The sequence below is a fragment of the Colossoma macropomum genome, unplaced genomic scaffold (genome assembly GCF_904425465.1).
Source record: "Colossoma macropomum unplaced genomic scaffold, Colossoma_macropomum, whole genome shotgun sequence".
Lineage (NCBI taxonomy): Eukaryota > Metazoa > Chordata > Actinopteri > Characiformes > Serrasalmidae > Colossoma > Colossoma macropomum.
The window spans coordinates 38,288,699-38,360,787 of NW_023494787.1; the positions used below are offsets into that span (position 1 = coordinate 38,288,699).

At 38.7% G+C, this 72,089-nt stretch overlaps 2 protein-coding genes across 3 annotated transcripts in view; both read left to right on the forward strand.

Annotated features, from left to right (window-relative positions):
• The first annotated feature begins 2,051 nt into the window (after nt 1-2,051).
• On the forward strand, nt 2,052-38,316 carry cacng7a (calcium channel, voltage-dependent, gamma subunit 7a). 2 transcript variants are annotated; one of them, XM_036567251.1, is made up of 6 exons: nt 2,052-2,124; nt 11,007-11,202; nt 16,132-16,218; nt 17,972-18,112; nt 33,663-33,808; nt 36,467-38,316. In XM_036567251.1, exons 2-6 carry the CDS (start codon nt 11,007-11,009, stop codon nt 36,920-36,922), a joined length of 1,026 nt encoding a protein of 341 aa, XP_036423144.1. In that variant the 5' UTR covers nt 2,052-2,124; the 3' UTR covers nt 36,923-38,316. The 2 variants fall into 2 exon arrangements, with proteins under 2 accessions (XP_036423144.1, XP_036423143.1); XM_036567250.1 differs by lacking the exon at nt 2,052-2,124 and adding an exon at nt 2,254-2,496.
• A 22,911-nt stretch (nt 38,317-61,227) lies between these two features.
• Nucleotides 61,228-72,089, forward strand: part of cacng8a (calcium channel, voltage-dependent, gamma subunit 8a) — a 14,833-nt gene continuing 3,971 nt past the window's right edge. The window contains exons 1-3 of the mRNA XM_036567252.1: nt 61,228-61,265; nt 64,604-64,878; nt 70,423-70,650. Of these exons, the coding sequence (XP_036423145.1) occupies nt 64,848-64,878; nt 70,423-70,650 (259 nt within the window). The 5' untranslated portion in view covers nt 61,228-61,265; nt 64,604-64,847. The remainder of the gene's footprint in view (nt 61,266-64,603; nt 64,879-70,422; nt 70,651-72,089) is intronic.

A 72,089-nucleotide genomic window follows, 5' to 3' on the forward strand; every position in this document is an offset into this window, starting at 1 on the left:
ATCTGTCTCTGCTTTGTATCTCTGACAGTCAGGAGATACTCTTCTAGTTGACACTCCTGGATGCAGTGATGATGAGAGCGAGGTAAGTGTACCTCATCGTGTGCTCCAGGCTGGTGCTGCCCAGAGTGAAATGGTACCTGTGTTCCTGAGATCTGGGCTTCTTCTGGACGATCACAACTTTTGTTTTCTTCAGGTTTACTGCCAGGGCTCAGTTCTGGCAGTCCTGCTCCAGCAGGTCCAGGCGCTGCTGTGTCCCTCTGCACTCAGACACAGCAGCACCAGGTCGTCTGCGTAGAGCAGGAACTTCACCTCCCTGTCCTGTAGAGCCAGTCCAGGATCTGCAGACTGTTTGAGCTGCACCATAAACTCTCTCTGCCACATTCTTTCTCCTTCCCTCTTCTGTTTCTCTCTCTTTCTCACTGTTTCTCTCCCCTTCTCTCTCTGTCACATTTTTTTCCCCTCCCTCTTTTGTTTCTCTCTTTTTCTCACTGTTTCTCTCCCCTTCTCTCTGTCACATTTTTTCCCCTCCCTCTTCTGTTTCTCTCTTTTTCTCACTGTTTCTTTCCCCTTCTCTCTGTCACATTTTTTCTCTCTCCCTCTTGTTCTGTTTTTCTGTCTCCTGTTCTTTCTTTCTGTCACTCTCTCACAATGTCTCTCCCTCTTTCTCTCTGTCACACTCTCTTCTTCTGTTTCTCTCTGTCTCTTTGTCACATTCTTTCTCTCTCTCTTGTTCTTTCTTTCTTTCTTTCTTTCTTTCTTTCTTTCTTTCTTTCTCTGTATCCCACTCTCTCTCTCTTATTTTCTCCCTCTCTCGCATTCTTTCTCTCCTGTTCCTTCTTTCTTTCACTCTCACAATGTCTCTCTCTTTCTCTCTGTCACACTTTCTCTTTTCTTCTGTTTTTCTCTCTGTCACATTCTTTCTCTCTCTCTTGTTCTTTCTTTCTTTCTTTCTTTCTTTCTATCTTTCTTTCTTTCTTTCTCTGTATCACACTCTCTCTCCCTCTTGTTTTCTCTCTCTCTGTCACATTCTTTCTCTCTCTTGTTCTTTCTTTCTTTCTTTCTTTCTTTCTTTCTTTCTTTCTTTCTCTGTATCACACTCTCCCTCCCTCTTGTTTCTCTCTCTCCCTCTCTCTCTCTGTCTCTCTCTCGCTGTCACTCTCTCTCTCATTCTGTTTGTCTTTCTGTGTCACTGTCTCTTTGTCACACTTTCACTTTCCCTCTTGTGTTGTTTCTCTTGCTCTCTCCCTGTATCACACTCTTTCTCTCCCTATCTCTCTCTCTCTCTCTCTCTCTCTCTCTCAAACAAGTTTACTCTCGTTGTTTATCTCGATCTACTCATGGTTGTGCCTTTAAATTATGTCGCCATTGTCTGGATTAGTAGTAGTTTCTGTCAGTCTCTCTCTCTCTCTCTCTCTCTCTCTCTCTCTCCTCTTCTCTGTTCCTCTTCCTCTCTCACTTTCTTTTGAGAATAGTTGACTGACAGTCTCTATCTGCCTTGCAAATAAAAATAACATAGATGTCACTGCGTGTTTCACTTTATAAGCTCTGCTAATGTAACACTTTTACATTTGCTCGTAGCAAATTCGTCTCTCTCCCAGATGTGCGCTAAAACAAGTCTGCATGAATCATACGGCTGAGACGGACACGAGCTTAAACCACGAGCTTAAACCACAAGTTTAAACCTCGAGCTTATACCACGCTTTGGACACTGACCTAATTGAGCCTCATCACTGTGGCGAGTAGCCTACAGTAACTACGTCTCTCTCTCTCTCTCTCCCTCTCTCTCTCTCTCTCTCTCTCTCTCTCTCTCTCTCTGGTCTTCTTCAGGCTCTCTACTCCTCTCTTCCGTCTTCTTCACTGCTCTACTGCGTGCAGCGCTCGTGCTTCCCGCGCTTTGCTCGCTCACCGTTTGTCCATTCAGCCGCTTCTTTCTCCGCAGTGCCGAGAGGAGCGAGCGAATGAGTGAGTGAGAGAGAGAGAGAGATAGAGAGAGAGAGAGAGATAGAGAGAGAGAGAGAGAGAGAGAGAGAGAGAGAGCAAGAGAGAGAGAGCGATAGAGAGAAGGGAAGCAGTGAAATCGTCCGAGGGTTCCTGAGCTCCGGAGCTCTCTCTGCGCCTCAGAGGGTGAGTGTGTGTGTCCGGATGTGTGAGTGTGTGTGTGTCCGGATGTGTGAGTGTGTGTGTGTGTGTGTGGCTGTGTGAGTGTGTGTGTGTCCGGATGTGTGAGTGTGTGTGTGTCCGGCTGTGTGAGTGTGTGTGTGTCCGGCTGTGTGAGTGTGTGTATCCAGGCTTTGTGCTTGGAGTTGTGGAGTCGGAGTTGAGGCGGAGCGGCGGAAGGTGGATCATGTTGACTCAGTGCGTGTGTGGCCGTTTCAGAGAGTGTTAGAGAGCGTAGTGTGTGTGTGAGCGGAGTCACAGCGGAGAACAGGCTGAGTTTAAAACAGCACGATGGTAACGGAGAATGACGCCAATATGACGGCGGGAAATGCTTTAAAGGTATGTGACCAAGCTCGAGCAGCCTCTCTCTCTCTCTCTCTCTCTCTCTCTCTCTCTCTAAAACAATCTCACTCTTGGCTTCTCTCGCTCTGCGCGGTTCTCTCTGACATCGTGCCGCAGTTGTCTCGCTCAGAGTCCTCTTTGCTGATCTGAGCTTGGTGGCTGTATGATGTGCTGAGACTGGGCGGCACTGCTGTGTTCTTAGCGTGTGTTTGAGGGAAAGTCAGCGTGTTTCTTGCTGCTAGAGTCTCATTGGGCTGCCAGTGCTGCAGGAGCGAAGTGCGGATGTGTGTGAGTGTGTGTGTGAATGCGTGTGTGAATGTGTGTGTGAATGTGTGTGTGTGTGTTTTAACTCTTTAAGTTCATTATAATATTGAGGAGGTTGAAGAATTCCCATAGTCTGCCAGGCTGTAATGGATTTCAGCACTGGACAGCTCCTTGAAATGACATTCTTGTATAAAGCTCAGTGTGTGAGAGTGTGCAGTGCGTGTGTGTGTGGCTGTGTGCGTGTGATGGGGGGTTGGGGGGATGGGGAACGATAGTGGGGGGCAGTCGAAGGGAAAGTGACGTGGAGAGTGGCCGAATTAGAGGCTCGCGATGGTGATATATGTATAGGGTATTAAGTGAGTACGAGGCTTTTCTAACACTGAATTAAAGAAGCGGCACGCGCAGCTCCCTCGCTCTCATGAATGAAGGCTGTGTGAACTGCGAATGCCTGAATGTGCGCGCACATGTGATTGCATGTGCGCGTGCATCTCTCTCTCTCTCTCTCTCTCTCTCTCTCTCTCTCTCTCTCTCTCTCTCTCTCTCTTTCTCCTCTCCTTGTCTTTTTTTGTTTCTCCCTCTTTTCTTTCTCTCTCCTCTCCTCTCCTTGTCTCCTTTTCTCTTTCTCTCTTTCTTCTTTCTGTGAATCTCTCTCTCTCAGACCTCACACTCTCTCTTTCTCTGATTCCCTCTTTCTCTCTCTCTCTTTCTCTCTCTTTATCGCGCTGCTCTCTCTCTCCCTATCTATTTCAATTTAGTTCAATTAAATGTCAACCACACACATCATTTTTATTTTTATTTCTCTCTGTTCGCTTTCTCTCTCTTTTCTCTCTCTCCTCTCCTCTCCTCTCTCTGTCTCTTTTTCTGTTTCCCTCTCTCTTTCTTTCTCTCTCCTCTTCTTGTCTCCTTTTCTCTTTCTCTTTTTCTTCTCTTTCTGTGAAACTCTCTCTCTCAGACCTCACACTCTCTCTTTCTCTGATTCCCTCTTTCTCTCGCTCTCTCTTTTTATTGTGCTGGTCTCTCTCTCTCTTTCTCTCTCTCTATTTCAATTCAGTTCAATTAAATTCCAACTACACATAATTTTTATTTCCATTTCTCTCTGTTCTCTCTCTTTCTCTCTTTCTTCTCTCCTTGTCGCTTTTTCTCTTTCTCTCTTTCTTCTCTTTCTCTGAATCTCTCTCTCTCTCAGACCTTACACTCTCTTTTTCTCTCTATCTCTCTCTGTCGCTGTCTCTCTCCCTCTATTTCTCTCTCTCTCTCTCTCTCTCTCTCTCTCTCTCTCTCTCTGCAGTATGTGTGTGTGTATACACGTGTGCATGAGAGAGAGTGAGAGAGAGAGAGAAACTGTCCTCTTAGATATTTTTGGGCCAAGGTCTTTCCCCACCCCCACCCCCCCAATCTACACACACACGCGCACAAACACAGATTGACTGTGTCAGTTTCTCTCCATCATTCTTTTCCACCTCAGATCTGATGCAGACTCCTCTGTCAATTGGTCATGTTTCACTCTCCTTGCCATTTGAAACTCTGCTCATGCCAGTTGGCCTAACCTGCTGACAGGAGAACATATTGCCTTCTCAACAGAAAACTACACCCCCCTGGGTCCTCGCTCCCCACTCAATTGCACACGCCATCTGTGGAATCTCCAGTGCACTACGGGTGCTGTAGTTTTTAGACCAAGTGTGTTTGCAGCCCATCTTCACCATGCTTTAATCTCCATGCTCTTTGCCAGCAGTGCATTCAGAGATTCAGTGAACTGTAGCAGTAACTCTGAAAGACGAGGTGTTCCAGTCCAATTACACTTAATAGTAACACTATAGCTGTGATTTCGTACAAAAAAAATATATTGAGTGGCTTGAAGAATTCCTGTATTGCGCAATGCTACAGTGAATTTCAGCACTGGACAGCTCCTCAAACTGACTTTCTACATTCTCTCTCTCTCTTTCTGTCTCTCTCTATCTCTCTTTCTCGCTCTCTCTCTTAAGCTCAACCTTTAACCCCTTAAAATCCCAGGCTTTTTACATACTAAGGCTTATTATTCAGTAACTACAGGGACTTCAGTACAAACTGCCTGAGCTATTCTTAGGTTATAGAAGTGTGTAATGCAATTTTTCACCTTCCGGTAGGTCCTGGCCATTTAAGGGGTTAAGAAGGCTGCATCCAGAATCCATATTTTATAATGAGATTACTTATTGTGGAGACTAGATATGTCTAGGAATTAATAAACAGGGCCATATTCATTATTTGCATACTACATACATCTGTCAGATTATATACTATATATTATATACCATATAAAGCTCTACTTATATGCTCATTGAACATGGATAATTTTAAAGGGGAATTCCACTGACTTTTCAAACTTCCTGCATAGTTCAATTATTGAGATGTAAACAAAGTCATTCAGTGTGGTGATATGAAATGGTTCACTGTAGAGAAACTTACCAACTCAAATTTCTTTACAGTGGTGGTGATAGGAACCAGGCATCATCATGTCTAAAACCCAAATGTTGCCATTTTATTTACTATCCAAAACAACCAGTGAAGCTACATGTGTCTTCTGAGTTTTTGTATGTAATATTGATGATGGTAAAATAAAACGTTTTTTGGGGACTAACCCTACATGTACCTCTCCACCATGAATGGATCGCAGTAAAATACATTTTTGACAAAAATCTCATCTCAAACCTTATTGTATAACAATAACTCAGGTGTCTGGCAGCATATTCAAAATAGTAATTATAAATCATAAACATAGTAATCTTCTGTGAGGGAGCTTTTAGAGTTATTACATGCTTCAGATGTCTGGTTCCTATCACTACCTCTGTGAACGATTCTATCTGTGTAAGTTCTAGAATGGAGCGTTTCACATCAAACCACTCTGAATGACTTTGTTTACATCTTAATGATTTATTTATGCAGAAATGTTCAGTGGGAAAATTCAGTGGAATTCCTCTTCATGCAACACTGAAAATTAGTGCTTGAAATTGTTGTGCCCATGACTAGAATAAAATACATCAACACAGCTTACTTTCTGCACGAATTGACGTAACGTGTTATTCAAGCGCAGCCACTTTTAAACCATGTAAATTAAAGGCACTATTTTCTGTAACTATCTGGACATTATGATAAATTGTTATGTAGTTTGGTTAGTTGACCCAAAATATGTGCCTGTGACACAATACTATTCTATAAAGTACAATTCTGCGTCATTTTTTATTCTGCATAATTTTTGCATTAACAATGCATTTTAACAACGCTGCCTCTGGCTGAATTAACTTACACTACATTAGCAGAATGTACAAATAGAGACCAAAATTAACATCACAAACCAAAGAGAAGAATTTTTCAAGTGTTTCAGTACAAGTATGTACAACAGATGTTTAAAAAAATCCAACACTGTAAATCCCGTACAGCACCAAGGACACAGACCTTGCTGTAGCAGGACTCAGTGCGGTCCTGGGCTTCAGCCACAGTGATGGACAGCTCCCGAAACCCTCATTGTCACTCTTATCTCTCTCTTCCCCCTCTTCATGTAGCTGTTTCTCATCTCTCTTTGTCCTCACTCTCTTTGAAATAGGCATCTGTTCTTACTACCTATATATAGCTTGTACTTGGGAATTGAGCCACTAGGATTGCTGAAATCCATAAGACCATAAGGCACTTTATCTGAGCTGGTTTTCAAAATAAATTGAATGTGATGAGTTTTGAATCTGTCACTGATAACCAAAGATTTGGTGCTTGTGATTGAATATTCACAAAAATGTAACTTCACAGAGTTGATACTTGTTCGTATACAACCCCATTTCCAAAAAAGTTGGGACGCTGTGCAAAATATAAATAAAAACAAAATGCAATGATGTGCAAATAATTTAAACCCTATATTTAATTGAAAATAGTACAAAGACAACATATCAAGTATTGAGAAATGTTATTGTTTTTTGGAAAAATATTTGCCAATTTTGAATTTGATGGCAACAACATGTTCCAAAAAAGTTGGACTGGAACAACAAAAGGCTGGTTAAGTTGGGTAATGCTAAAAAAACACCTGGTGGTTGATTGGCAACAGGTCAATAACATGATTGGGTATAAAAAAACATCCCAGAAACGCATTCAGAAGTAAAGATGAGGATAGGTTCATCACTTTATGAAAGACTGCACAATCAAATAGTGCAACAATTCAAGAATAATGTTTCTCACTGTAAAATAGCAAAGAATTTTTGCTTTTCATCATCTACAGTACATAGTATCACTAAAAGATTCAGAGAATCTGAAGAAATCTCTGTACAAGGACAAGGCCAAAAACCAGTATTTGCTGGCCATGATCTTTGGGCCCTCAGGTGGCACTGCATTAAAAACAGACACGATTCTGTAGTGGAAATCACTGCATGGGCTCCGAAACACTTCTGAAAACCACTGTAGGTGAAAACAGTTCGTCGCTGCATCCACAAACGCAAGTTAAAACTCTAAAACACAACGAAGAAACCATATATAAACACAGAAACATCGCTGCCTTCTCTGGGCCCGAGCTCATTTAAAATGGACTGAGGTGAAGTGGATAAGTGTCCTACGGTCTGACGAATCAACATTCTTTGAAATTCTTTTTGGAAATCAAGGACACCCAGCTTGTTATCAGCGCCCAGTTCAAAAGCCAGTATTCATGATGGTATAGGGGTGCATTAGTGCACATGGTATGGGTGACATGCACATCTGTGAAGACACCATTAATGCTGAACGATATGTTTTGGCAACATATGCTGCCATCCAGATGACGTCTTTTTCAGGGAAGGCCTTGCATATTTCAGCAAGACAATGTAAAACCATTCTGCATGTATTACAACAGCATTGATCCGTATTAAAATAGTCCGGGAGCTAAGCAGACCTGCCTACAGTCCAGACCTGTCATCAACTGAAAAGGTATGGCGCATTATGAAATGAAAAATACGACAAAGGAGACCCCGGACTATATCAGTATCGTGCAAATAAAACTGAAAATATGGATACATTCATTATTTATCGCATCCATGTGTATATCCCTACCATGTGTATATAAATTTAAAGATCCATTTTACAATCTACAGTGTCAATAATATATTCTCTTCAGTGAACACACTTCTGCATGTTTTAATGCCCAGTTACTGTTGGGCATTAAAATGTGAAAATGTGCACTAAAATTAGCAGAAAAAAAAAATTATTTAAGTTTGTTACCTGTTGAGGATGTGTTAACTTATGCATACAACTCTATCTATCTATCTATCTATCTATCTATCTATCTATCTATCTATCTATCTATCTATCTATCTATCTATGTCATTTCTGTCTGTACCATCTGCAGACTGCTCTCTGTTCTTGACTACGTTGCTTCTCTCACCATCTGTCAGTTATTTCATTCATTCTTTCCAGAGTGCCATTCTTCAACAACACTTTCTATCTAAGTTTTGTGGGCATTGTTGTTTATTTCACAGATATCATAGATGTCATAGTAAGGGTGTTTCCCACAGTCCAGCACCAAAAGATGTCATGTTTCCACAAGTGTCTGACTCACTGGATACATACTGCCTATCAATGAATCCTGGGAATAGTAGTTTTCTCCATGGCTGTCAATCTGTTGTTCAGCCTGGCATTTCAGAGTGTGAATATGGAACACGTAGGCCTGACCCCCCCCTTTCTCTCTCTCTCTCTCTCTTTCTCTCTCTCTCTTTCAAACAATTCCGTAATTTTGTAGCAGAAAATCATATATATCCACATTGCATCATCACATAATAATTGTGTATTTACAGTAATTCAACAGAGAACTTGGCCTTGCCTGTGCCTGAGATCCTGTCATGTTGAAAGTGTTTCTTTATGATGTATTTAAATGAATGAAAATTTGAGCCCATGTGCCTCATTTTCATTATCCCATTGCTTTCTTTCCTGACGTCACTGTGATAATCCTTTTAGTAACACACCTCTGTCAAGGACACTTTTCTCTGCTTTCTTTTTCTTTCCTGTGTTCCTTCATCAGTGAGTCATACAGTAGCTGTGAGTCCTATTCTAGCCAAAACTGTAAAAGACTGTTAGAAAGCTCTACATGTGCCAGTCTGTATTTGAGCAAAACAGATAAATATGGCAAAATCTCATAATTTGAGTCATATCTAATATATGGTTCAGCAAAACATTTAATTGACACAAATTTCCACTTATCCCACATGTTATCAGTCAGAGACTAAGACATGTTTTGCTTCTTCAGTTTTAAACAAGAACCATGAGGGTATCTTTGCTGACAAACACTGAAAGTCAAGAGTCACCCAAATCTTTTCTGTAAATACATCCACAAAACGTCTTTCAACCTGTTCAAACCACATCCAGCTCTTCATTAAGGTCATTTTTGTAGGCTTGTGTTTTAGGCCACAGTATGACTTACTGAGTATGAGTACGGCTTTATCATGTAGGTGAATGCAACAGGCAGCCACTTTGAACAACAATTTGGGTGACGATTGATTACTAGTGTTTGTTAGCAATGCTGGCTTCGTGGCTCTAACACTAAAAATAAAGAAGCAACATCTTGGCTGATTGACAACATGTAGGGGTAAGTGCAATTATTTATTGAAAAAACTATATTTATTGAATTAAAATAAATTTATTGAATTTCTGTAAATTAGATGTGCAAGTGTGAAGAACCTTTTTAAAGTCATACTATTTATGGTTTATTTTGAGTGTAAGATGCCAAAAGGTATCTTTGAAGCGATGCAATAGAGCAGGGGTGCTCAATCCTGGTCCTGGAGATCTACAACCCTGCAGAGTTTATGTCCAACCCTAATCTAACACACCTGATCCAGTTAATGAAGCCCTTCAGGAGTGTCTGAACATCAGAGCCAGGTATGTTGGATCTGAACTTTCCAGGATTGTAGATCCCCAGGACCAGGACTGGGCACCCCTGCAATAGAGGAACCACTTTTTCCCTAAAGAACCATTCAGTGGATGCTTCTTCCAAGAACCATTTTGTTAAATCTACATAATGTAAATATATTCTATACACTCTATAAAAATAAAGGGGCATGGCTTAGAAGCATGGTTCTAGAATAAACTTTTAATTGATATAGAACCTTCATATAAGGTGGGGTTTTACAAAATAAAAGTTTTACAAAAGTTCTTCATACTCACACATCTCATTTTAAAAATAATTTTAAATATCCATCCATTTAAAGATTTAATCCCACTTTATTTGGATAGCTCCCCATAGATTATCTGCAGATGTGTGTTCAGATTATCAGCACTATATGTCATGCTTTCCGGTTCTCAGTCCAATTCTCATTCCGTTGCGGACTCCACTTCCCAGAATACCTCAGTTTGTCATGTGACTCCACTAACCAATCATACGCCAACCACCTGAGTATTGATTATCAACACCTGTGTTCTTGTGTATATAAACCTGTCTGTTTGCATTCTTTCTTTGTGAAGTATTGCTTCTGTTCCGTCAGCGCATACCGAACCATTCTCTTATTTGCTAGCTACCCTGTTTATGACCTTGCTCTGCTTCTTGTTGCTGATTCTTGGATTTGTCCCTTTTGTCTACCTGTGTATTTGTCCATTTGTTGCAACCCTTTCTTGTTTGTCTGATTCTGTTGTCACCTTCGCCCATGTAATGTGTTTTGTTCATCTGGTTTCTGACCTGGTCTGGTGTTAACCCTATTATTTCAGCTAATCCCCTTTTTAATAAACGCTAGGATTTATCTTTTTTCCGTGAATGTCTGATTTGTCAACCCAGCCTTACAATGTATCTGGTTAGATTAGAGTTAGGATTATGTTTTGAATTGAATTTAAGGTTGGAGTTAGGATTAGGGCCAGGTTTAAAATTGGGAAAAGGGAAAATGATTTGATTTTAATAGTATTTACAGTCATGTGAAAAAGTGACAAAAAGTGACAGTCAAATTTCCTTTTGTTGATTTTAAGTGAAATAAGTGAAAATATGTTGTTAAATTCAGTAAATGAATAGAAACTGTGCACTGGAGTTTGCTTTTATGTCCATATTTAAATTCCCTGTAGAGCACGTTAGCATATCTTAACTTCGAAAATCAACAAAATGTAATTTGACTGCTGGAATTTGAATGTAGCCAAATGCAAGGTAGGTATCTATAAAGCATCTACAGCACAGGGAACCAAAAGCGGTTCTTCTATGGCATTCCTCCATTCTTTTGGCACCTTTATTTTTCAGAGCTTCTGGTCTTGATTATCTTGCTGTCCATTCTGTCCTTATGTCTGTGTAGATGAGCTCATTCAGCACACGGGCCCTGACGCTCCTCTCCTCCGTGTTTGGGGCATGTGGGCTGCTCCTGGTGGGTGTCGCCGTGTCGACAGACTACTGGCTGCTGATGGAGGAAGGCATTGTTCTGCAGCAGAACCAGACCACAGAGGTGAAGATGGCACTGCACTCCGGCCTCTGGAGGGTCTGCTTTGTGGCTGGTACGCTGCTTGTTCTACATCTCACAATGCACCAGCCTTGTTCTCCATGTACACTAGGTTTGATTGGTGTCATTTTCCAGCTTTATAATATTATAAAAGGGAGCACATCTCACTTTTTGCTAACCTGATATTAACATGTTAACCTGATATTGATATTAGGTTAATACTAATATTAACCTGATGCAGGGTCTGTGTATGAGCCCACTATTCCCCATTCTCATAACCACGTAACTTAGTCAGCTCCACCCCTGGTAAGGAAATAAAGGTCATTAAAAATATCTTTGTGGGTATTTATTTACATCTCACACTGAAAATATGAGATAAGAAGATAAGAAGAAACTGTCTCGGAACCAGTTTGTTCTGGACTTTATGCTTCTGTACCTCCTCCCGCGCGGCAGCTGTGAGAACAGGCAGTGGCTTGGGTGGGTGGAGTCCTTTAGAATCCTCCTGGTCTTCTTCAGGCAGCGGCTGGTGTGTAAATCCAGGAGGTTTGGGAGTTGGACCCTGATTACTGTCATAGCATTTGCTGAAAAGTAATGTTAAGATTAACAACTCAATAACAAGCCTAGTGTTTGAGAGGTTAAAAAATTAGTTATCACTGTTGATTTGTTGTGCTACTAAAATGCAATTATGTAATTACATAATTAATTACTTAGTTACATAAAGTCTTATTTTCGCAATCAATTCACATTCTGTATCAACAGGTTTGATTCTGCATTTATGACTTTTTGCATCTGTTTTGAGGTCAAGAAATGACAAAAACATTGTCCCAATGTAACGGTGATGGAAAGATGTTTTTTCTTCCACAAAATAAGACACAACAATAACTTTTCATCAAATTCAAAATCATAACCATAATTACCTTATAATCACAAACACAAACGTAGAAAGATTGTATGTTTAGAATCCACACTTCTGAATTAATTTCTTCATTTGTTTAGATGAAGTGCAAAATAATTAGTTATTATTAGTTATAATAATTAAAATATTAGTCATAGTTATTAGTTATATAATAGTTAAAATATTAGTTATAATTGCTTATAATTGCTAATTGATATTGGCAGTGATAACTGCAGCTACTATGTTAAAGGAACGAATTTTTTATTGTTATTGTAAGGCAAACATCAGCATACAATCATACATCAATCAACACATCTCTAATTTACTACAGAAGCTTGCATGGTTCTTAAGCTGTAGCGAAGGTGGACGGGTACAACCAGTGCAAAATGGGAAGTTATTAACTCCACAGTATTCCTTTTATATGGAAATGACATACAATACTGTTGCTGTATTAGATTAAACTACATAAGTTTTTAACTTAACCAGTGCCTTTGATTTAGCAGGCTAAATGGTTAACTTATCATTAGCTGGGTGCTTTGTAACTGACTTGCTGTTAAACGTAGGTAGATTAACATTTGTATATGTATAATGATAAATATTTATGTATGTCAGGGTTCATCTAGCTCCATATTGAGAACAGTTGCTGTACAGACTTAATATGAAAACTGAAAGCGTCATAATGTCTGTGTGGTGTAGTTTAACCCAGCAATCTAGTTTAAAATGGGAAACCTTAGCATACTTACTTACTGCCTTTTTCCCTATGATTATAGTGGGGCTTGGCAACAGTAAACTGGGTCTAGTGATGCCCACTTGAGATACAGTGGGAGTAAAACCTGCAGTGAACAGGTAGTTTTTTTGAAGTACTTTATTAGTGTGGAAATGCTACATAAGCTGAAACCAATTGCACTGCAAAATGACCATTTACAGAATGTTTAAGCCAATGTGTGAACAATGAAAACAATCTTGGGTTAAATAAAGTGGAGTATTGGTTGGAAAATTCACAGAATATCTCAATTTCTATATTGCTACCTACAGTTTCATAAAAAGTCCAGGAAAAACTTCTTAAAACAGGATAGTGTGAATGTTTTCTGGATCAGAGACTAGGCCTATATCTCAATCTGAAAGGCTTCTTGGTGTACGGAGATACAACTGCTTATTAGCGTGGAATGCTAGCATTTAGCTTAATGAACACTCATTCTTATCGGACTAATAAAACTAGTGCACAGACATGCAGATAGCCAGTTTTTCCAAAATCTTTGTGGGTGAGATTCTGAGACCAGTGATTTTAGGCTGAAACCTTTAGTAATACAACAAAATCTCATCTACAGTGCATATCTCACACATTAGACTGCGACACCTGCTGCTAGAACCAGCCACTATTAGCAAGCCACTGACAAAAAATATGTAACCCCTTGTACATGCTATAACCGTAACATCACTTATTTTACCTCAATTTTTGTCCCGAGTTTCATTAATTTCCAAATCCTACATTGCATATTTCCCATATCTCATGTTTTATGCCCAGTTAGCCGCCTATTAAGTGTGTGCCTCCTGCCAAATCCCATTTTGTTTGTGTTGCTGGTAGGTCCCATGGCTCTGGTGTGGCATCATAATTCTATCGGCTGCTCAATTTAAACCAGATAGATAGTGTGGGCAAATTGGTGCAACACGCCATTACCGTTCCATTAAAGGAAATTATAAAATGGCCATTGTCTTGGTCTGTTGGGGAGGAGATGGCTCATTTCCATATGAATGGTCAGATTTGAAAATGCTGCATAAATGAGTTTCCTTTGTGTTGCATGCTGGTTTGTTTTCACAACATGAGCAGGAAGTGCTGAGGTGGACTGAAGCGGTGCCACACCAGTTGGCAGGGAATGGCTGACTAGGAGAAGTGTGAGGATGATGTCACCTTGTTTTAGTGCTTTGCCACTGCTGTCAATGCTGGCTGGTTCTTTTCCTACTAGGGGACTGGGGGAGAGGTGTCTGTTACAGTCTATAGGTTTTTTGTATTTATTGTATCCTTTCTTTAAATAAGTGTTATGTGTTCATAGTGTGTTCTTAAATTACATAGTTAACAAAGTCATTCAGAGACTCATTTGGTGTGAAATGCTTCATTGTAGAGAAACATATCAACTCAAAATTGTAAGCAGTGGTCATGATAGGAACTAGACATCCAAATAGGGTTGTCAGGGGTCTGGTTTTGCACTGGACTGTCCAGTTTTGAGGTCCATAGTCTTATTACTCTGATGTGGACATTAAAATGTCCGAACAAGTTTTAGTCTTTTCCATCAGGTAAAGTGGATAAAGTGCCATTCTACCCCTGTCATCACACCACTGTCTCTCTCTTTCTTGCTCTTTCTGACACTCGCTTGCTTGCAGGCTTGCACGCAGAGGTTTTTGACTGTGGTGCAGCCGTGTTCTGTGGCTGTTTCAAACCACAAACACTGTACAAAATTAGTACCCATCAATGGTAATAATTAATATACCCTTTAGTATGGTAGTATTCAGATCGAGACACAGCCTGTTTGTAGGCACATAGGCAAAGTTAGACTGCATCACTGGAGAGTTCAGTTGAAACTTGTTATTTCTCAGTTACAGCTAGAAAGACAATTACATATGCATCTACATGTGCATCTTCATCTTATGCATCAATTATGGATAGTTAGCATGCAGAACACAGAGTGAATAAACAATAGGTTGTTTTCCCATGGTTTTATTTGCGTTACACAGTGACAGAACAAACAGTAGACTGCAAAAATTCATTTGTACAGCTATTTACATGGAACGTTCATGGTTGTGTTTTTTCTTCAAGTATGAAGGAAAATGTAAAAACAAACAAAATAAACCGAACAAGCACCAGACTGTTTTAAAACATGCCAGAAGAGATGAAAAGATGTGATAACAGACGGATCCACAACCGCAAGGGATGTGCAGCTTTGACATGGCTGAAATCTGGCAACTCTGACGTCTGAAGAGTCAAATGCCTCTAGAAGTTATTACATAAAATGAAATACATTTTAACATTCATTCACAGCAGAGTGGTGCAAGGCAAAATAGTCCCCAAATAAAACAAATCCAAACTTTCTTTTGGATGTACCACTATATTACCCTCATCTTTTCGTATGAAAACAATGAAGACATAGATGTTCACTGACCATTTTGTATAGCAAATAATATCGCTATATTTTTCACCTAAAGAACCTGCCAATAGATAGCTTTTTAAATAATCATGTTTGTAATGGGATGGGCAAGTGTGAGGAACACATTTAAAAAACCTTAGCCTAATGATTCTACTCCAATCAACGTTTTTTTCCTAAAGCCATATATCCAAGCCAAGAGCCATTAAGGAAGCAACTCATAGACCTGGCTTCTGTCTCTCTCACCCACTACTCACTTACTCACTCATGTTTAGCAGGTCGAAAATTCTCCACAAAGGGGAGTCAAACAGCTTTAGGGTCTGACATCACAAACATTGTGGCTTCCTGTTAAAAGGATAATAGGAACTAGATGTCTGAATAGTGTTGCTAGGTGTCCAATTTTGCACTGCACAGTCCAGGTTTGAGGTCTGTTTTCCAGTTACTCTGGACTGAACATCAAAATCTCTGATCAAGTTTCACTCTAAATGCATTTCATTAGTATATGCTGCACAAAACCACCAATAAACACCATATTCTGATTGAATACCACACCTTTTTATAAGTGTATAATGTTTATAATAAATTATTCTACAGTATGTTGCACAAGAATGCCACTGAACACATTATTCTGACTGAATATCATGACTGTTTTTATACAGAAAATGCTTATAACCACTGTTTTCTCCAGTGTCCTAAATGTTCATCTCTCATCCCTCGGTTCCCCTTTAAACTATCTCTGTCTCTCTCACTGTCCGTCTCAGTGTCTCTCTGTCACTGTCAATCTTTGTCCATCTCTTTCCCTTGGCCGCTTTTGGGCACCCCTCATTTCTTGTTCCTCTCTGCCTTTTTATTCCTCTGCCTTGTCGTGTCTCTGTCCCCTCGGTTACCTCTCTCACTCTCTCTTATGCTGTCTCTCTCTCCCTCTCTCTCCCTGCCTCTATATCTCTCTCAGGACCAGAAAAGGGGAGATGTGTGGCGTCAGAATATTTCACTGAGCCAGAAATCGAGATCACGACAGAGAACACAGCAAATATACTGAGTAAGGACCATCGCAGTGGACAGTGGAACACTAACCTAAAAAAGAAGTAACTCCATGGAGTGTACTGAGCATGCCCCAGAAAAAGTCCAGCTCCCTGTAATAATTTTCTCAAAATGCAGAGCAGGGATGCACAATGACATTGGAACCATATCAGTATTGGCAGACAATTGCTTAAAACAGTTATCAGCATTGGACAGGTGTTTAGATGTAACTAATATATTAAGGTGATGTTTGATGATGTATCTGAGGAACTCCAGCAGAGCAGAATATTGCAGAGCAGAATAACTGGGTTACTGCACTAAAATATCTACATTCATATTCATTTCACTGCTTTTGTAACCCTCTACAAATAAATCGTGTAACTCTCCATAAAGATAATAGAGGCAGAACATTTTATAAATGTTTATGTATCAGCACCTGCAAATATATAGCTATTGGCATTGGCCCACAATTCCCAATATCCACAGTCCAAGTATCTAAACCTGGATTAATCACAGTCTGAGTACCTAAACCTGGATAAATCACAGTCTGAGTATCTAAACCTGGATTAATCACAGTCTGAGTATTTAAATCTTTGATAGTGATTATGAAATAAGCGCTGTATTTTAAGCAAACCATACATTACAGGGAGGTGTCGATTTTTCTGCCTACTCAGCAGTCTCTATACAGTGAAATGAAGAACTGAACTCAGTGCCAGCTCCATCTACCTGATAAGCAATATAAGCAGCTGCTTAGGGCCCCACAGCCACCAGGGGGCCCCATAACAGCTTCTGGGTTATTACTGTACCTTTATGTTATCTAAGATGCTCAAGTGAGGGGAAATAAGTAGGTTCATATTCTCAGGCTGTGATTAATTCAGGTTTAGATACTCAGATTGTGATTACTCCAGGTTTAGATACTCAGACTGTGATTAATCCAGGTTTAGATACTCATGGTGTGATTAATCTATACCTGGATTAATCACAGTCTGAGTATCTAAACCTGGAGTAATCACAATCTGAGTATCTAAACCTGAATTAATCATAACCAGAGTACCTAAACCTAGATCAATCACAGCCAGAGTATCTAAACTTGGATTAATCACAATCGAAGTATCTAAACTTGGATCAATCACAATCGAAATATCTAAACCTTGATTAATCACAATCTGAGTATCTAAACCTGAATTAATCACAGCCTGAGTATCTAAACCTGCTGTTTCCCCTCACTTGAGCATCTTAGATAATATAAGGTACAGTAATAACCCAGAAGCTGTTATGGGGCCCCCTGGTGGCTGTGGAGCCCTAAGCAGCTGCTTATGTTGCTTATTAGGTAGAGCTGGCACTGAGTTAATTTCTCCATTTCACTGTATAGAGACTGCTGAGTAGGCTGAAAAACGTGCACCTCCTTGTAATGTATGGTTTACATAACATACAGAGCTTATTTCATAATCTAAAATCTCCCTCTGGTGTATTGTAGTATATGGAGGAATATTTCACATATTCAAAAAAGTACATGTGCAGCTCTACTGTCTGAACAACCTCCTGGAACTGAGACCCATATTAGTCATTCACACACAATAAGCAAGGCTGTAATAAAAGAGTGATTGAGAAGGCTGTATGGTGAAAATGGAATGGGATATTAAAGGCGTGATAGTCTTTGTTATTATTATTCAGCTGGAGCTTTTATTCATCGGCTCTCCCCGTCTTCTGCTGTGCTTGTTTAAATGCATCTTGATTCAATTATAATCTCCCTTTCTCTCTCCTTCTCTAAGAAATGGTGAGGACGGCAACCCCCTTCCCCATGGTCTCCCTCCTTTTCGTCTTCACAGCCTTTGTCATCAGCAACATCGGCCACATCCGGCCACAGCGCACCATTCTAGCCTTCGTCTCTGGAATATTCTTCATTCTGTCAGGTGATGTTTCCACTACACCAACAGCATCATGCTTTTATTTTCATTTATTGCAATGCATGCCCAAAAAAGGGGGTTGCTTGATTTACGAACTGAAATTTTGTCGACAGTAATTGCAGTAATCTTATTTTGAAGTAACAAAGTTTGTATATACTGACTTTTTATGGAAAACTCACAACAATATATATTATGTCCTTATAAGTCTCAAACTGAATTTGACTGGCACTGGGTGCAAGAAATATATAGATTTTTTTTTTATTATTTAAACCTGGAAAACCTGGAATATTTCCGATTTTTTAAGTTAAAACAAAGAAAAAAGTTATGACAGGTAAAATTAAGTGTTCAAGGTTCTGCACTATTTCTGGGTCACTGTTCCACCAATTTTTAAAAAGATTCTGCATAATTCCATGGTTGAGATGTCATTCAGATTGATTCGATACAGCCAATTCTAATATAGCCATTTTATTTACTATTCAAAACCATCAGTGAACTTACATGTGAGTTTTATTTTTTATTTAGTTGTAATGTTGAATGCAAAATAGTGGAAAATCTGAAAGAATATGTTTTCTTTGGGGGGGTCTATCTTGCCACACAATGCCCTGGATGGACGTCTCTACCATGAATAAAGAAAAAATATTTATGTTTTAGGTTTAAACAGTGGAGGATCTGGAGGGGAAATAGGTGCTTCACACTTTGCTATTGCTTTTGTTAGTTTGCTGCTTGTTGATTTTACCTGCAAGCACTGTCCAGTGTAGTCTGCTGAAGGTACTGTTTCAAAAGCCATTCAAAAGTTGCATTTAACTGAAAGGACTACAATTGCACAATTATGGGTTTTTGTATTGAACAATGCTGCATTATGATATATTCATTATTATATGATAAGGAAAAAGTACATGAAGTGATAGCATTTTTCTTCTCATTCAGCAGTCCATGGATGCTTGACAACAATACCATATTCTAAAGAAACTACATTTCTTAGTGGAGTACTTGTTCGATTATTGTTAAAAATAACTTTAATAATAAGATTATTTACAGAAAAGATGTATATTTTGTCATAGTTTATGCTGTCCTTGGTTTTGTCCCCAGATGTGTATTCTTGTTACAAGATCATGGGTGGGGATTTTTAGGCACTCTGCTTTGCATTGTGCCTAACAACACCCTTATCTGTGATAAAATCACTGTACTGCACATCCTCTCATGGCTTATTGCTTTAATCTATCATAGCATCTGGTTTTCAGCCTGCACTACTACGAATGGTTCAAAGAATCAAACTAGGAAAAATGCAGTAACAGCATTAAAAAATGTGTGGCAGTACAGAACAAGTGTACTGATAATAGAGAATACTAGAAGAAGGGCTACAAAATTGACATTATGTATTTAGGGAGGTTTTTGTAAGAGTATTAGCCAGTTTTATTAGCTGGATGAAGAATTGATGAAGAATTTGATAGATGAATTCCATTGCTAGGGATCCCAGCGCCTTCTCTCTTTTAAACTGTATCTAAACCAGGCCAGAGCCATTTGGGAGGCATTGGCTCACGAAGACCTTTGCATTTTAATGAACTGTGCTCTTGATTTCCCTCTATGATGATTCACTATAGACAATAACCACTCAACATTTATCCATCTCCACAGAGTGAACAGATACCTCCTGATGGACTCAGTTCTTTACTGCTGACTTTGATGGCTGTTAAATGTTTGTAATAAGAGCAGGCCACTGAGAATATGTGAGTTTGATTGAGAACACTGACTCTAATTATTATGCAGATAGGCCCAGAGTCAAAATGCTAAACTTGGGCAATGTTCAGTGTTTTTTTAAAGTTTCTTTAGTGCAAAAAGAAAAAAACAGGCCTGGGTTCAGATGAGGGAATGAGATGATGAGATGAGTCATGACCTCTTTATGCTATCGTTGAAGTCTTTGCTATTCCATGCTCATTCAATACACCCACTTTTCAAGCAAAGTCTAAAGGGCCTCTGTGATTGGCACACTGAAGAGGCTTTGCTCATAGTCAGAGGTGTGTTGTATCGGGCTCCGGCAAAGAGAGTTCAGAGGAGTTTCCTTTGTTTTAGAAGGAGCACTCATGGCTCTAAATCTGTCCTCTCCTGTCACGCTTTTGGCGCACTGATGTTTTGAGAGCCTCTGCTGGCTTGTCCAATCAGAGCGAGTATAAAAACTCAAAGGAGTTTTACAAATCTGAATGAAATATCATGATAGAGAGCTACAGTCTTTCCAAGAATCTTATTAGAAACTTGATTTTATTTTAATTTTAAGTATAGAGCAGACTCGCTCTTTTTCACAGTATTTACTAGGGGTGCAATGATATGCAAATTTCACTACTATCTAAGGATACATCTCAATATTAAACCAAGTGAGCTTTACAGTCTGATCTGGTGTGTTTATATAAACTCTTGTCGCTTTTGTCTTCTCCCCGAAATGAGTCTAAGGCTATGTTCACACAGCAGTTAAAAGTTCTCAAAAAATCTGATTTTTTTGTTTGGCTGTTCACTTTATCTTTTAAATGTGACCTTAATGCGACATTAGTCTGAACAGATCATGCTCCTAAACTGACCCACATGCACAAAAGAACAATGCTTCACGTGGTGCGCTCATCAAGATGTAAACAATAATGACTGCCACGAACACCAGTCGCTCCAGAGCTTTCAGTTTCGTCTTCACCAGCATCACAGGAGCGATCATGAAGCTTCACTGACTGACAGCTGGGCTCAGCACACAGAATGTGTCTGAGATTGTCGTAAAAAGGGGATGTTATTCGCCACAGCCACTTCTTTGGTTTGCATCCTTGGAAATGTTTTAAACTTTGCTTTCAGACTTTTCCTTGATGTTGCAGCCACGTTCTCCTACGGCCACGTTCAGCTGTTTCATTTGAAATCTCTTTAAACATGGAGAGGTTGCTCATTTTTTAGTAAAGAAACATCAGTCTAAAGGTTTATGGGGTCTCAGCAGCATGAAATGATGATGAATTCCAAGTTGGATTGATGTAGAAGTTGCATGAATTCCGATCTGACTGTTCAGACTGAGTCGCATTGCTGCATATCGGATATGTATCAGATTTCAGTACCGCATATGAAAGCGTCTCAAATTGGAATTGAAAATGTCTCATTCAGTGTGTTTTTTGCTGCCACACAGAACACATCTGTGTCACATATGAAGAAAAAGATTAGATTGGGCCACTGTTACCTGCTGTGTAAACAATGCCTAAGAGGTGGTTTCTATCATGGCTCAGTCACTCCTAGCAAACTGCAGAATCCAAGACTCTACAACTGCACAGCAGTTAGGAGCAACTGTGTTCATGCAATGTCGACACACTGTGTCTGTTCTGTCTACCACTCTTTGCCCATCATTACTTGGGAAACCGAAGTGTTCCCAAGCAGTAGATAAATGCTTAGTTCACTCGCTCCCATTTCAATCTGCTTAACAGGTTAATCGACCATCCAAAGTAGACAAAGCTGAACTCAGCTTCTTATTTGCCAGCTTCTTATTCGAATTGTCCTCAGTGTAACTGCTGCAACATTTAAGGTGGAAATTTGTTTAAGAAGCTGCTGAATAAGAAGCTTAACTTCAGCTTTGTCCAAGGAAGCCTAACCAAACCAGTTTTTCCCCATTCCAAGAGCTGTGCAGCAGTGTTTTTTTACATTCATGGTTACATTTTTTAGAAATATCATGATCAGATTGTGTTAAATAAAACTATAGAAACATTCCAATATCATGTATTTTATTTATTTATTTTTTTAAAGTTTTTTTTTTAAGTTTCTTTAGTGCAAAGAGAAAAAACAGGCCTGGTTTCAGATGAGGGTATGAGATGATGAGATGAGTCATGACCTCTTTATGCTATCGTTGAAGTCTATTCCATGCTCAATCAATAAAACAACTTTTCAAGCAAAGTCTAAAGGGCCTCTGTGATTGGCACACTGAAGAGGCTCTGCTCATAGTCAGAGGTGTGTTGTATCGGGCTCCGTATCGGGTTCCGGCATACCGGGCTCCTGTATTTTATACATGAAATGTATCTGTATTCATTTCACAGCATGTATTCTCTCTTAAGCCCTGTTTTGAACAAAAAAATGCATATCGTGACACCTCTGCACTCTCAGAAATGAAGGTACTGGGGTGGGACCCTCAAGGGTACATCTCAGTGCCTTCAGTCAGGGAACCTATAATTGAACTATAATCCAGTGAAATTATATTTTCTAAGTTGTATTGACTCCACATATACCATCTCATCTCCAGGCTTTTTATTATTTTTTTATGAAAAGGTATAAATATATATGGAGCCCCTGAAGGGACATGGTGTATCCAGTAAAGGAACTTAATGTTTTTTTTTTTTAGGTAAAAATCTGGTGCGCACCTGATACTATGTGGTGAGCACCTGATACTATGTGGTGAGCACCCGATACTATCAGGTGAGCACCCGATACTATGTGGTGAGCACCTGATACTATCAGGTGAGTACCTGATAGAATCAGGTGAGCACCCGACACAATCAGGTGAGCACCAAATACTATGTGGTGAGCACCAGATACTATGTGGTGAGCACCTGATACTATCAGGTGAGCACCCAATACAATCAGGTGAGCACCAGATACTATGTGGTGAGCACTAGATACTATGTGGTGAGCACCAGATACTATGGTGAGAAAAAAGTGTGTGTGTGTGTGTGTGTGTGTGTGTGTGTGTGTGTGTGTGTGCGCATCTGCATATCCATAAACTGTGTCAGTGTTCATTGGGCTCCATAGTATCATGACTTCACAGACCACTACTCTGTACACCGGCTGTGCTTGTTATCCTTCGTCATTCTGTCGTGGAAGAAGACATTTATGACTTTTTAGAGTCACGACGGGTGGCACAAGAACAAATAAAAGACTTAAAGATGATAACGTAAGCTTGTTCAGACAGCTATAAAAACCTTAATAATTTACCAATTTGTCCCTTTCAAAGAGATATAGCTAAATGTAGGCTGCCTTTGCTATATACAGTTAGCTAGCTAACCTAGATAGCTATAAGGCTTGCATCGTTCTCTATGCAATGCATGTTTTTGCATTAAAACTATACACACCCGCAACAAAAATGAGCCAGTGGGCAAAATGTCTTCAAGTTTAAGTGACAAAGAGAACTTTTGCTCCTCGCAAAATGGATAAATGATTCCATTGGCTGGGTTACTTTCCATTTTGGAAAAGTGAAAGGAGCACAGACAGTTTCACCACCTCATTCAGCAGCTGGGACTTTTTACATAATTTATAGCTAACTGTATATAGCAAAGGCAGCCTACATTTAGATATATCTCTTTGAAAGGTACAACTAGGTAAATTATTAAGGTTTTTATAGCTGTCTGAACAAATAAGCCTACCTTATCATCTTTAAGTAGCTTTATTTGTTCTTGTGCCACCTGTTGCTAGTGAACACCAACACTGTTTATGCATATATGTATTTTTTTTCTTACCACATAGTATCTGGTGCTCACTTAATAGTATCCAGTGCGCACCAGATTTAAAATCTGTCTGTTTTATCTCAGCATAGTCATCTTTATGGAGCAATGTGAATTGTTTTCACAGCATGAGGTTCTCACCCCTCATTGCTTGCTAGCAACTCAATGCAGAGTCAAAACATTTCACACACAGAGAGACAACAATGTCCTAGTTAATGTGATAACAGAGTTACAGGGAGCAATGTTTTATTTGATTATGAATTAAACATTTCCAAGCCAATTTCTGTTCTGCCCACAGAATGGCCACTAGGTGGCCTGCAGAAAGTTTCTATGCTTCTACATAGAACTACATAGGAAACAATGAGTTATTGTTAAATTCTAAGAGTGAGGAATGGAAATTTGGATGCGTGATCCAAACCTTTGCATGCTGTACAGTAGCTCTTATATTTTAAAAAGAACTCATGTACTCCACTATACATGTGACACTATCTGTGATCAACTGTGCACTGCTATTTGAAATCAGCCTTCCTCTTATCAGACAAGAAGGATGCCACTACAACTTCATAGGATGACTTGATTTTATTTCCCATAAAAGATTGGCAAATAGCTTGTAGATCCAGACATAATAGTTTAATAAAAGTCTCGGCAGTGCTTATCAATATGATGTCGACCTACATATTAATTTGCGGGCCAGTCTATTTGACCAAAGTATGTCATTCACAGACTATTTAGATAATGATCCAAAATCACTCAAAATGCTCAGAATTTTGACAGAATGGATGCAGTTGTCCTTGAACACAAATAAGCCACACAGTATCCGTTACTACCGAAGCCGAGAAGCCACCGGCAGGCCTCACAGCAAGCTGCGGGCAGCACTGGGAGTTTTCGAGATTTAGCAAGCCCCCCAGCATTCCCGGCTTTCCCCCCCACTGTTTTTTGCTTGGAGCGAGGTCAACATGTCCCGTGAGGACTTCCTGTTGTTGTTTTCATTTCGGTTGCAGCTGGTCCGGAATGCTTAGGCAGCTGCTGCAGTGCTGCTTTAACCAGGCAATACTGCAGCTCTACAACACAGTCATACCAGAGTAGGTATGGCTGCAGTTTTACAGTCCTGCACTTAACAGCCAAACAGCTCTGCAGAACAGTGGCCACACAAAGCATCAGAGGAGTAGATCTGTCAGAAGAAATGAACAAATTTACAGTGCTTGACATTTTCCCCTGATACTTTTGAGTATATTTATAAATTAAATAGAAGCATTTTTGCTTTTATGACTATTAAAGTATTTAATTTAAAATTTTAATTTCCACAGAATCGCTTGTAACAGCATAGCTCACAACCTGAAGAAGGCTTTTAAGATTAGCAAGCATGACAGCTTTTAATTAAATCTAAATCTTTTGTTTATTTGTTCTACTGCAAGTATCTGTTAGCTAGCTACTTTAGATCATTTAAGCTAATGTTCAAAATAATTTGTTTACTCTTGAGTATTCTTTAAAAAATAACTTTGATATTTTGTTAACCTTCTTAAGAAGCTCCTTCAGAGCCCAGAACCCATTTTGTTAGCTTTAGATAGGCTGCTATCTCTGACTAATTTTGTTAGCTAGACTACAGCATAAGCTAGCTGACATACACTGTAAATATATACATCCTTTTATGGGTTATTCCTACAATCTCAATGCATTTTTTTCCATTTCTGCATTTCACTGTAACTTTTCTGTTTAATTTCACTTCTAAGCGCGAGTTGCATGCTGGTTAGTTTACTTATCAGCAACTTACTTAGCAAAATGATAATGGTTGATAGTATTAACTTAGATATGTGACTACAGTATTGAATATTAGCTGAAGTTAGAATAATCAAAGTAGCTGTTAAGTTAGTAAACAAGCTAGCATAAGGTTAGCTATGTATTTTTTTATTCTTTTCCTGTGACTTTTTACTGAAATGTTAACGACCAGTGTCAGCATGCACTACAGTTTCCCAGAAATGTTAATGTCTTGCCCATAAACTAGACATGAAAGGTGATCAAATGTACGAAAGCTAGCTAGTTAAGCTAGTTCACAGTAGCTAGCTTAGCTAGCTGGCTTTCATATACTTGATTGCTTTTCTTGGCCTCTTTAAAAAAATATTGAAAATTTGGTAAAGGAGTAGAATGCTTTATAAAACATGGCAGATATATAAGGGCAAATGCTGAAATAAGAAAATAAAGATTCAATTGAAATTAATCTGTTTAATAAATCTGATATTTAATTTGTAATGATGGAGGTTTTACCTCATGTAATCTGTTGTTATTGTACCACTTGTAACACAATTTTTGTGTTACAACATTTTATCCTCATGCAAATATGTAGGACTGGTTACATTTAACATGGTTTGTTTTGTTCACCATGATGGTGTTTTGTGTTTTTGCTGTGATAGAAGGAAACAGGTGGTGACTTTAAGCTTAACTGGGCTGTTAGTAGGTAATCTTGTAAAGTTTTGCTGTATTATCAATATGTCACGTTTGAATTTTGGCAAAGCCAAAGTCTGAAAAAAATCACCAATTATAGGCACTTTATCAATGATTTTTTTATTCATCCTGCTAAATCTGCAGGTCATCAGTAATGACAGATATTATCAGCCAACTGATATATTCATTGTACTAGTGGAGTATACGCAAGAATTTTCCATTTTGAGCTGAGGGAAACCTTTTTTGCAGATAAAACTCTAAAATTATGGAATGTCTCGTATGTGAAGTGGAGGGATTGCCCTGTACATATACACAGAATATGTACTGTAATTTATCAGCATTTTCCATCAAAGGAGTGATGGAATTGTCTGTTAACCTCACAGAAAAATGTATGGGTAAATTTTCTGTCAGTATATTTTTTTTTAGTTGCTTTACAGACGTTTTTTAAAGTGTAGTTCATGGGCTGCTACAGTAGCCAGCTACATCTGCTGCACAACTTAAAATGAAATGTGCTTTGCAAAATAATGAATTGCCTAGAGCAGAGCCTAGAGCAAGGCCATGCCCTTCAATTCCCTTAGCTCCCTCCAGCATGGGAAAGTCACATCAATGTTCACTCTTGGCTTTGCTTTAGATTTGTCATATTCCTTTCTTTTCAGTATTCTTTTCCTGGATTGTCTGGCACTGTACATCATCAAAGGTAGTGGCAGAATTGGGCATTTTTACCAATTGATATTATTTCTGATATTACTTCTGTAAAGAAATAACCAGTGCGTCTCTGTTGCTTGCCAGTAGGTCTGTCACAATTATTACCTAATCACGAAATCGCAATTATTTGAGATGATCGCAATTATTTTAGCTGACTGCAGACATTTTCCACAGTCATTAAACTTCACAATTGTATTTTGCTGCAACAAGTTAAATGTGGGTTGAGGCAAAAAATTAAAGAAAGCAGTAAATGCATTCATTGAGATGCATATTATAAAGACAAAAAACTTCCAACTTGGTGCTTTAACATGTTTAGAGGGTAGCATGAATAAAGTTTGTTTATTTGTTAGCTATGTATTTGAATGTATGTAGCATATATGGTAGCAGAATGGGTATTTTTATGCTAAAGAAAAAATGTAAGCTTTCCTTGACTCTGCATGATTTAATGCAACTGTAGATGGTTATATGAGTGTGTGCATGCAAAAATGTGGTGTACAACCAATGTTAGCTCCTAAGTAAACATAGCTAGGAGGGAAGATGGCTAATAAGCCAGTTTGGCCAATTTTGGCTTGGACTTCAATAGTTGCACACAATAAAGAAGAAAAGATAATTGCAATTTTTGTATGATAATCATCAGCTAAAATTTCATCATCATGAAAGGTGATAGCAAATTTGATATGGTCCAAATCTGGGCCACATCAGGCATTTATTTGTGGCCCACATACCGCATGGAATGATGGCACAAAAGATGGCCAGATGCAGTTGCCAGAACTGAGCCTGTTTACTGATATTAGAGGGTCGCATCTCAGCCACTTTTAAACCACCACTGCTAGAACTGAACCACTAGTACAAAAGCCAGGCCATTACAGCAATACCAACCTACCATACCACTGATGCAGATTGAGTTGGACTAACTAAAACATTTTAACCCAACATTATTCTTTGTTCAAACAACAAATAAAATGTCACAACAAAACATTTTAGTTTGGATTTTTTTATGTGCTATACTGCTGAGATCTGAATTTAAACTATGTTCTCCTACAATCCTGTTAATCCCTGTTTAAAATATAAATGATTGTCAAATAGTTCATGTCAGCACTTGTAATCTGTTTTGAGACATTGTTGTTGGCCATACAAGCATTTTTAATATGTGGGCTACTTTTGGCTCAGGTTTCCAGTGTCAGTGGTAGGCAGCACTGCCATATTTCTGCCAGAAGTGGCCCAGATCTATTTTGGCACATGCAGGCCAAATAAACTCGTGGGCCACTTTTGGCTCACATGCAGTGTGCCAGTGCCAATCATGGGCCAGCAGTGCTATATCTTTGCCATAAGTGGCCCACATCCGCATACTAACTAGATAGGCTGTAAGTAGCCTATGAATGTAGAAGGGTGACAAATTAAAGGAAAAAAACAACATAAATTGTCTTAGTAACGCTGCATTTACACTGCTCTGGCACAACGACTGCCATAAACACATCCTCCCCCTTCAATTGGCTAAATGTGGGTATCATGAGTTCTCTGAGATATCCATTTGAAATGTAGCCCTGTTAGTCTACATTCATGTAAGCTTCTTTTTTTTTTTTTGAATAATCAGAAAGTCATTGTAGTATGCACCATTAAACTAATATTTTCCAAATGTTAATAAGGCTAAACTTGGAAATGTTAGGATATACGTCATTGTTACCACTTGCAGTCAACAACAGTCATTTCAGTTTATCATCATTCAACTGATCGTTCCCCCAGTGGGATTTTAATTTTGGAAATAAACAGTTATGTTTAAATATATTAGCTTTCATCGCTGGTCTTCCATGTCATGCAGGAATGTTTGAAAAGCAGAACCAAAGTTTCATACACTATATGGCCAATTGTGGACATCCAATGTTTCTTTTCGAATCAAGAGTATTAAACATCACGAATGTAACCTCAACTCATCCAAAGGTATTTGATGGAGCTCCGTCACTTCAGAGAACTCAGTTCCACTGCTCCACAGCCCAATGCTGGTGTGCTTCATACCCCTTTATCCACTTATACACTTGGCATGATTAGGCATGATGACTTTAGGCTCATGTGTGGCTGTTTCAGAGTGTCTCATTCTATTGGTTTATGCTTTTCTATGGAGTTCATACAAGCTGTGTGTGTATTTGAACTTCTGTGTCAGCAGTGGGTGCACCTTAATGCAGCTGAATTCATTAATAAGAAGAGGTGTCCACAAACTTTTGGACGTATAGTGTACCTTGAGCTGCAGACATGAATCACACAGACACCAGCTGCTCTCATTGCCGGTAAACTGGGTTGAGATCTGATGACTGAGAAGGCCATAGCATATGATTTATATCACTATATCACTTATAAAACCATTCAGTGACCCCTCATGCCCTGTGGATGGGGACATTGTCATCCTGGAGAAGACCACTCAGGGTAGAAATATTTCCTCATAGGACAAAGGTAATCAGTCAGAATGACTTTGTGTTGATTTGCAGTGACCCTTCCCTCAAAGTACAGGGCCAAACATCCAGGCCTGTCCCGTTTTCTTGGTGTATGCCGCACATGCACTCGCCCACTTGTGGAGAACATGGTCATCTGACCATATCACTTTTTTCCACATCTCCATAGACCAGTCCTGATGGTTTAACACCACTGAACTTTCAAATGTGCATTCGTCTTTGTAATGAGGGGTTTATGTACTGCAACCCTATTGCAATATCCCTCTCCGTGTAGTTATTGATGGACTGTTCTTGCTGACACAGTCTGATCACATCCTACATTGACATTCTCAGTCACCTGAGCTGCTCTTCTTTCTATTTCCTTACATATCACACTAATCTACAAGCACTATAGTCATTAAATGTGTGCTTGCTTTTGAGCACAATCCCAAACCCTATTAACTGATGTCTTTGCTATAGTTCTAAATGCAATGTCACTTTAGTCACTGGTCCTATTAAAACATTAGTCAGTTGTACACAAGCCAGTTGGCTTAAAAATCCCTGACCTCAGCTTTTTGCGGGATTTTCAGTGATCCTTTCACCCCAGGCTGTAATACATAGATTTGTAAACTAAGCATTAATAATACTGCTGCTTCATTTATCTCAGGTGCAAGTCCTGCTGTTTCATGCTGCTTAAGATTCCAGATAACAGTAGCCCATTATTAAAGGAATGGTTTGACAAAAATCTAGTTTACACAATTTTCCACTTATCCCATATGTAGTTGATCGGCTGAGACATGTTTGGAGAATAAATTCAGCTTCTTTTGTTTAGAACTGGAATGGTGAGGCTAACATTGCTAACATACACAAGAACCCAATAGTCACCCAATTCGCCCAAATCGTTTGTTTAAAAATACGTCACCAAAACAACAAAAGCCCCTCACACTGCATCCAGGTCTTCATTAAAGTCACACAGACTTGCCGATGACTTCCTGTGAACTATAAAAATGAATAAATCTGTGAGCAGCTACTTTAGACAGCAGTGTCTGTACTCACAAACCAGAGTGCATATCTAGAATCAGTATTTGTGACAATGGCTGCCATAACTACAGAATAATCTGATCCATGATCAGTCCTACTTTGTTAAAACCAGTCCTAGCTGCCCATAGCACTTTTGGTTCATTTTTAAAGCTCATATTAAGTCATACTGTGTTCTAAACCACATCTGCAAATCTATGCCACCTTAATTAAGATCGGGATGCAAGCTGAGTGGGTTGAGAGAAATTTTTAGTGATATATTTTCGCAGGAATGATTAAGGCTGTGTGGGTGACTATTGAATTCTAGTGTTTGTTAGCAACAAACTTGTGTCTCCAGCTCACAACTAAAGCAAAATTTGGACTCCTAACATGTCTTGGTTGTCTAACTACATCTGGGTTAAGTGGAAAAAGGGGAACATTTGATTTTTTGCCAAACCGTTCCATTAAACATCGCTCAGTAGTTCAAAGAAGCAACAGCATTGTAATGTGTAGGGCTGCAATTTTAGATTGGATCTGAAGTTGGACCCTTGCCCTTGTGCTTACAGAGCAAAAGCATAGAGTAGCTGAAACAAATGGAAAGTAAATGCAAAGATGTAAGAGGCACTTCTCTATGTGGCACCTTCTATCCGTCATTTGATTACTGCCGGTTGATTTATACCAGGGCTGCAAATTTTCTGCGCCGTTATTGAACACTTCATTGAATATGACTTCATTGCTTTTGACAGGAGAACAGAAGCTATTATTGTTTTGCATCAGGGAAAGTTCACGGCATGACACAAGTGCCGGAAGAGCGCGATTGAGCACCGCACGTCTCGGGATGTGAAATGGAAATATGTAAAAGCACGCCTTGTTGGTATTCCTGATGTAGACAGCTGGCTGCGACAGACTGTGTTAATGTGTTTGGTTATGCCAGAGGCTTTTCCTTCCTCCCCTCACTTTTCTCTCTCTCTGTCTCTCCCTCTCTCGCTCTGCAATTACTGCAGAGCCTTTCCCCATCATAACAAAGGCAACATTTGAACACTCTTTCAATGCTAATGTATCATGATATGACATGCTCGGTGCTCCGCTGTTCTGATTTAGCTCTCCCTCGCCTTGTCGTCCGTAATTACTGTCAAGGCGTTTCTTCGTCATTGGAGGAAAACAGTATCACTCAATCACAAACTAGGCAGTTAAGGAGAGCTGCTGAGACAGTTGCAGAGGGCCACTGCACATTGTAGGCTACTATGAGATGACCTCTATTCATTTCATACACTTATACATATTGTGTTAATGTAATGTGTTTTATTGAAGTGGATGGACACAAATCTTTTCAGCGCATCACTTTCACACTTCAGTTTATGTGCCCTACCATGCAAAAGTGTGTAATCATTTGTCATAGTAATAATTATTCTTCAATACGAATTAATACAGTGTTGATGTTATAAACTAGACACCACAATGTAAGTATTTTGGGAAGAACAAGAAGTTGTGTCAGAAACATTATTATATAATAATCCATAACTATCTATTTGTGGTAAATTAAACATCACAAAATTACCATGAATAGCTATTTGATCAGCAAGACTTGGTACAAATTGTTTGCACCCTGTATAATATTAGCATCATAATAGAATTATTTTATTCTTGAGCACAAACATTAAACCATTATTGTTGCATACGCATGTATACAATATTCCTAATGTGATGCTAACATTTTACAGGTTTCAAAAACTTTGTAGGAAGCTGCAAAAAGTCAAGACATTTTCAATAATGAATGGAGCTATAAATGATCCCATAATAATTACTGTAGGAGGAATTTTGCGGGGCTCCCCATCGTGCTAGCTGATTTACAGTAAAATTATAGTCTAACTATAAACAGTGACTGCCAAAAACTTAATTATACAATGTCCGAAAAAAGGGGTACTGTGCAGGTGCATTTTTTGTTTATCAAGGCACAAACAATGTAAATGTACCCTCAAAGGTACAGCAATGATTTTAAGGTCCAACTGTGGACCTTAAATAGGTTTTTCCCAGAAGATTCATACTACCTTTTCATAACCTAATGTTTTAAAACAGAATAACAAAATAAAAAGCCTAGAGTCAAAACAGGGTGTGTGGAGTCAATACAACTTAAAAATGTAATTGCAATGCAACATGGTACAATTATCTTCCCTAATTAAAGGTACTGAACATGTACCCTCAAGGGTACCACTCCAATGTATACATTAATAACTGGTTATTTGTGTAACTCTAAGTTACAGTGGAAATTACAGATGAAGGTCAGCATTCTCGATTCAGGGCTCTGTCTCATGACACTGTATTTCTTGCTTACCCAGCTAACTTTAAGTTTCGTTAACCCTGGTGGCAGTGGCAACAGCGTTGCTTTTTTACCATTATAAATGTTTGACTTTCTACATATTTAGGTAATTTCATGTCTTTTTCCTTCTTTTTTCCCTATGTTTCACATGATTGGCTGTTTGTCATAGACATCACACTTTCACATGCATTAATAATGTAGTTATATTATAACTGGAGTTTGGGGGGAGGACCATGGCTGAAACCCCTCCTTCTTCCAATCTAATGCCCTATAAATTCACATCCTCACCTTCCGTTCCCATGATGAAGTGTTCACAATCCCCACTGCCACCCCATCTCCCTGTTCTTCAGTCCTGCATCAGTCTTACCTTAGCTATGAGGGGGGGACCTTCTGGCCTGAGTATCTAAACCTGGGTTAATCACAGCCTGAGTATCTATATCTGGATTAATCACAGTCTGAGAATGTAAATCTGGATTAATCATAGCCTGAATATCCAAATTTAGTTTAATCACAGTCAGTTTATCTAAACTTGGATTAATCACAGTCTGTGTATGTAAACCTGGATTAATCACAGCCTGAGTATCTAAACTTGGATTAATCACAGCCTGAGTTTCTAAACCTGAATTAATCACAGTCTGAGTATCTAAACCTGGACTAGTTACAGTCTGACACTAACCACTGTTGTAAAATGTCTGCGTTTGCCAGATTTTGTGATGCTGAACCTCAGTCAGAAAGTCTGTCTAAGTTGAACCTGCTTTGTTAGTCACAGCCCAGATGTACTACTTCTTTTTGTCCAACTACAAGCCACAACAAATGGCATTATATTAACATCACAAAAAAGTAAAATAAAACATATGTTTATCTTTTAGCTTCTTCTGCTCATCTTGTCTTTTTCTTCTTTATTTTTTGGTTCCATATGCATACTTCCTTTTTTTGAGACTGATTATTACATTTTACGGTTTAATAAGATTTTGTGATGTCAGAACCACAAAATAATTCCCAAAATAATTTAAATTGCAAATAAACCATTTGTGTTTATGTTTTGCCATTCAGTTTACATCATTTTAGTCTACACTGTATTAGTTATTATTGAACCTTTCCACGGTAGTGTACCTACAACATAATTGATTTTATTTTATTGCAAACAGTGATTCCAAACTTTTGAACAGAAATGTATATTCACTCTGTACTCTCTCGCTTCCTTGCTTTTCCAGGTTTGAGTCTGGTGGTGGGTCTGGTACTGTACATTTCCAGTATAAACGATGAGGTGATGAACAGGCCGAGGGAGCCGGAGCAGTTTTTCCACTACCACTATGGCTGGTCCTTTGCCTTTGCCGCCAGCTCTTTCCTGCTCAAAGAGGTTAGCCCACACTGACTACACTTACTCCAACTTACTGCAAACCTCATTCTGGAACTCTACGCATTCTTATCACTGGAATCTCCTTATTAAAATGCAGCAACGTTACCAGCAATTGCCCCTAGCTGCTAAACTCACAGGGCCTCTTTCATCAATATGCATTAAAGTTGGCCCTAATTTCTTCCGCAAAAAGGCTAAGTGCTCGCACCACCACTGAACATATGCATATTCTCTGAAATCACTTCATCCATATTTAAATGGTAGCAGTATCTGCCACACATCCCTGAGCTTGCATGCTTCTCCCTTATCAAAATGCATTTATATTAGCTACTAGCGCATTTAACAGTCAGAAACAGTGCAGCACAAACACTTCCACAGTTTTCAGTGGATTCTCGTCCATATGGGTCCTATAGCCTGTATTTTTCTTGTGTTTTATTTCCCCCCTGAAGTTCACTTATGAAGAACTGTGTTGTTTTGTATGCACCAAATACAGCCATAATTCATATTTACATGGTTTTTAACCTCTCTTTATCTCATAGAACTAAACAGGCTAATAAATGTAAATGTGCTCTGCTATGAATGTTGCTTTGTGTTGTGCCTTATTTCAAAGAGCATTCTGGACTGCAACACTGCTTATAACTTCAGCATGAATGGGCGGAGCTAAACTACATCAGAATTATATATGTAAAATAGTTTTTGTGAACAGTAAATTCAAAGTGGGCTGTTTTTGTAGCTTGATTTCCAAATATGGATTAGGGAGTGAGCTGTATTTTTTTTCTTACTTTAACAGTGTTTCCACACTACATCAAACTCTTTTATTTAAAAAAAAACTTGGTAATCCATGATATGGGCCCTTTGAAACACAAATACATGGCATACAAATGTTAGCATTAAGCATTGGCTACACTATGAGTAGCAGAAAATCACTCCCAAACAACATGCCACAACTGTATGTTACTATTAACTCTAGCTAACTGCTTACACCAGCATAAACAGCTCTATCCTCCATCACTGTTGTATTTGGTTGATATCTTGTACATACTTTGGCATCAGGATTTCCTTCCATACACAAACATAGTAGAACCTAGAGATATAAGAGATCAGAAGCTTGGTGTTCTTGTTTCTCTGAAGTTTTAAACAGACTAGTTCAACATAGGGAAAACATTCTCCTTCAAACTGGACTCTCTTTTGAACTGTAGCACTCTAGTTGTTTGAAAGTGTTCATGCAGAGAACAAAGATCACCTTTGACCTAAAAAATATTGGAAATGTTTTATTTCATTAAATTCTGTACATTGGTTGAACGTTTAATGCTTTAAAAGTTTTTTTTTTTATATATATATATTTTTTGATTGCAGAAGACAGACAGCTAACATTATTGCTAGGAAGTCGAATATCTTATTGCAGCTGTATAACTATAGTCACTGTCTCCAAATCATCACTACAATGAAGAGAATGGATTACTCAAATGATAGAAATAACTTGTCAGCTGAGAAGGGGAACTAGCTAAAAGCAAAATTTATCACCTCATAGGACTGCCAACTTTTAGATTTTTTGTTAGTGAGATGTCAGCGGGCTGGGCTGGGGGGATTATGGAGGTTGAAGGCTTTGGGGGTTGAAGTGGGGTCATGGGTTGGATGGTGTTGGGTTGAGGGGTAAAATATGTTTGAAATCATAAGCATATTAAATTTATGTTGGTTACAGCTGTGTGCAAAGCAATAGATACAAGATTATTTTTATTACCAGCTCCAAATTTTGTGTGCTTCGGTCGAGTGTTGAGCCAGACTTCAAAGCTAACAGCTACACAGTGAAAATAGGTAAGGATAGCCTGCTTATTGTTTAGCTTATAAGTGAAACAGAACTGCGTTGCTCTGGTTATTGATCCTGTTTAGTTTATACTGACTAAGCCAGCTGCATAGAATACCTTTTCATCTTCCTTCAGTTCTCGTCTGTTTGGTGTTTTACTGTACTGTCTGACACATGGGTGCACTACTGATCTACAAAACACATGGAATGGCAGTGACTGTCTAGCTAATGTGATCTCTTTCTCTTGTATTCAAATAAACTGTGTTTTTAATCAGAGAAAAAATATGCGGTAGTAGGACACGTTTAGACCCAACAGTTTTGTAAAAATGCGTGAGAAATGTTGAGCGAGGCGTGAGAGTGTGAGATTAGACTGAACTGAGTAAGTCTCATGGCCAGTGTGGCAAGTTGGCAGCCCAGGTTAGCTGTCTATCTAGACAGTTTGGCTACTGAGGGTAAAAACTTGCCACAGGGTTCATTTTGTGCTGAGAAAGGACTGAATAAAGAATTGGTGAGTGAGGTAAGAGTTACACAGTTTATAGACTTGCAATGAGGACTGGTTGGCACCACAGGGATTCCCATTGATGTATCATGCATTTGAGTACTGCATTGAGAGAACATGAAACATGAATTCCACAGATTATTACAAGACATGACAAAAAACATATGCCCTGTTATTAGAAATCATGTATTTTTTTAAATGATGAAAGTGTAGATGATGAATAGGGGAGCTTGCATGAAGAGACTACACCTTTAGAATCAAAAGGCAAGTTATTTTCTATGATACTTTTATATCTCTCTGATCTTGCTCTTATCAACCTCTCTCACTTCTTCCGTTTCTATTCTTTCTCATTTGCCAGGGTGCCGGCGTGATGTCAGTCTACCTCTTCATGAAGCGTTATGCTGAGGAAGAGATGTACCGGCCCCACCCGGCTCTCTATCGTCCCCGCCTGTCCGAGTGCAGCGACTACAGCGGCCAGTACCTGCACCCTGAGTCTTGGCCCCCTCCTCAGCGCGGCCGTAGCGCGTCTGAGGTGTCCAGTGACATCTCCATCCAGCTCAACCAGACCTCCCCGCCGTCAGGGCCCAAGAGCGGCCTGACCTCCAATCCCCCGTCCTCATCAGGCCCGTCCTCCGCGGCCAGCTACCACCTCCAGCCCGCAAGCTCCTCCTCTTCTTCTTCCTACCCACACACCCTTCACTCCTCGCACTCCGGAGGCCCCGCCCCCCAGTCCCTCCCGATGGCCACGCCCCCATCCGCCGTGCCGCCTCCACACTACCACACACACATGAGGATGAGTGCTTCGCCCTGCTAGATGGAGAGAAGCCAGCACACATACACACACATTGATGCACACATACAGTACACAGCAGAGGAGGTGGGAGGTCAGGGAAAGGGCGAAGGGAGGGCTTTACTCAAGGCTCAAGGGAATGAAAAAAACATGGGCGAGAAAGGGGAGGGGGTGAAATAAGCTAAAGGAGAAAGAGAGGAAGGTTAGGCCAAAAAAAGATGTGAGAGATAGCAGGAAGTGGGGGGAGGGGGGGGTTCATTTTTAACTTTGTGCCTGAGATTGACTGCAACTGACATTTCAACACATTATCTGAACTAGACAAAGTGACAGGGGGAATGAGCCAAGGTTAGAGTGACTGTAACATTGCAGGGGGAGAGAAAAAGAAAAGAGGCGAAGCAATCAAAACATTCAAAACAAATGAAATAATAATTGAATAATAATCGATAACCTTATGAATTGTTGTACCTTTTAGCAACAATTTTCTCTCCTCCCTGACATCTTGAGAAAATAGACTTCTTTCCCATCCTCGTCATTATTATTTGTATTACCTATTTCTTGTTTGTACTGAAAGCAAGGGGATATATGAATGTAGCCACGACAAAAACAGCACTGACAAACAAAATCCCACTGACAAGGCCTATTTAACCACAACTGCTAAAAACTGTATATAATGTATCATAGCAGACCCATTCCAGAGGGGGGCAGCCATTTAAATGACATATCCAGGTCTCCAGATCTCTGCCACTGTTTTATTCTTTGTGCCTTGGCACACTGAGTCCACCAGTGAGCTCCTGGTCTCTCTTTTATCTCTAATTTGCAACAGATCGAGTGTTCAGAAGAGCTGGCTGGTAATTGCCCCATTCAGATTCATTACGCTCAGCTCCTTGGTGTTGCTGCGTTCAGTATGCTTGGTGTTTTCTTGTGCTGTCACCTTCATATGCAAAGGCGCCCAGGATGCGTCTCAAAATGTTTACTTTTATCTGTAGCAGGGGCTGCCCTTTCAGTTGGGACTGAGTTTACACGTTCATGTGCAGCATTTAATGATGCAATGAATTCTGCTGTTCCGCTATTAATATCGGTCTATTCTTACTATTCTTGCTATTACTTATAGTGCTATTCTACTACCACTAGTATTATTAAATCTTATCTATTGTGTCATATTATTATGTAAGTAATACAGTATGGGATTTGTGGACAATAAGCATGATAGACTGAGGGAAAAACATTTAGTGGACTGAATGAGTTTTTAGACTGAGCATCATGGATGGAAATTCCAACAGAATTTTCACAGCACAATGCAATTGCAATGCAAAGTTGCCCCCCTTTATAGCTCCTCTACTGTGGTGCACAGGGAGAAATGATTATATACGGCTCTATGATTGCCCCCTGGTGGCCAATAAATGTTTACTACAACAAAACATGTTACATCTTCCATGTAAGGACAGCCAATAGATCTTTTCTGAATTCACTTTATTACATGATCCTAGTAGAGGGTGAAGAAATATGAAAGAAAAACAAAGCTCCAAATAGGATGCACTTGTTTTCAATTTTGAACAAATAGTACAGAGAAAGTATTTATAGGGATGAATACTATTTTCTTGACTCTAGTAGTTAGTAGTGTAAATTATAGAGCAAAAATATGAACGATTATTAATCAAGTCCAGGACTGGCTCCTGCTGGAAGGTATATAATTACACTGAATAATATTAATAGGATAGGTAGTAGTGTAGTTATCTATATGTATTCATAAAATAGACCTATCTGCAGAGAGAACCTGAGAGAGGACTTTTGCATATTATTTGAAACTGAACTGTTGGATATACAGTGTTTTCCCTTTTGAGCTACTATAATATTCGCTTGTTTGGTTTCATGCTCACTTTTATCCAAGAAGTCTGCTCGGTAAGTGAAGGTAGAACGCATAAGCTTGTGATTTCAGATTTGCTGGTGAAGATACCAAATGCTATTTGTTATGTCTTACTCTAACTCCACTTCTCATTCTTGAACATACAAAGAGTTTCATTCCAAAATGCTGTATATAGATGATTCTATCATGATTTCGATCATGACATCTGACTACTGAATCATGAAATCATGACTACTGAAACATTACCAAGTTTTAGCTAATTTTGAGCAGAACTAAAACACACAAAATCTTATTACTTTTCATTAAAACATTTCTGCATTTTTTGCAGAAAATGTGTTTCAGAAGTGGCGATTCTTAATGTTACACACTGATTTTTAGACTTTGGGACCCATTTACTTCAAAACAATGGAATCTAATGTTGTCATGAGGGATGAAGTCTCAATTCCTGCTCTAAAATGCAGGAGTGCGGTTAAATGAGCTCCGCCTATGGACACAACCTTTTTGTGTTTCAGTGGTGACGAAGACATGGACAGCATTTTTTGAATAAAGTTTCTTTTAATTTAAATTAAACTCAACTGAATCAAATTCAGAATTAGGAAAACAAAAAACTTTTGGACTTTTATTTTTTTATTTCAGACTGAAATCCTTTGAGTAACTCTATAGCTTACTCATGTTTATTTCATTAAAATAAATGATGGAGCATTACATTTTGTCACTAATGAAACAATCACGTGTTAGCTCAAGTGTTAGCTAATTTTGAGCAGAGCTAAAACACGCAAAACAATTTTTTTTTATTAAAAAATATGTCTTTCGGTAGTGACAATTCTTAATGTTACACACTGATTTTCAGACTTCGGGACACATTTATTTCAAAACAATGGGATCTAATGTTGCCGTGAGGGATGCAGTCTCAGCATGTTTTAAATAAAGTTTCTTTTAAATTTAACTCATTTTAAATCTTTCAACTTCACTTTAAAATAAATCAAAAAGATCTTTAAAAACATAGAAAAAATACAAAAAGATTTAAGTATTATTACAAGTTGAAATGTAGGGGTTTGGGACAGCCACCTACCAATTTTGTATATATTTACCTTGTTACTATCTCAATTAATTAATTTAGTAATCATAATATAACATTTTTTATGTTTATTTGAAGTCCACTCTCAATAACATATATAATATCATAAAAAATAAGATTATTGAAAGTGGTCTATAATGAGCTTTGGAACGAAACTCTTTATATTTTCTCTCTCTCTCTCTCTCTCTCTCTCTCTCTCTCTCTCTCTCTCTCTCTCTCTCTCCTCTCTCTCGCTCTCTCTCTCCTCTCTCTTTCTCTAAACCTTCTGTTAACATTCTGCTTCTTGTTTGCTTACCTTATTATCTCAGGTGCCTATTATTATTATTATTTTTTTTTTATTATATAATTACATTGTTATTACATATCATTATTATACATTGTTATATTAATATACCATTCATTTGGCCCTGTATCAGAGATTGTTTATGCTATAGGAATATAAACACAGGCGATGATTACAGTATGAGTTGTTGTAGCTGGAATTATAAGATTTTGTTCCTGAAAGTGCTCAAAACCATGTCATTCTCTTCAGCTTCTGAATAAAAGAAAAGGATAAATGTGTCAGTTGGCAGTTGAAATAAAGCCTTGGTGCAAGAGCAGAAGGGAAGGAGTGACTGCCTGAAAGACTGAAATGAGTGAGTGGGTTGTGGATGTCTTCAGAATGTTCCTGTGCCAGCATGATGGTCTTTGTTAAGTTATGATGGCTGAGACAACCACTAATGCCAATTCAGTAATTTGGGGCTGATTTTGAGAGAAATTTGATTCAAAGTTTCACTCTGGTAACGACATGAGAGGACAGACTAGACTGTGTTAGATAAGAAGCTTTAACATGTTCATACTATGAACATGGTAGATCAGGGGCCAGATTCACAAAAGCATCGAAAAGAATACATAAGAAAAAAATTATTTTTCACAAAGCATCTGAAAAGGCAATTCCACTGATTTTTTTTAAAATGTCTGCATAATTAAAAATATGAAGAGCTAAACAAAGTAATTCAGAGTGGTTTGGTGTGAATTGTTCCTTCTCACAAAACAGAGAGTCAGAACTGTTACCGGTTGTGATGATAGGAACCAGATGACCAAGTGTTTAATGGCTCTTTCTCAGAAAGTTATTCCATGAATTGGCTAAGAATACACTGCCTAATGCCTGAGACATTTTTTTATAATATTTTTGAGATAAGCTTTTGGCATAAAACATTTTTAACTCCATTCCAGATGCTCTAAGGCAAATTAGTCCCCAACTAAAGCTTATTTCTTCAGGTAAACTATTATTTTGCATGATCAACATTATGTAGAGTAACTCAGGACACACGTGTAAGTTCACTGGTTGTTTGGCAAGAAATTGAAATGACTATTTGTGTTGTAGGCATCATAACCCCTGGTTCCTATCAATACCACTGTGAAGAAATCTGAATATCAGAATAATTGAGAACTTCTTTTGATTTACTTGTTTATTTTCTATTTCTTTATTTATGTATTTTTTGAGGATTGCATTTAAGAACATTGTTATGAATCTCATAGTGTTTGTCTAAGTTTTTTTCTAAGGAAAGCTTTCGTAAATCTGGCCCCAGAAACCAGAGGTGGGAAGTAACAAAGTAAGATTTTAAAGATTCTGTACTTTTCTGTACAGTTTTCACAGAAGTCTTGTCACATTTAATTGCTACATCACAAGGTGATTTTCACATCAGACACCTTCTAGCTGTTAAGAAACAAAAACACAAACCTAACTCTCGAACAGAACAACAAGAGCAGAGAGGTGAATGATCCCTAGATACATTTATTTGCAAATCTCCACCCAGAATTGATTGTACACTTATGTTACTGGTCACGTAGCATGAGAGTTCGGTCTCAAGACCATAAACTACTGGTCTCGGTCTTGACATCATTTGGACTCTGTCTTGTCCTGGTCTTTGTGTAAGGTGGACTCAGAAATTGTTGTCAAGACCAGCCAAGTGCAATGCCTCTGTCTGAATAATTGGGATCTGTGTTATTACTGAATATCAAGAAAACCAGAATAAACAGAGTAAAACAGAGTCTTTGCTCTGCATCAGGAGTTCCCAGACTTTTGCAACTCTTGGCCTACACAAATGACCACAAAAGCTTCCACAGATTTAAAGGATTAGATCTTTTTTTCCTTACTCACCTAATGAGACGGCTGATTTGGCAGTTGTCGAGTGCTGAATGTCAAGAGAGGAAAGCTTAAATAGAGTTCTGGCTCAAATCAAAAGGTTTAGATACATATTCACTGTGTTTAGTCTCCAAATGAAAGAAAATTGTTGGGATTCTGAGCTTAATTTCAAAAGACCCCTGAGCAAACAATACAGAGCTGAAGTTACTGGTTATTGGTTTTTAGTTCCCACACATGTGAAGCTCAGTTGACTGCCGTATTTCATTTCAGTTATGCTTGCAGTGACAATATAAATATAACTAGCTAACATTTTAACAGAACAATGAGTTTGATATAAATATCATATTTTATTTTTGCAAATAGTTAACAATATTTGTCATATTTAAAATTACGTTTGGTTAAATGTTTGTATTGTAACAAATTTATACACTAAAAAAAACTGCCGTACCATCATGGCCTACTGAGGGGCTGCAGCCCACAGGTTGAAGACCACTGTTGTATATGTTTGAAAAAAAATTGTTGGTAGAGGATCTAATGATCTTCCCAGGGTGGCTTAACTATTATTTGTTTGTTGATGTTTACTAGTTCCAAAAAAAAGGAAAAACATAAGTGGTTTAAAAAAAAAAAGTCTTGGTCTCAGCCTTTCCTGGTCTTGGTCTTGTCTCTGACTCAACTACTAAAAGTTTCGTTCTTGACTTGAACTTGACTTCTAACAGTTTCAGTCTTGACTCAGACTCGACTACTAAAAGTCTCCGACTTGACTATAAAAAGTCTTGGTCTTGACTCTGACTCAACTGCTTAAAGTCTTGGTCTTGATTTGGACTCGACTACTAAAAGTCTTGGTCTTGACTCTGACTCGACTGTAAAAAGTCTTGGTCCTGTTTCAGACTCAACTGCTAAAAGTCTTGGTCCTGATTTGGACTCGACTACTAAATGTCTCGGTCTTGACTTGGTTTTGACTACTAAAAGTCTTGGTCTTGACTCTGACTCAACTACTGAAAGCCTCGGTCTTGACTCAGACTCAACTACTAAAAGTCTTGGTCTTGACTCGGACTCAAAGGCTACAAGTCTTGGTCTTGATTTGGACTCAACTACTAAAACTCTTGGTCTTGACTCAGACTCAATTAATAAAAGCTTCAATCTAGACTTGGACTCGACTATTAAAAGCCTCTGTCTTGACTTGGACTCAACTACTAAAATTCTCGGTCTTGACTTGGTTTTGACTACTAAAAGTCTTGGTCTTGACTCTGACTCAACTACTAAAGTCTTGGTCTTGATTTGGACTCAACTACTAAATGTCTGGTCCTGACTTGGACTGGACACTAGCAGTCTTGACTACAACATCATCTATAACAGAGGCCTTTGAATCTGAAGGCCTCTTTGTTGTCTGATTTTGTAATCACTGGTAGTCAACTGAACTGTTGATGTCACTGAAGTGCATGGTTTATCAGCTCCGCTCCCGGGGACTCACTGCCCTGCACAGTTTCAGATTGTTCCTGCTCTTGTGCACCTTGTTCGACTTCTTGAGAATTGTGGAGGTGAGTTGAGCTGATTATGACTCCCATCATGAGCTTGATTAGATATTCTAGAGTGGTGAATACTTTAAACTGTGCAGGACTGGATTGAAGACCCCTGACCTACTGTCATACCCACCAGTGATTACACAAAATATGGGAAGGTTTGGATTCGAGGACCTCTGGTCTATCAACTTCACTACAGTGTTCAGCTTACAGGTGGCTGTTCATCATCCCACTTCTTCCTGTCTTAGAGTTGGGCAGGTAGTACTGGATGAAAATTGAGCAGAGGTAATTAGATAGACTCCATTAGTGGCAACTCAGGACCACTGACTCTGGATATATGGCTGGGGATAGAAAACAATCTAGCCGCCTCACCAGGAGGAAATTAGAGATGACATCTTTCACATTGCATGAAATGTAACCCAACAGTAGGGTGACCAGATGTCCCCGTTTTCCAGGGACAGTACCCATTTTTGGTTTCCCTGGCTAGAGCTGTCCCCAGAAATGTCCCTGTTTTTCACTGTGAATAAAAAAAAAAAACACTGGAAAGTCCTAAGAAAGACATGACAGCAGAGCAGATGGGCAGACCTTTCACATTGTACTTGCTTTGGCCAACAGAGGGGGCTGGCTGCTGCTATCTACTAACCACTTCTACCACTTGCTCAGCTAGTTTTAGAGAATACTGCTGTGTAAAACTCGACCAGAAGCTAGCAAGTGTCCCGTCCACAACATCACCACAAATGTCTTTTCAAGACATGAGGTAGCCCAGGGATTAAAAGCAGGGGTGGGGTTACAGGACTTGAATAGAACTACCTGTTGGTAGTCTATCTGATTTGTGTTGTCTGTCTCTCCAGAACTGGAGCTGGCCCAGTGTTTAGGGTCTGGCTATTGTGCTATAGCCATGGTTTTTTTTTCTGTAGCCACGGTCTCTTTTTATTGACAAAATATTTAATATGAATTATGGGCTCATACAACCACTGAATCTTTTATGGTAAATGTATTCCTGCCTCATCCCTGCCTAAGCCTCTACACTTAGTGACTTTTGAAACCTTTTTACTTTGTGACTTTATTTCTAAAAAGCAACACACGAAAAATCACACAAGGGGAAAGCAAGAAATATATATCTTTTATAGGAATATTGTAATTTATTATTATATATTAATTTCCTTTATTGAGTGTTCTATAGTTAACTATAGCTTCACTTACCATGGCAGACTACTATATGATTTTTCTGGCACAGTTTACAAAGTTACTTAGTTAGTACCCAATTTTTTTAGTCACTTAACTACAGTTTATCACAGCACAAAAGTTACCAGGGTCAAAATACATGAAACTGGAGCCAATCCTCCTTTTTTATTTCAAATATAAAAACATTGGATATTTTCATAATGTATTGACTGCCGAACTGAAAACGTCCCGGTTTTCATTTCAGACTTCTGGTCAGCTTAACCAACAGCTGAGAGCTAAGTATACTCTTAACCTCAAGTAGCACCGTTCTCAGCACGTCTTCTGAGATAGACTGAGCACCGACTGTAGTGGTCATCTTGAGCGACTTGACTTCTCTCTCCTACAACCTTCAGAAGTGCAGTGCTCCAGGGGAATAAAGTGGAGGGCTGTTTCCTGCTTAGCGAGCCACTGCTGCAGCTCTGGTGCCATGGTAGCAAAGTCTTAAGAAAGCCCCCTATCTCCCCGAAAGGCCTAATCAAATGCTGTTTTTGTGTGTGTATGTAGAGGTTAGGGCCTGTTAAGATTGTTAGTAAAATGTATTCAGCTTGGTTCATTACAAAGACAAAAGGCGATATCCTTAGTAATAAACGTCCCTGGACATAGAAGTTGAGACAGGCACTATCAATGCGACTATCTGAGAGAGATCTACCTCATCCCCTAAGATCTCTGTTCATTGTAAAATATAGAGATCTCACTTACAGAGACCCTAAAGGCACGTGGTATAATTTAGTTTTAGATAAAAATGCTATCAGGTGAGCACCAGATACTGTATGGGGAGTACTTAATACTATCTGGTGCACACTATATATTATGTGGTGAGCATTAGATACTATTAGATGCACACCTGATACTATGTGCTGAGCACTATGTGATGACCACATAGTATCTGACGCACACCTGATAGTATTTTGTGCTCATTACATAGTATGGTGCACACTTGATACAACTGATGCTTATCACATAGTATCAGGTGCTCACCTAAAAGTATTTTATCTAAAAAATAGTCCTTCAGGGGCACCATACTCCCTCAAGCAGATCTTAAGAAAGTTGTGATACTGATTGAAATTAAATGAAAAACTTGCATTCTGAAATGTAAACATGCCCAAAAGGGTTCATTACACGATGCCACAGCTTCTGGCTTCATTAAAAAAAAAAAATCAATGGATGATTCTTTAGAGAACCATTTTTATAAATTAAATGGGTGCAAAACCTCTTTGAAGTTTAAAGAACATATACTTAACCTAAAGGTTCTTGAATTGAATTGATACAGAATGTTTATATCATGTGAAGTTTCTTTAAACCTTTAAAATGTTCTTCACACTAACAAATCTTATCGGTTCTTTAGGGATCCAAAAGTAATTCTTCTATGGCATCACACAACCATTTGACAACCGTTTGATAGTGTGAGCTACAACACAAGCAAAGTCAAAATGCGAACTTTAATTTGTGGCAGGGACAATAAGAAACATGCCAGCCAGTCATTTGTGCTATTTGAGGGTATTAATAATTGTGAAATGGTTGTTGGCCTTTTATAAATCCTAGCCCTGACTACAGCTCGGATGGTATCATACATTGCTTGCCTTGTGCTCCCTCAGTTTTGGAAATCAAAATTATGCAAAGGTGGTTATTAGTGAAGTGGTGGTAAACAAAGACTTTTAGATGCCATTCTGGAGCTGAAAAAGAATCTTGTGTACTTAGCCTGGGTACAGGGACAAATGGCACTGTGCAACTTAACAGCAGCCTATTTTGTTATCTGGACAAAAGACATTCAACACATACCTTTTTCTGAAAAGCACTGGGCACAAGCCAAGTCAAAATTAGATTTATTTTACACTCTGCAGTTAAAGCGTGCTGTAGCCCCACAGGAAAGAAAATCTAAAAAAAGAGATCTCCTTAAATATCTCTGTAGTTTCTCCTAGACAACAATGAGAGAGAGTCAAAGTGAGAGTTTTGCTGAAGTCACCTGCAGCTCAGATGTTTCTCTTGAGGAAAGGACCACAGTAATCTCGCATGTCTCATCTTGAGGTTTAGTAGAAATCTCATAAAGTCAAACATTGTGCTCTAACTTGCCAAGATCATAATGCTCACATGTTTTTCTACAACTAAACTCTCATCTCTACTGTGTCTACTTTTCAAAGGACTTTCAGGAGAATCACCATTAAGTTCTCTGAGCCATCAAAGAGGAACATTTAAGCAATAACATTTTTATCTGGGGCAGTTTGATATCAGGGTTTGTGTTACACAGTGTACTACATGTCATGATGTTTGACATCTGCTATGTGTTAGTTTGAGGACTCATCCCACTGGTTCTTGGCTGTCATCAGTGAAGATGCTACTTACTCTCTTGTCCGTCCAGATGTGCTGTAGGTGGATTAGTAATCAACAGGTTATGTGAAATGAAAATAGTATAGATTTCCATTACCACCTTCTAGTGTTGTAGTCTAAACCAGTGGTTCCCAACCCACATCAACTCAGGAAGGGCTTGTTAATTAGCAGATTAGCTGGATAAAGTGTGTTGGGAGCAGGGAAAATGCTAACAACAGGCAAACTCCAGGGTTGGTAACCACTGGCCTAATCAATTAGAGGTGAGTACGACTCAAGACAGAGACCAGGACACATTGAGACTGAGTCAAGACCAAAGCTTTGTAGTAGTCGAGTAAAGACCAAGAACAGATTTTTTCACAATATGAAAATAAAAAGAGAAATGGGAAAAAATGAAATTCATTTGTAGTTCGTTGTACATTTATGATCATTTATTATACATATATATATATATAGCCTACAATATTATTACTTATTATTATCATATTAGAATCTTAGTCCAGCTTTGCCTTGTAACTTTTGGAAGCAAATGATGGTAATGTTATTCTCTAAAACATATTCATAATCACCACCCATAGTCAACTGAATATAAACCACACAACATACATCCATTTTTATTACTAAATGTAAACATAGTAATAAAAACATTCTGATCTGCCAGGGGATGTTAATAAAAACAAACAAATAACAGCCAGTTAAGGGATCATGGAAACCAGCAGTGAACAAATATTATTTGAACATGCAGAGAAAGGATTGTTTATTCTGTTTACAGGTTTCGTTGATGTTCAATAATGATCATGACAATAACTGAAGTTCCGTTTTCAATTACCTCAGACAGGGACATTGCACTCGACTGGTCTCAAGAATAATTTCCGAAGCCTACCTCCCCCAAGACAAAACCGCGTTCAGTTGAAGTCGAGACCATTAATTTACAGAGAAAGGGACTCAAGTACACTGTCTACTCCAGATGTGTCTTATTCTGGTCCTAGAGGAACATAGTCTAGAGCGATTTTCTTCCTGTAGCTTATCTACTAAACTGCGTAATTAACTGATGAGTTGAATTGTCAGGTTAAAGGACCCTAAAGTGTTCTTATATTTTATTTTATTTTTCTCAGGTTCACTTATTATGTTTGTGTGGTTTTATGGCCCCTAAACAGGTCATAATTCTAGATTACCACTTTTCAAGCTCTCTTTATCCCTTAGAGTTTTTGTTACTGTGCCTTTAAGACTTATATATGTATATGTAAATGATCTCGTGTTCTCATGGGCTGCTCTGTATTGTGTCTCATTCAAAAAGCAGTCTGGACTGAAACATTCCTTCATTATGACTGGTTGGGGCTAAACTGCTGTAGGCTGAATAGGTGGACATGTGTAAACACATTGGTTTTCGTGACAAACTGAAACTTTAACAAAGTTTACATGCTATATTTTACTATATATATATATATATATATATATATATATATATATATATATATTATATTTACACTGATTAGGCATAACATTATGACCACCTCCTTGTTTCTATGCTCATTGTCCATTTTATCCGCTCCACTTACTATATAGGTGCGCTTTGTAGTTCTACAATTCCAGACTGTAGTCCATCTGTTTCTCTGCATACTTTGTTAGCCCCCTTTTACCCTGTTCTTCAGTGGTCAGGACACCCATGGACCCTCACAGAGCAGGTGCTATTTGGGTGGAGGATCATTCTCAGCACTGCAGTAACACTGATGTGGTGGTGGTGTGTTAGTGTGTATTGCACTGGTCTGAGTGGATCAGACACAGCAGTGCTGCTGGAGTTTTTAAACACCTCAGTGTCACTGCTGGACTGAGAATAGTCCACCAACCAAAAATATACAGCCAACAGCATCCTGTGGGCAGCGTCCTGTGACCACTGATGAAGGACTAGAGGATGACCAACACAAACTGTGCAGCACAGATGAGCTGTCGTCTCTGACTTTACATCTACAAGGTGGACTGACAAGGTAGGAGTGTCTAATAGAGTGGACAGTGAGTGGACACAGTGTTTAAAAACTCCAGAAGCACTGCTGTGTCTGATCCACTCAGAACAGCACAACACACACTAACACACCACCACCACATCAGAGTTACTGCAGTGCTGAGAATGATCCACCACCCAAATAGTATCTGCTCTGTGAGGGTCCATGGGGGTCCTGACCACTGAAGAACAAGGTAAAAGGGGGCTAACAAAGTATGCAGAGAAACAGATGGACAACAGTCTGTAATTGTAGAACTACAAAGTGCACCTATATAGTAAGTGGAGCTGATAAAATGGACAATGAGCGTAGAAACAAGGAGGTGGTCATAAATGTTATGCCTGATCAGTGTATACTATATAAAAAACAAGAAAGTAAGGTGATGATATGAGACCTTTAAACCTTTAAGCAGGGTAATCACTGCAGTGTCCCAGACACTGACCCTCTAGAAATGGAGTTCTTCAGCCCCGACCTACTTAATAGTGGCACATTAACATTAACATTGCTATGGAATCTCAGGTGGTTGGTAAGGTGATGCTAAGCTGTTGCTATGGGATTCCAGGTGGTTTCTAAGGTGTTGCTAGACAATTGCTTTGCTATCCTAGATTGCTAAGATGTTACTATGTTATTCCAGGTGGTTGCTAGGCTGTTGCTAGTTCATTGCAATGGAATCTCAGGTGGTCACCAAGGTGTTGCTAGGCCATTGCTATTGCTTATAATTGTGTTATTCCCCTCATTATTTCACTCACAAGGAAGCAGATAAAAACTCTAGAGTTGGTTTCAAGTGTTGTATTTGGAAACTTTTGCTGTTACCTCTCAATATGAAGTCCAAAGAACTGTCAGTAAAGCAAGTCATGCTGAAAAATCGAAACAAACTCATCAGAGAGAGATCAAACCAACTATTTGGTACTTTCTTAAAAAGAGTGTGAGGTCAGAAATACCGGGCTCCGAGTGGCGCAACCGTCAAGCGTTGGCCCTATCACCAGGAAATCGTGGGTTCGATCCCTGGTGATGCTACAGCCGTCCATGGCTGGGAGTCCAAGAGAGCCCATCACTCAAACAATGCTAGTCAGCGCCACCGTCTGTTAGCTGATGCAACAGATCTGGTGGTTGGCGCTTTTCTCCGAGCACGTTCAGCTGTCCAGTGATGTTGTGTGAGCGGCAGTTCGAAAAGATGCGGCAGCTGGCTTCACAGGTCTCGGAGGAAGCCTGTGCCGGGCTTCACCCTCCTAGCGTTGGTAGTATCATGGGGGAGCGGGTGGAACTGGAGCCGCCTAAATTGGGGAGAAAATAGGGGAAAAATAAAAAAAAATACCAAAAGGTCTGGAAGACCACAGAAAACAAGTGTGCTCATGATGCAAAGTGTACCACTTCATCTGTCAAGCATGGTGGAGGTAAGATTTATTGAGGATGTGACTGCTGACAAAAGCAGCAGGATGAATTCTGAAGTGTATAGAGCTATATTGTCTGCTCACATTCAGTCTTCAAAACTCATTGGACGGTGTTTCAAAGTGCAGCTAGACAGTGACCCAAAGTATACTGCGAATGCAACCCAAGACTTTTTAAGGAAAAGAGGTGGAATGGACTGCAATGTCTAAGTCAATCACCAGTCACTGAAGGCAGCCACAATAAAGGTCTGGCAGAGCATCACCAGGGAAGAAACATATTGTCTGATAATGTATATCAGTTGCTGACTTCAGGCAGTCATTAACTAAGGATGAAAAGGGGCTCAAAAGCAATTTAATTTATGATAATGTTAGTTTGTCCAATTGCTTTTGAGCCCCTTTTAAATGGGGGGGGGCACTGTATGAAAATGATTGTATTTCCTACATCATTAACCATGCTGTGGTAGACAGCTAAAATAACAGTAACTTTTATAACATCCAAATATTTTTGAACCTGACTGTAAATACTTTTACACAATTTCCATGGCTGCAAAATGATGTCTTGTGGTTGCAGGTTTGCTATTTTCTGCACTGTGGGCTTCAATTTCAACTGCTTACACTCAAGTACATGTACTCTGTAGATATTGTACAGCCTTTCTGTCTCTTAAGATCCAACATGCCGCTGGACCAGGAGGTCCATCATAGGTTTGGGTGAGCAGCCTCACTGGAGCATGTCGTTGGTCTAAGATGACCATGTTCAAAAGATCTTAGTCTGGCTCCAACTCCAACTAGGATGATCCCAACCGAGCCATTAAATTTTGGGCTAACGTAAGTAAGTGAGTCTTCGGTTGTACAGAGCTGTACCGGCTTCTCATTCCTCCTGGACTCTTTGAAACATGAGGACATCTGCAGCTTTGTGAGTGTCTCCTGGCAGGCTGCAAGCTGAAGCTCCCTCCAAAATTCATATCACATATCTCAGGCTCAAGGGCCAAATTTCACTGGCCATTCTTGGGCCAACGCAGTGAGGCACTGTAAGCTCCTTCAGTGTCTTATCTCTTGTGAGGTCATCCTCTTTTGGATTACAGCTACGCAAGTGCTAACAAATACTTTATATGAGCATGATCCAGAGTGCAGCCAGGTCAGTGCAGTATTGGACAGTGTGACGAATAGGCAAGGATAACTTCTGGTCAACTAAGCTTTACTTACAGCAGTGAATAGCTCCAGACAGACATCCACAGCACTCTCTTAAGAGATACTCTTGAATGTATCCTGGTGAAAGAAAGATGGATCTGACCATGGTGATCTTCAATGCATAGGTATGCCACAAATACACAGTCGTTATGCTTAATACTATAGTTATTATGTAGGACAGGTAGATAATCTATATTAACCATATAAAAACTATTTAAAAAACAATTACGTATTCAGACCTTAGATATTTACAAGGTTGATGTTATGATCTATTTAAATCCAAGGCATTAATTGAAGTAGTACTAAGCTAAAATATACAAAATTGTAATTTATGGGGTACTTTCTGTTGGAAGGTGGCTGACGCAAACCCCTAAATATCAACTTGTGAAAATAAGCTTTTGTATCAAAAAAATCTGTAAAGACAAGTCAAATGATTTAGATTTATGATGAGTTTAATTTTTAAATTAAAAAAAAATATTCAAAAATTGCTATTTCACATTTTCATGTCACTACCGAAACAGCAATTTTGACCACACCCTTATTTTATCCACACCCCTGCATTTTAGAGCAGGAAAGTGAGACTGCATCCCTGTCCTTCATGGCCACATGGTGAGCAGTTAGATCCCATTATTTTGAAGTAAATGTGTCCCGAAGTCTGAAAGTCAGTGTGTAACATTAGGAATTGTCACTACTGAAAATATATTTTTTCTGCAGTTAAAAAAATGTTTACATTTTAATAAAAAATATGGTTTTATGCTCAAAGTTGTGTTTGCTAGTTGCATACTGGCTAGTGTTATGCTCAAAATTAGCTAGAATTATCACTACTGAAACACACACACACATTTTCTAAGCCACTTATCCTTCTTGTGTCGTGGGGGGAGCTGGAGCCTATCCCAGCGGCCATTGGGAATCAAACACAGGCTTTCCTTGCTGTGAGGCAACAGTGCCCACTGTGCCACCCATCAGCACTGAAACAGTCACTATTGAAATATTTGGTAAGTTTTGGTGGTGTTATGATTGCTGCATTAGTTAGAAAAAACACACTTTTTTTAAATTGCTTTTCCTTCTGAGTCATGGGGGGTGCTGGAGCCCATCCCAGTAGTCACTAGGCGGAAGGCAGGAAACACCCTGGATAAGTTGCCAGTCCATCGCAGGGCAGACAGACAGACAGACATATATATTCACACTAACATTCACACCTAGGGGCAATTTAGCATGTCCAATCGGACTGACCTGCATGTCTTTGGACTGTGGGGGGAAACCCACACAGACACGTTGAAGACATGCAAACTCCACACAGACAGGACCCTGGTCTAGTGATAAAATAGAATGTTCCATTATTTATTTTAATAAAATAAACACAATTAAGGCAAAACGTCACTCAAAGCAAAAGGATTTGAGTCTAAAGTCCAAATCAGTTCAAAGTCCAAATGTGTGTTGATCTCTGACTTTGAACCAGTTTGGTAGAGGAAATGAGTGTTTTAGATGCATTGTGTGTAATTAATATTGTTCTTTTAAAGACACAAGTAACACAAGTAACTAACTCTTATGAAGAAAAAGTAATTACATTTTTGTAACACATTACTTTGTATCATGTTATCCCCAACACTGTTGCTGAGGAATAATCCATTTAGGCTGATATGGAAGATTGACAGGAAATCTACATCAGCATCAAAATGGTGTTGTGACTTGATTAATACTCAGAGGCAACATCAATATCCATTCTGCTGAGCTTAATATGATATTTCCTTCAAAGGAGGTGGTGAGGTGATCTGAGGTGCAAGGCAGACATTGACATTCAGTGCAGCCAAGCAGGAGAATAAACTGTTCAAAAAAGGATTATTCCTTCCTACAGCAAATATCTCCATAATTATTGCATGCTTTGTAAGGGCAGGTTTTCTATCAAGACTCATAGTTCCACATAGTTTCTTTTTTATGTATATGTTTGTTTAGTTGTGTATTTAAAGCTATAGGAAGCCTGGTATTAGGAGGACCAGGCTGAAATAGTCCCAGACACAAAAATTGGTGGCTGTATTCTTTCAATGCAAATAGGCTATGGAGTTCAACATAATCACTTTGTAAACACTGTCTCACAGTGTTAGGAGATGCATTGTGAACACTGCCTCAAAAGGAGACACAAAAATTACAAAGCAATGCCTTTAAGCTCTGATGCCCCTGCATTTCCCCTGTGCTCTGGGCGTTAGACTGTTGAATAAAGCACAGTTCCCTAACTTGCAGGGAACATGGGGTTACATAACAGCTCCCCTTGGGGTCTGTTCAGTGGCAGTTAAATCTCATACATACAGATAGCTGGTCTTTTAAAGAAACAAGTGGGAAAAAAAAAACTAAGTGATTGCACTTGGCATAGCTGTAGATTATGCAATGATCAAAAGAGTAATGTCTCCAACAATATGAAACACTGATCTACCAAACTTTGACCACTAGTTTTGATTTGTGCTAGTTTACACATGTGGTCAAGCCAAGAGCCTGACACAATTGGTCAGTTTGTGTCACAGTGTCTCCACTCTGGGAAGGCTGGACATTTATGGTCCCATTTATGACTGACTCATATGGACCACCCTGGCTCCACTTAGTTGTTATCACACAACTGTGGCTAGTTTTGGACTCCATAAAGGGGAATTCCACAGTTCTGCATTATTCAGTGGTATAGATGTAAACAAAGTCATTCAGTGTTTTGCACAAATATAGCCATTTCATTTACTATCCAAAATAACCAGTGACCATACACATGTCTTCTAGGTTTTATATGTAATATTGATAACAGTGAAATAGTGCTAAATCTGAAAAAAAAAAAAACTTTGTCTTACAATGCCCTTCATCTCTTCACCATGAATGGATTTTTAAAGATAAATTTTAGCCCAGTTCAAAATTATCATAAAACATAGGCAATGTATTTGTAGCCATTTCATGTTATACCTGTTTTCGAGGGAGCTTTTAGAGGCATTAAATGCTTTGGATGTCTGGTTCCAATCACCACCACTGTGAACATAACAGTGCATATCACATCAAACACCAAACACTTTGACTTAAAGCTTTAACCTAATGCTTACAGTACTGTACAAAAGTCTTAGGCCATCAAAGAAAATGATATGTAAAGCTTTTTATGACCCCAAAAAGCAGCCACATCCTTTTGGTTACTGTTGCTGCTTTTGAGCCTGGCTATGGAGCAATTTTCAGACAGTTTCAGAAAGACAGTTTTCCCTAAGGGACCATTTGCCTTTTTGATGAAGAAACAATTTTCCCTTTTATAATAGGATAACAGTCAAAGTAAAAAGCCTCTTCAGACAGTAATCAGTGTACATGACATGGAAAAAAGCATTATAGATCCTGTACTGCAGGGTAAGCGGTCAAATGACATGATCAAATGACATGGTTTGCAAATAAGTTACACATCCTCTACAGAGAGCACACTTCTGCACATTTCAGTGCACAATTACTGTTTAGTTGCTAAATCTAACAGAGTGGGGATGTTTTAAAATGTTATGAAACATTTAATGTTTTATTTTTTGTCCAATATGTTAACACTTGTGTGGTGTTGGGGTCTGTGGGACCCATTATCATTATGTTTTCCAAAAGAAAAAATGATGCGATTTATTATTATTTCAACCTCAGATTCCGTGGCCTCTGCTCATTTTCTGTGAAGAATATATGAAATATATAAATAACACATTTTCAGTGACTTCACACTGTTCACCCCCTACACATTTATATTATACATGTGGTGTTGGGGTGAACCCGCAGGAAATAAAAGTGTGGAGGTGCTGTGTCCCTTCCCTCTGTTCTCCTCCTACATGGCCTGCTGTTAGTATGTGTCTGTGTGTATATGTGTCTGTATATGTGTGTGTGTATGTGTGTGAGGGTGGACAACATGGACAGGCTGCTGACTGGCTACAGCTGCTGAAGGAGAACCCTATGCTGGCCACTTGCGATATTTTAAACATCTCGTGTTGTTACATAAATTGTTATGGCTGTATTGACTTAAAAAAAACAATAATGCGGTACGTCCACCAGACCCACTGAGTAACAAAAACATGAACACCACAGGAGGGTTAAACTCTGCATTACCATTTGTAAAAATGCCATATTTAAGTGTATTCTCTTTAGAAGATGTGTTCACTTATTTTCACTTAGAAAATCAACAAAATGTGTCATTTTGAGTGTTCCAACTTTTGTATATGACTGTATGCCCCATTTAGATCTTCACACTAGACAGTACATAAAATATCCTTCCTCCCTTCAAACTCTTGGGATATTGGGTATCTGAAGTACCCCACGCACAATGCTCTAACATCTTGTAAAGTCCTGAAATCTTGCCAGATGTTCCTGCATCTTGCTATAATAAGCTATGATTGGAGTATTGTTATGTTGGAGAGGGGTTTAGTGAAGGATCAACTCTTTTAACCCATTTGCTACAGTCTGACCCTGAGGGCAGACCAGCACCTCAGCTCTAGTTAGAAGTTTCAAAGTAGAAGCTCAAAGTAACAATTTCCATTTCCTTAATATATATGTAAGTGTCTACTTTTTCTAGTCTCTCCCCTCAGTGGAATCTTGGTTTTGAAGCTTTCTCAGGGTCCAGAGACTACAATGGGGGTAATGTAACTGCCTGTATTTTGCACTTTGCTGGTACTCAACTGAATTAGCCCTACAATGGCAGCAGTAGGTCTTTATTTCACCCATATGTATGATATACTGTTGCATATAAAATGGTCAAATTGCATCTGGGAAATCTTGGCGCTTGTATTTTATCAATAGTTTTTGTCCACTTTTATAGATACATTTACAACGTTTACATGCTTACCAATAATTTAATATTCATCAAAATGAAACTGCTTGTCTAAATAAGATATAATAGCGTAAACAGCATGGTTTTACTGTCATGGTTTGAATAAGGCTGTTGTTGACCTAAGCTTAACACGTTGGCTGGACTTTGATTTGACAGATTTGGACACATAAACACTTAATTTGATTTGTTTTTGCAACATTTTGTTTCTTTCCATGGTGCGATGCGTGATGAAACATTTATGATGAGTGATAAAAGGGTTCACATTTTATAGAAATGAAGAGACATGTTAAACATTTTAAACATATTGCTAAACATTTTGCCTGAAATAGCCAAAATGTTTAAGCTAATGCTAATATACTGTGTACAGTGTGTACACAGACACAGTAAACCAAAGGTCATGTTCATTGGGCTACATTACACATACATAAGCTCTTCATGATAAATGACATAGATCTACATAAATATTTACTTCAATAGGTGTCATTTGTCCTAAACGTTAATGCTGCAACCAATTAAAATCCACAGGTAAATGGGGTCCTACATATTAAAGACCCACCAAGTGAAGCAACGGTTGGCTGCCAAAGGAAACTAAACCAAAGAAACAAAGAAAACCAAAATTCTCGGAGCTACAAATCTGAAGGGGAGAAGTTCTGGATAATGTTTGGTAAAGATGCTTTTAACTTTTTATCAAGAAACAAAATTTCTTTATCAAAAAATGTTTTTACTTTACAAGAAAGATATGTATAAAAAAATCTAATCATAACATCTTAAAATTCAACTTTTCATGATGTTCAAACAATTCTATTTAAAAAATAAATCAAGTCCTTTACCAATTTGTTATAATTACAGTAATAATTTTTACTAACATAAATTAGAGTTTAACATTTGGTATTTTTTATTACAATTAAAATTAAATTGACATGCAGAAATTCTAATTACTTTGGTAAGCTGTGTTTTTGGTGAGCTGTGCTTTTAGTTCCTATTTTCTTGATCTCAGGAATTCAGTTTATACATTTGAAAATTAAATTTAACTAGTAAATATTTCATTCCTGATATCAAGAATTTGACTTGTACATAAGAATTTTAAAAATAAAATATTGATTATTAAAAATTCAGTTTTATTTTTTGCTAGTATGTATATATGTACATTTTGCTAAAATGTGTTTTCACATGTGTAAATATAATTCTTTGTAAAATCCATCGTAAATTTAAAATTAGTATTAAAATTAGTATTTAAAATAGTAGAAGTAGATACTTCCAAACACACCTTCCACACATAGGAGGAGATTTGACAAACATAGAATTTGACACAGGAAGAAGAGTCTGTTTTAAACACAGCGCCAGTTAAATCTGTCAATCTGAAATCCGTCTCAGGCAGCAGTACAACAGATGTTAGAAGGTTTGTCATGCTGTTCAGACCAAACAGATGAAAAAAATTATATCAGTCAATCAGTAGGAACTCCTCAGTAGAGTTGAGGAATGGTGAGTACAGTGGTAGGAACTCCTCAGTAGAGTTGAGGAATGGTGAGTACAGTGGTAGGAACTCCTCAGTAGGGTTGAGGAATGGTGAGTACAGTGGTAGGAACTCCTCAGTAGGGTTGAGGAATGGTGAGTACAGTGGTAGGAACTCCTCAGTAGGGTTGAGGAATGGTGAGTATAGTGGTAGGAACTCCTCAGTAGGATTCAAAAAGGGTGAACAGTGTGAACAGTGTAAGAACTCTTCAGTATGGTTGAGGTAGGGTGAATAGGGTAGTACGAATTCTTCAGTAGCATTGAGGAAGGGTGATATGAATAGGGTAGTATGAACTCTTCAGTAGGATTAAGTAGGGGTGAATGTGAATTGGGTAGGATTAACTCCTCAGTTGGCTTGAGAAATCCTGAATATCGCTGTTGTCAGAACAAAACCTTGTATCTCCAAAAAGGTAACTTTACGGGACAAAGAAAAACGTTCTTAACTTTTAATGGAAGTAAATAGATAAATAATTTTTGGACCATTTCTTTTGGTTCGTTCATCATGAAAATTTTACACATCATAAAGGGCAACTGGATCTCAAATTATGTCAAAAAATGGAGATATGGCAAAAATTAGAGATGCAAGGTTTTGTCCCATCAAAATGTTATGAAAAGGGTAGTATGAACTCCTCCATGGGGCTGAGAAAAGCTGAATATGAATAGATAGTATGAATTCCTCTGTAGGACTGAGAAAGTGATGGTGTGAGCTCCTCATTAAGGTTGGGGAAGAATGCTCATCAGAATATTAGGACCATACCCAGACATTTCTCAGATCGGTTTTATAACAAATTTTATGCCCTGTTTTTTTTTGTATCTTTTTTTCATTCTAACTTTGCTGGATGTTTTATACAACTCAATTTTAGGATCACAAACAGTTTTAATGTTTGATATTGTGTTCTCTGTGACTCAAATGCTGAGCAGTTTTTAAGTACAATTTAGAGAATGAGGAGAGTTTCTGAAGTGCATCTAAGCCTTTGAGAATGACTGCAAATTAAACATTAAATTCACTCCACAGTTCACTGCTCATTTAATCACCCCTGTGTGTCTAGCCCAGCATTTCATCCTCCTCACAACTGATATTCTGCTTTACTACAAAAAAAGACCATTTTATAACCTAACCACCCCATACATGTTTCACAAGCAACACCCAGTCCATCCAGAAAAGACATGTGGTCAGCAGGCTGATGTGCACATCTCCATGTTGAAAAGAACATCTCAGTTGGATCGAGATTGTAAGGTAAGATGGGAAGAGCTGTACAGTGAAAGCTAACATTGTCCCAAACTACTGTGTAATTTGGTAAGTCATTCTTGTCTGTGTTGTGTGACGGGTTGTGAGGCCCAATGATGAGGATGTGTGTAATTATACTGTTCTCAGATGTGACAGCACACACTGTTATGTTACCACCCACGCTTGCATGGCACCTCCACAATGGCTCAGTGACCACTATGATGTTTCAATCACTTCTTCTCAGGGGCGGATTTAATGATTCGGGGGGGTTTGGCAAAAGACAGGAATGAGGCCCTCTTGATGCAAATTCTGGGATTCTGAGTGGCACAACCATCAGAAAATGATATCTTAGCAAGTGAAATCGTCTTAAATCATCTTAAATTATATGTAATGTTTATTATTTAAACACTGTTGTAAGAATGCAGTTAGTTTATTAAGTGAAATGATCTTGCCATATTGGTAGATAATTTCGCTTGCATTAATAAATAATGCTTGAAACAACCTAAATTGACAGTACAGTGAAATAATTTAGTACCAAGTGATGTAGAAGTAATGAGTAATGACATTACTTTCTTTAGGAAGTAATATGTAACGTCCCATTACACAAAATTATACCTTATTTCTCTTGGCCTTACCTGGCAACCCCATTCTAGAAGTTCCAGCTACACCCCTGTATGGCATTCAGTGTGGTCATTTTGTGCACTCCTTATTTCTTTAGTACAGAGCCCTGTAGGTGACATCCTGTATAAATAAAAATAATGCATGGCCATGGTGTATTAACGCGTGGGAACGAGATCCTAATGCGTGGCCACAACTTAGTAAGGTGTGGGAATGAGATCTCGTTCCCATGCCTTACTAAGTCATGGCCATGCATTAGGATCTTGTTCCCATGCCTTACTAAGTCGTGGCCACAATTGAATTAAGTCGTGGGAACGAGATCATGCCTTACTAAGTCGTAGCCACATATTAGGATCTCATTTCCACGCCTTACTAAGTTATGGCCATGCATTAGGATCTCGTTCCCATGCCTTACTAAGTCATAGCCATGCATTAGGATCTTGTTCCCATGTTTTACTAAGTCATGGTTACGCATTATTTTTATTTATACAGCATGTCACCAATGGGTCTCCATACTGAGTTCTACATAGGACCATTTGCATGCTTAAATGGTTCTTTGCATGGGGAAATGGTTCTTACGGAAGCCCGGAGAGGCCATGAGCTGTTGCTATAATTTTCTGGATTGTTTTCTTGAGATAATGAGTTAATTATCTTGTCATCTTGTGAAGTTGTTACAAGATAATTAACTCATAATCTCAAGATAACAACTTTGTTACCACAAGACATCAAGATAACTAGCTTGTTATTTCAAGATAACAACTTTATCTTGTACGGAGCCCTGCTAGTGACATCCTGTATAAATAAAAATAATGGGTGGTCACGCCTTATTAACGAGTGGGAACAAGATCCTAACGCGTGACCGCGACTTAGTGAGGTGTGGGAATGAGATGATTAAGTCGTGGCCATGACTTAATCATCCCATTCTCACACCTTACTGAGTCGTGGCCATTATTTTTATTTGTACAGGATGTCACCAGCGGGGCTCCGTAATCTTGAGATAGCAATATAATTAACTTGTCTCAAGACAACTTTTGTTATCTCGCGATAACGATGACTATTTCAAGATAACAACTTTGTTATCTTGAGATCACAAGATAATTAATACGTTATCCCAGGACAACAACTTTTGTTATCTCGAGATAACAAGATAATTAACTTGCTATCTCAAGATAACAATCCAGAAAATTATAACTACCTTCTGGCCTCTCTGGACTTCCGTAGGTTCTTCATACGGAAACATTGATGGAGAATGTGTTGTACATGGATATAGAACCTTTTTGAAAATGGTTCTGTATAGCACCAAAAAGGTTCTTCTATTGTTACGTTGTCAAGCTTGTAACAGTAGAACCATTCCCTTTCCTAAAGAACTCTTTTTGAAGAGTGTGGACCTCTTCATGCGTTTGTGTCTGTTGCTGTTGAATGAGCCCCGCCCCCTCCTGCTCTCTCACGCTGCTCCACAGCCGGCACAAGGTCTGACGGGAAACGCAGCCGAGGAGGTAAGAAAATGGAACTCTTAACCTAAATTATATCTGTTCACGTATTTTTGTCTCAAAGTGTATCTAAAATAATCCCGGTTTAGTGTCAGAAAGCGTTACACTGGCTTTAATCTCTCATGTGCCGCGCGTAACTGGCGTTGGACTCAAGGTGTAGATACAGTTAGCAAAAAATGTAGATTAAAAAATACAGAAAAATTCTGTAGATACAAAACACATTCACGTTTATTTAAAAAAATGAACAGCGAAGCGCTTTATGACCACGTTTTTTTGTAAGTATTTGATTCTTGAATAATTTCTGATTGTCCGTTCCACCTTAAATGGTGCAGCAGTTACTATCTGGCGCCTGTACAGACATCACAATTTAGCTGCACCATTTAAGGAGGACCGAACAATTCGAATACAAAGGGGGCTAATAGGAAGGTTTCAGTGTTTTCTCAGTACGTGTAAATGCGAAACAAGCTGCTGTAGATGGAGGGCAGTCTGGCATTTGTTCAGTTAGTTTGTATCAGTCTTTTTGACTGGACAGGCTAGATATGGATGGTCATTGACAACAGTTAAGTAAGGCTGCGAGATACATACATGGTGTATTCAAGCTGTTGTCTGTGTGTAAACCGTGGGGTTATTGTGTTGTTGCACCAAAGACCTTGATCTCTATGATGTGTTACGTTTAATATTACACTTATATGCAATGTAATGAGTAGTGCTGCCACTTTGTGTAACTGTAAATGTGAAATGTAGATTTAGAGTACAGTAGAGCTGGGCAATATGACAATATTTATCATTATTGTGATAAACTGCTTCACAATAATTGTCTGAGCATATTGTGGTATTTAAAGCACTTCCCAACCGCATGTTTGATTACATATATAGCACAGTTAGTCCTGTTCATTAGCTTTAGTGAAATGTTAAATAAAGTTGACTGCCTTATTGTAATTATTGCATGTAATTTTTGATAGTATTTTTAAAATGTGGGGCTACTTTGTCTGTTCCAACTTATTAGATGTCAGAAAAATAAACATTATATCATATCATATATCAATTTTAAAGTATCATATTACACCATATTGCCCACCTCTATAATACAATATGACTGTGTACTGGGGATGCAGTGATTTGTGGGCCGATGCTGATATCCAATATTATTGATGTACATATCTGCCTATGCAGATTGATAAAGTCTTGTGAAATGTAGATCTACCTGAATTAGCATTATAGAGAAATAACATGTATTTCTATGGGTTTGTAAATGCAGTAAAATTAATAAAATGCTGATATTTTTAGCATAGTGGGCAAGCGTTGCCTAAACATTCCACTCTTCTGGAGCACAATAAATTTCTCATCAAATATTAGCTTCAAATATTATCAAATCTATTACTAATACAGTTAATATGGCTAATATTTACTATTATTGCTTTTCGATATTTTCTTTCCATTTTTATTACTGCTTAATAGTTTTATTTGTTTTGATTTGTTAATCTGTTTGTCTTAAAGTTCCTCATTTTAAATCTGTCCGAAGCTGATACATTTTTAAAGCAAATATCTGCCAATACTGATATGATTCTGATATCACTGTGCATTCCTACTACATGCAGTATGACTCCCATTTGAATATAGCACTCCATCATCTGACATAGGCAGTAGTGCGGTGCCAAGGTTGTTCCCTTCCAGCAAGGCCTGCCTGTCAGCCCTGTCAAACATGCCACACAATAACCATACCAACTGCGAACATCCTAGTGCATTACTGTAGAGAATTATGGCAGAGGAAAGACTGTTTGCAAAATTCATCTGTAGAGTTACATGATACATGCTGGCTGGGATGAAAACTGTCACAGTGATGTCTGCCATGCTTTGTTACACCTCCACAGTACTGCTTTTACCTTCCTGTGAAGGCCTAGGAGGTTTTCAGGTGATTGTATGGATCGGCAGTGGTTCACAAGGTTCAGTATACTTAATCGATTGCAATGTGAATGGCTGAGATATTCTTAGGTACTAAAGGTTTGGACCTGTGGGTCAGTCCTCTTGATTTGATATATTGATGATAGAGCTGTGTATTTACTTGACATAACTGCTTGTATCCTTGAGGAAAATTTGAGTGTGATGGTACATCAGTAGGTAATAGGGGTGGGCGATACAGAAAAAATAGTGTATCACGATACATAAAGACGTTTTCACGATGCACAATATGTATCATGACACTTTGACATGATATTATAAACTATAATACAATGATTGTTATTCAATATTTCACCTACTATCCTGCACTAAATCCAATTAAACAGGAAAACTGATGCTCTTTTCAGTCAGTGCTCTTTAATTACTGATAATATTCACAATATGCTCATAAAAGCATGTAGCATATGTTAGCTTGGGGCTAACATATTAGCTTGTGAGTAGAGCATTAGATCAGGGCACTATAAAGCTTCAGTTCTAAGATGGTACGTGTATCCTGTTGAATGCTGAAATTAATAAAAATGAAAAATGAGTGAAAAATTAACTGAAAATGAATGAAATACATTAACATATTAACATAAGGCACATTTGCTGATACTCTGTTTTTGCTGTATTGAAAAACATATCAAATCAAGATACCACCATGTTTTATAGAGTCAAATGATGAATTTTCTTTTGTGAATCATTACACCCCTTTATATTGGGGCTCAGTTTCCTGGACATGGATTAAGCCCAGTTCTCGACCACAAAGCATTTTGAATGGAGAATGGAGATTTCAACTGATGATTAGGCTTAAAACTGACCCCGTATACCAGGTATTAAATCTACTATTAGTATCTGGAAGCTAGACTTGTCACAGTGAGTAAATGCACACCTACTGTTGACCATGCATGCCTTTCTCAAATGGCCATCACCATAAATGAAAGCAGAATGCACACATCTGTACCTCTGTAGATGATCTTAAATCTAAATTGTGATGATCATGGTTTTCTCGAATCAGTAATTGTCTTTTGCTGAATCCAAATCCCCCCTTCAGTCACCAATATCAACTCCCCCACCCCACACTCACATTCACACACACCATCCTGTTCTGTTCTCGACTTTAGAATGCACTGTTGCCATGGTGACAGAATGGCGCACGCTCCCTCTCGTTCTCTTTTTCCTCTTTTTTTTTATATATCCCTCTCTCTTTCTCTGTGGACCTGTGGAGACATAACCGATCCTCTCGGGCTGTGAATAAGATGTATTTGCTTGATTGTTTCACCGATGTTTAGATAGATCTTCAAGGTGTGTTGCACTGCCTCTCCTTTGTTATCCCCCTTTAACGTCATATTAACATGCTTTCTTTTTGTTTCCTCTTTCTTTTTGGCTTGTTTGACTTTCTCCAGGAGAAACAGTAGATTTGCCGCCATGAAATCCTTCTGAGAGGAGGAAAGAAGCAAAACCTAGAAAATCTACTCCCACCCACGGGCAAGAAAACGGGGGAGAGAGAGAGAGCAAGAGGGAGGGAGGGAGAGCCAGTGTGTGTGAGAGAGAGAGAGGGAGAGGGAGAGAGGGAGAACAGTCGATGGATGCTGCTTGGACAGATTGGTCGGTACGTTCTTCTGTGACGAGGACCAGAGAGCCGCAAGAATGGATGGAAAAGGCAGACACATTCCTCCAGGTAAGCGCACACATGCATGCTGATGTCTCCCCGCCTCAAGCTTTGACCACTGTGCTCTAGGCAGACACTAAAGGGTTAATGAAATGTTCTGAAGTGATGCTTGAGGTTCTGTCTGCAGACGTTCTTCAATGCAAATGTCTAGATGTTCTGCATGTCCTGTCTTTGGTGGTCTGTCACCAAATGTATACTATCTCTTTACGTATTCACGTATGAGGGTGCGTATATGCATTTACACATTCTTCAAAGAAAGTCAAGCTTCAGATGTCCGCATATGATCCAGCATCTCCTCTAACCAAGATCTGTTCCTACACATTTTTAATCAGGCCTACTGTGATGTTCTCCAGTGAGAGCTAACATCTGAAATGCAGATGGATGATTGTATTGTACCCTACAAAGCAAGTAAAAACCTTAATGGTGTTTTATGAATGCTGGGAATCTTGGGCCTAGCTTATAGTGCTTAATTCACTTCTGCCATTTTGCCATTTATATTGTTGGGTGATACAAATATTGATATCAACTGTATGTAAATAAAAGTAAGCAGATAGCATATTTATTTACACATCATGGGTCTTATGAAAACAATGAAAGGCTCTGACATCTACCTGGTGCTACAAAACCATTAGAGGGTGTCAGTGAGTAATGTTTGTTTATTTGAGTTTATTTGAACTGTTTGGGTTTTTAGCTTGGACCTACTAAATATCGACAGCTAAGAAGCTAGGACAGGGGTCGGCCACCCAAATGTTAAGAAGAGCCATTTTGTCCTTTCAACAAAAATCAAACCACCTTGGGAACCACAACATTTTATGTCCATTTTGCCAACTTGGCTATATGTCTCAGTATGTGCTAATGTACTAGTACAGACTAAAAATATAATATAAGTGAAAACGATGACTTACTTTGCTCTGCTTTAAGCTTTAGCTCAGCTATAGCCAAAACTTTTTCTCAAAAGTAGAATAGCCAGAGCTGCGTGTTGCCGACACCTGAGCTAGGAAGATAGCTACTTAGCCATTTTGGCCACTTTAGCCTCATAGTAGTAGTAGTAATAGTTGGATATAATGACCAGAAAGGACAAAATTATTTACATGTCAATTAATTGTCAGCTTAAATTTCGTGATTGTCCCAGGTCTAATCGCTACTTTTATTTGGTCTTTTATATTTGCTCATTCCTCATCAGGATTTAGACAGAATAGCTACCTGTGAAGATCATTTTCTTATATTAATTCTGTTCGTGTTTTCTCTATCAGTCTCATCTTGCTTTTACATTTCAGCATAGGTGTTCTATGGCAAATTGTGTTGATGGGCCCCAAAAGCCCATGGTTTGGGAAACAGAATGCATGACTGGAAATTTTGCTCCTCTGATTAGTTAGTGTTGTTTGTGACACCCATCCTTTTTGACGTAAATGCGAACAGCTTTCATCAGAGCAGTTTCAGAAGATACTGAAAAGACTGAGACTTGTCTTCAAGATGACTTGTCAGGCTTGTGTCAGCAAAAGATTAAAAAAAGATTACACCGGATGAAGATGACAAATTCTATGCAAATTAGATCACTTGCATTATGAACCTGAGACTTTAGTGCCGCAAATGTACTGTAAACTGATGATCTATTGGCCTGGCCGCTTGTTTCCATTGAAGAATATCAACACTTCTGCATGGTTGGGTGTTAAATGCGTGCAAAGTGGATTCAGAGTGAAGCCTAATGGCCCATATGGCAATTGTGAGAACGTAGCCTCTGCTTTGCTGCCATTTTTTTTAACAGAGTGTAACGGATGACTTTTGAAGTGCCGCCATCTGAGGCAAAGTGGCATGCCACTAACCACAGCCACTGTGGCCTTACTGTGTAAGCTGGTCTAACCTTTCTATACATGTTTAAAATGTTGTCTGTGTGTTTGCACTGTTCAGGTGCTACATTTTAAACAAGTATTCTCTTACTGGGGTACTTAATTATGTCTTTTGGTTCCTTGACCTTCTGGATGACTTCTTTTCAAACAGTGAACCCGCTCATTTACTGCAAACTTACACATGATGTTTCGAGTCTAGCATTAATGATAAACAAAAACAGCAGCAGCAACAGTGCAGGAGCTTCAAGCTTCTTCAAGCTGTTTTACTCTGCATTTGGTTTTGTGTCACAGACAGTAATTCTGGCTAGATGGTGTTTGACGAATCAGTAGTTTGTTTATTTAATGTTAAAATGCTCACTTTTGACAAATATTGGCAAATATTGGCGTCACACGTCCTTTAGAGCATCATGTAGTCATTGTGTACGTTGGGCGTATAAAAATGCATCGTTTCACCAATCAGTAGTTTGACCAACCAGTATTGTGCATCATTTGGCCAATCAGTAGTTTGCACCATTGTAAGCTCCTATTGTAGCCTGGAGTACCCACACAAGAAGGGTAACCATGGAATTGCAAAATGACTTATAGTACACTGCAATTATCTGTTTACATTGACTATTTAAGGCATTAACATTTGTTCTCTGATGAAATATGATGAGTAGGAATGCGTAATGATATCAGAATGTTATCAGTGTGGCTTTAGGTGCTGCTGGGCTACTATTCTAAAATGTCTGCATTTTTATTTTTTGATTTTTTTTTTGATTAAACATATCAAACTCCATTCACTAGTTAGGACTTCCCCAATCACACAATATCACCAACGCTAAGAGGCCTGCGCTGGCTAGCACGCACTTGGTGATGGGGGGAGACCCACCCAGAGAGTGAGGCCAGTTGTGCTCGTTTGGCCTCCCAGCCACGGATGGCTGTAGGCTCACCAGCTATCAAACTCGCGATCTCCTGATGATAGGGTCAACGTTTAGAAGGTTGTGGCACTTGGGAGCCCCCAAAATGTCTGGATTTTATTCATTTTACTGCAGTTGGAGTTTGGATCAAAATCTCCTTATACAAATTAATATTAAAATGCTCACTATTACCAGAATCCTTTCTGTGTGGAGTTTGCATGTTCTTCCCGTGTCTGCGTGGGTTTCCTCCAAGTACTCCGGTTTCCTCCCACGGTCCAAAGACATGCAGTCAGGCCAATTGGACATGCTAGATTGCCCCTAGGTGTGAATGTGTGTGTGATTGTGTATGTATGTATGTCTGTCTGTCTGCCCTGCGATGGACTGGCGACCTGTCCAGGGTGTATCCTGCCTTCCGCCCGATGACAGCTGGGATAGGCTCCAGCACCCCACCATGACCCAGAAGGATAAGCGGAGGATTGATGTATGTATGTATGTATGTATGCTCACTATTGACAAATATTGGCAGATATTGGCTTTCGTGCATCCTTTAGTGCATCATGTGGTCATCGTGTGTACACAGCTTGAAACTGCAGAGATGCTGCTGTTTATAGTCTATATGTTAGATGAACATATAGATGTCCTTATGTGCGTGTTAGGCATATAAAAATGCATCGTTGCCTCACTATGGAGTTGGGAATTGGACTTAATTTTGGAATATTAGAATTGAGTAGAATCTATAGAAATATTATGCGCTCATTTTGTAAAACTATGCATAATTTTGTGATGCATCCATCTGAAGCGACACATCAATTATGTTTATATATTTATCTACTATATAGTCCACAAAATGCAACATTTCCATATACATGATGTTCTAAAAGATGCAAATTTAATACCTCTTAATATTTTTCTACTTACAGACATGACTGCATCCAGGAACTCTTAATTAATTACTCCTCATGTAGCTGTAATGTCTTCAATCAACCCAAACTCGTAGAAATGCCTTCCAGCTGTTAAGGAATTAAGCATTAATTCAAGGCCAAAAAATCTTCTGCCTGCTTTCCAGGAATTTCTCAGAGGAAGTGAAATCTCTTAAAAGGTTTCAGCATCCTTCACTTCGTCACATCAGTGGCATTTCTAATGTCTGTATCAGGGCACCTAATAACGGAACCTGAAACCACATCTCAGCATCTAATATTTATACATCCTGTGCCTGTACACACTTCCATTCTGTTTCTATTTCGCCACCTTTAGATCCCACATAGGCTCAGAGTACAGTATACTGCTTTCATTCATATTCTTGTATTTCCTCTCTTGTGACTTCCTCTTCCTTTCTGCTCACCCTGCGTTTCCCCCCCCGTGTACATCTGAAGTGCTGCCATCTGAGACAGAGTGGCATGCCACTACCCACAATAACTACTCTGCCCTCCCTGAGTGAGCAGGAGAAAACTTTTTGTATTTACAACATTGTAATTTAGGGGTGTAAAAAGTATATTAGTGCATCGTTCTGAATGTGGTGACTGCATTGATATTGGAACGTTAGAAATGAATAAATTGTTATTATATTATGTAGTGCATGTGCTCATTTTTGTTGAAATTTAAAAACTGATATATATACAAGCTATATAAAAGCTGTGTATTGTTTGTATTGTCTATATTCCACTACTGTGTATGTTACCATTTAAAAGTTGTTAATCTCCTGCCAAATTGCTGTGGATTAAAATGTTACAAACTATTTACCAAAAGGTCTTTTAGATGTTTATGTCAATATTTCAAGAATTCTATGAACAACTGAAGTTATACAAAGATATATAGCACACTGTAATTATCTATTTACATTCAGTTTTTTCAAAGCATTGTGATTTGGTCTCCTCTTATGTAATGTGATGAGCAAGGATGTTAGAATCTTATTGGTGTTGGCAGATATTTTCTTTAAAAAAATCAGAATCAGACAGATGTTTAGATTTGACAGATATTTCGACCTGATATTTGATGATGTGTTCATTGTATTCTGGAGGTTCATTGTATTCTGGAAAGTTTTGGAGCCATTTAACTAATGTGCTAAAATGTCCACATTTTATTAATTTTACTGCATTTTATATTTCACTGTAATGCTAATCAAGGTGGATGTACTCCCAATTCATACATTTCTTAAATGTTTATGTATCAGCGTCGGCAGATATGTACGAGAAAAATATTGGATATTGCCATTGGCCCACAGTTCCTATATCAGTGCATTTCTAATGATGAGGTCTGGATATTACATTTATTAAAACTTAATTTTTGATGCTGTACATCTCTATATTCTATGGCTCCGTGCGTCATTCTGGATGCTTTGTCTGGATGTTTTTATGTACAGCTTCCTATGGTCCTGCTCATTATTTCAAAGTGGTGAGGTTGCACAGGACTAGCATCATTTATATTATCAGAAACATTGATTTTAAATATTTGAACAGCGATTCCAGACTTTTGAATGCTAGTGTATATATGTTCTCTAGTGACATTTGAGCATCTGGTTACATTCTCAATATGTTGATTTCAGCAAATAAATAGAAAATGTGCACTAACATTTGCAGAAAAAAATTCACATTTGAGTGTGTTCTCTGTAGAGGATGTGCTCACTTATTCTGACATTCTCTTGTTCTTTTTTCCGCACAACAAAACTTGTAACACCTGGGGTGTTCAAACTTTTGCATACTACTGTTTATTCCTGTTAGCATTGCTCAAATGCTAAAATTCCAACAAATATTCCATTACCTGCATACTCAGTTACACCTCTGTTGGTGTATTCCTCTTCCTACCTGCAGCGATGGTGTGGTGTGAGCGAGGGATCCAGGTACTCCTCACCACGGTTGGGGCCTTTGCCGCTTTTGCCCTGATGACAGTGGCTATCGGCACAGACTACTGGCTGTACGCACGGGCCTTCATCTGCAACAGCACTGCCAACTCCACTCAGGACGACCCCCACAACAAGGACAAGAAAGACCCCGGAGCCCTCACCCACTCTGGCCTGTGGAGGATCTGCTGCCTGGAAGGTATGTGTGCATTTGTATACGTACGTGAGACTCTGAGCTTTATGCGTGTGTGGGAGGCCAGAGGATATGCGTGCATTCGTGCATATGCCTGCCTGTGGCTGTGTGAGAATACACTGTAGCAAAACGGAGAAGCGTCTGACGTTCCGGTTGCTCTTTTCTACATTTTGTAGATAGCCAAAATATATTTTATTGCGGACGTCGGCTAACACGCAGCTTGCACTTAAACTTATGCAGCTGCATTTATGCAGCCATCGGAGAATGATTGCAAGGTACTGTGTGAAAAAGCACTGATTGCTGTAGATTCGTACAGTGCTCGCTTTTGAAGGGGGGCATGGGGCAAATCATTTTTCAGCATATTCTGAACTGCTGCTGCCTACAGATGCTGACAGGAATTAGCAGAATACTGCCATTTTCATTTGAGGTAGTACCAGAATTCTTTAGAAAGTGATTAAATGCATAAAATCTCAAATATCAATGCAGTGTAATGCAATTCAGTTATTCTGGTGTGATTCAAACTTATTTAAAATAAATACATGGAACTATATACAGTCTTAAATCGATAAATCATAAACCTATCAATAAATATTGATATTTTCATTATTTAAAGCAGCATTATGTAAGATTGTATTGTTAAAACTGACTGAAGTAGCGTTACTGAGATAGGAAGGAAAAAATGCTAATGGTACTATGACTACTACTAATTATAATAATGATTATGATTATTATATCTAATATATCTTTTTTGCATGAGTCTAATGAAAGAGCACATTGGAACAAATGTTTAAGAGCCTTAAAAATCACAGCAGCTTCATCTGTTAAAATGTTTTGACATGAAAACACCTCAAAACATTAAACTAGTATTAAGAATGAAAAAAATACTGCTTCTGATGGCATTTTCTCCATGTAGCAGAACACCAGACAGGACAGCTCACTGCTGTGTGATTGAATTCATAGCTGTTATCCATATCGATAATTATTGATAAGTGCTTCTAGTACCATAATTTGCAGTAAACAAGACAACACAGACAATAAAAAACAGCACATCATGCTTTTTAATATTAGAAAATAGCCAGAAAATTTTATTTTGGCCACAAAAAAGAGTGCAGTCTTACTATTATTTCAATTCTGCCATTTCCACATTCACAGTGATGCATCATACTGCTGTTTTACACCCCTATCATGCACATAAGGACATCTGCATGTTCACCTAACATTTCGAATGTCTGGACACAGAGATGGAGGCGTCAACGAGCTTACAGCGTTTAAACACACCACGGCTTGCACTCTGGTCATGTCTCAAGAGGCAGCTTTCCAGCAAACAGTGTCTCTATTTTTCCCCATTTGCATGAGAAACCAACAGGAGTGGATGTCAATAGCTGTGATTATGCGATGAGTCATCGCAGGTCAAAGGTGTCGTGCGGTGATCTCTCTTTTTTCTG

Excerpts from the sequence above, each read along its gene's own strand:
- cacng7a (XM_036567250.1), top strand. The coding sequence starts at position 2,449 with ATGGTAACGGAGAATGACGCCAATATGACGGCGGGAAATGCTTTAAAG. Across the intron at positions 16,219-17,971 it reads GAACACAGCAAATATACTGA|AAATGGTGAGGACGGCAACC; the intron begins GTAAGGACCATC and ends TCCTTCTCTAAG. Across the intron at positions 33,809-36,466 it reads GCTCTTTCCTGCTCAAAGAG|GGTGCCGGCGTGATGTCAGT; the intron begins GTTAGCCCACAC and ends CTCATTTGCCAG.